General features: G+C 35.9%; 5 protein-coding genes across 5 annotated transcripts; 1 reads left to right on the forward strand and 4 right to left on the reverse strand.

Moving 5' to 3' along the window:
• Nucleotides 1-9,465: 9,465 nt before the first annotated feature.
• Nucleotides 9,466-11,155, reverse strand: LOC148769181 (uncharacterized). Its single transcript, XM_088820278.1, has 4 exons — nucleotides 11,006-11,155; nucleotides 10,560-10,910; nucleotides 10,000-10,353; nucleotides 9,466-9,951 (listed from the first exon to the last, which is right to left on the reverse strand). The coding sequence occupies exons 1-4, from the start codon at nucleotides 11,153-11,155 to the stop codon at nucleotides 9,466-9,468; spliced, it is 1,341 nt and encodes a 446-aa protein (XP_088676404.1).
• Nucleotides 11,156-12,271: 1,116 nt separating this feature from the next.
• LOC148769182 (uncharacterized) lies at nucleotides 12,272-14,464 on the reverse strand. Its single transcript, XM_088820279.1, has 3 exons — nucleotides 13,964-14,464; nucleotides 13,311-13,736; nucleotides 12,272-13,210 (listed from the first exon to the last, which is right to left on the reverse strand). Exons 1-3 carry the CDS (start codon nucleotides 14,462-14,464, stop codon nucleotides 12,272-12,274), a joined length of 1,866 nt encoding a protein of 621 aa, XP_088676405.1.
• Nucleotides 14,465-40,734: 26,270 nt separating this feature from the next.
• Nucleotides 40,735-42,224, forward strand: LOC105965071 (uncharacterized). The gene is made up of 2 exons (XM_088820280.1): nucleotides 40,735-41,534; nucleotides 41,654-42,224. The coding sequence occupies exons 1-2, from the start codon at nucleotides 40,735-40,737 to the stop codon at nucleotides 42,066-42,068; spliced, it is 1,215 nt and encodes a 404-aa protein (XP_088676406.1). The 3' UTR covers nucleotides 42,069-42,224.
• Nucleotides 42,225-54,078: 11,854 nt separating this feature from the next.
• LOC148769183 (uncharacterized) lies at nucleotides 54,079-54,861 on the reverse strand. Its single transcript, XM_088820281.1, has 2 exons — nucleotides 54,640-54,861; nucleotides 54,079-54,591 (listed from the first exon to the last, which is right to left on the reverse strand). The coding sequence occupies exons 1-2, from the start codon at nucleotides 54,859-54,861 to the stop codon at nucleotides 54,079-54,081; spliced, it is 735 nt and encodes a 244-aa protein (XP_088676407.1).
• A 132-nt stretch (nucleotides 54,862-54,993) lies between these two features.
• Nucleotides 54,994-55,796, reverse strand: LOC148769184 (uncharacterized). The gene is made up of 2 exons (XM_088820282.1): nucleotides 55,647-55,796; nucleotides 54,994-55,551 (listed from the first exon to the last, which is right to left on the reverse strand). Exons 1-2 carry the CDS (start codon nucleotides 55,794-55,796, stop codon nucleotides 54,994-54,996), a joined length of 708 nt encoding a protein of 235 aa, XP_088676408.1.
• Nucleotides 55,797-72,089: the final 16,293 nt, after the last annotated feature.

Genomic DNA, 72,089 nt, shown 5'->3' on the forward strand with positions numbered 1-72,089 from the left:
CGGTAAGAGATTATGGAATTAACTTGGCGGCGAATTTATGCAAGCCCCATTTTTTCTTTGTTCAAACCAATGTTGTAAAAAGCTGTAATCGGGTCGGAGGCGGTCAGGCACGGACTCACGATTAATTGGTCCAGCGGTGATTAATCGGTGATAAATCGAAAATATATAAATTTTTAAATTTTAATATAATATATATCTAGGTATTATTTATAAATACTCAAAATATATATAAAAAGATAAATAAACATAGTTATATCTCCATCATGTATATATATCCTAATAACATAATAAAAGTTTAATAATAATAAGATCATAATACATAAATATCCTTATAAATTATAAATAAAAATGCAATTTTGTTTTTTTAATTTACATTCATTCTTGAACATTTCTAGCGTACATCATTAGTTCTTTAACAATAACGGTTAACGTAAACAAAATAAAGCATAAACTCGTTTTTTTTTTTTTTTTGTTCGGCCAAAAGATTTTATTATTCCATTTAAGATAGGAAAGAGGGGGCCTCGTTAAAACCTTGTGGGCCTAACACAAGGAAAAATAGTATCCCTGCAATGGAAATAAAAAATCAGCGTCTAAGGTAACTAGACTATTACAAATATGACCCAAAATGGGGGTGTAAAATGCCAATATTAAAGTATGTAATGCGGCTATTCTTAACCACCCCCAACTTTCTTGTACTTCGCCGAAAAGCCCCACAGGTGGGGGTCAATTTGTAATTTTTGAAATTCCGCCTCCCTAGCCAACATCTTTTTGAATAATGCAGAATCACCCCTATGCTTATTCCATCTTCCCATTCGCTACAACCAATGACTCTCTCTTCCAATATCCGAAAAGTCCACCCCCAACACAGCGTGCTCCTACCCCTCCTCCTTAGATGTAGTTCCGTGTGTCTCATTTACGAAAATTCGCAATACCAAGCTTATCACTAATGTATGCAGCCTTCACTTCTTGAGGCATACTGCTCCCGGAGAAAACCTCTTGATAAGATTTATGTGTATATACCCAATTGGCTAAACGGTCTGCCACCGTATTCTCTTGGTGAAACATGTGATCTTATGATATGGTCAAAACTCTTGCATGCAAATCCGATATACGTCCAAATCCCACGCCACTCTCAGTTTCTTGATCGCGTTGACTGTTAAAAGAGAGTCCGTCTCGACTACAACTGCTCCAATCCCTAACGAATGACACAGGTGAATACCCACGGCCACCGCAAAAATTTCAGCAAAATTATCCGTACCTCTCCCAAAGAAAGCCGAAAAGCTTGAAATAATACCACCTTCTGAATTGCGAATGATGCCCCCGCCCGTACACATCTCGTCTTTCGCAGACCCATCTGTATTAAGTTTGTATTTTCCAAGAGCAGGAGGCTCCCATTTATGCCATACTCCATGCCTAACCATTGGTTGTGGCCCGTAAATACCTACTGCTGCCAGCTCTAGGAGTTGCGTGGACATTTGGCGTGGTCTGTGTACGATACTCAGGTATTTTACTTTATGGAGCACACGTTGGCATATATCAGTCGCTGTCATAACCCCTCCGTCATAAGTTGGGATTTTTTATTTAAACTCCCAACTTTTAATTTGAAAAAAAAAAACCGATTTTTGCCACCGTGTTTGACCCGCCGTAAAGGTTTGACCGCCTCACGGGCAAAAAACCGATTTGTCAAACCTTTACACTAAAATCGTAAAGGTTTGGGACCGCCTCCCCCTCGGAGACCGATTAATCGCGCCTGGGCAGATTTTTAGAACACTGGTTCAAACACACGTAAAAGGGTTCCTTAGTTCAAGCCCACAAATTTACCTAATTTTCTTATAGCAAGACCAAAGAGGACGAATATGCCCTCATCCATAAATACTACCAAAATACAAACACAAACCATAAAGTGGCTCTCGTGAGTAAATATATACCATAAGAAAGAAGTTATTTGTATCTTTAATGTGAAATCAAGTTTATATTTTATTCTAAATGATGGATCGAATTATATATACATTTTGATGTATAATAATATAATATTATTCTAAGACATATCGAATAAAAATGGGAAAAAAACACTAAAAATAATTCGACACATGCAACGCATGTGCACTTGGCTGGTTTAAAAAAAAATGAAAATTTTGACTTGGAATTAATCACATAGAATATAAATAGAGGATCTATAGCAAATTGCCCCAATACATGATTTTCTTTGGATAAATCATAATCTCACATTTTGAAATTAGGGGTAATATGCTAAGAGCCCCTCAAATCAAACATAATTTGAACTAAATGACAACCTTAAATTTAATCTTTTAATTAAATCCTTATTTTCAAATAATATAGGAACCACATCCTTTAATTTTTTTAGTCCCTAGTTTGCCCTTATACCCTAAATATAATATCTACATTCACGTTTCTCCAACTTATCAGATTTTCTCTTATTTTCTTTTCTCTCTACTTCTCTCTCATTCTCTACCTCTCGTTTTTTTGCGTCTCTCAATCTCTATCTCTCCACATATCTCTCGCCGCTCAGTAATGGTTGGGCTGGTGACGGCGGCTATGGGCGGTGGCTATGATCGGTGGGCTATGGTGGCGGAGAACAACAGATCTGCAAATTCCGGCGGTTGATCAAGAGGGTTTGGTCGAGGCGGCGGTTGCCGCTGAAGGCCACGGCGGCGAGTGGAGGCGGCGGCCGCCGATGGAGGCGGTGGCGGCAGGTGGAGGCGGCGGCGGCGGGTGGAAGGCGTGCTGGGGGTTGTGCGGACGGGGCTGTGATTATGGTTGAGATGTTATGGAAAGTATTTTTTGAGTAATCAATTGGATCTAATTTCCTGTATTTAGAAAGTGAATTCCCTCGTCAGATTCGAACTTCCATAATCCTAGACCGTGTCGGAATGCCTCGTTTTCGTAAAGTTACGAAGTTTAAATGAAGATGGTGTTTAAGAGAGGTAGATGTTGGGTAAGCGTGGTTTATTTGATTATCAACAGATTCATTCAAGAGTGGGATCCAAGTTGAAGCAGTCGGGTTGTTTGCATTAGTACCCCAATTTGGGGACCTTAGTTCGTAAATTAGTTAGCTATTGGGCTGCTAGTTCTAGGCTTTCCTTTTTTCGCCCCTCTTTGGGCCGTTTTGTAATTAGAAAAGTTAGGGGAGTCTTTGACTTTTCATTGCCATTGTAGAGGAACTTCAAGGGGGCCATCAGCAAAATTTAAAGGAAAAGTTTAAGCACAAGAGTCATCTGCAAAATATAGTATTTTGACTTTGACACGCGCAATTAATTTTAACGAAAAAATTAACGGAAACTACCAATATCAACCACATGAGGGTTATGTGCTGACATTACGAGCACATGGAGCCATCTGCAAAATTTGGTAACCACAGGGGGGTCAAGTGCTATTTACCCATTTTTTATACAACACATGTGGTTTTGCCTTCTTTCTAAGCAATACGAGGTTCACGTAGTCAATACGATGCCACCCAGAATGAAATTGCATTACGCATCTAAGATAACTTTAGCAACGTACTTCTATGATCGAGATTATGATTTTTAATTGGAAATTTTGCGAGAATATTAGTGAAAATACTTTATACTTTTCTCATCTTTCTTGGCGAAATGTGGAAGTTTCTTTTGATGCATTTACATCCCATTTGAAGGACGACCCTTATACTAACGGAATATGTTATTGTTAACCTCAAATTTAAATATCTGCAAAATAAATTACAAGACAAGAAATATAGGAACAAATAAATATATTTAATCAAAACGAAATGGGTTACAATATTTGTTGATTCCTCTTATGCTTCTCCTAGATTTAATCCAAGGGCCGAAGCTTGTTCTTGAATTGAGAGCTTGATTCCTCCGTTGATTTGCGGAAGTAGATATGAATATCTAGAAATAGATTTGTGGATATGGTGCCTTGATGAAGATGTAGAACCTCCGCGGTTGTTGCTCTTCGTCGTGGCAAGAGCTCGAGACTTGAGAGCTTTTGAGTGCTTGATGTACGCCTTGCTCGATGCTAGTGTCCTTCTCTTGTATATGTTTAATACCTCCTTTTATAGCCTCAATTTAGGGTTTCTTGACTTGAAACATGGGCCGGTGGACTTGGACACTTGCAAATTCATGTGGTCTAGCTTTTTATAAGACCAAATGACTAACCCGAATAAATAAGAATTTAGTGCTTATTTTGGGTTAACTCACATAACACATTTGTGAAGCCCAAATATAGTGTGGACTTCGACATAAAGTCCAAATTCATCACGGGCTTGTAACCGATTTATTTGGGTTATTAATTTGTAATTTAATCTAAAAAATTTGATATAATCCCAAATTTTTTATGGACTTTTAATCGAGATCCGAATTAATAACCAATTTATTTAGGTCATTAATTCGTAATTTAATCTCAATTTAGATGTCAACAAATGTCCCCACTTCAAGACTCGTCGGAGAACATGTCAAATCCCTATGGAAGACGAGACTTGAAGTATCATTATCTTCTTCTGTTTTTTTTTTTATCTTTTTTTTTTATCTTTTTTTAATTAATAAACCCAACTTATAGGATTTAATTTGGGCCTTCACTTTAGGGACTTGATTGAAAATTTCATCTTCTTATAATCGAGGAGCTCAATTACAATTTGTAGATACTTAATATGAGAATTAGCCACAAAACCTTTAATGGCCCACTTATACAATATCAGATAGCAGTAGCATCAAGTAGGGGTGGTAAACGAGCCGAGCCGGCTCGAAAAAAGCTCGAACTCGAGCTCGGGTTTTTCGAGCTCGAGCTCGAGCCTAAAATTAGTTGTTCGGCAGCTCGCGAGCTGCCTTCTCTCTTTTTTTTTTCTTTCTTTATATATATATATATATATATATATATATATATATATATATATTATTCTTATTCTTCTTCTTCTTATTATTATTATTATTATTAACTAAATAGTAAATAGTCTATAATAATAAATATATCTAGTATTTAAATAAAAACAAATCTATATTACTTAAAAAATTCATAATAATATAAAATATAATAATAATAATAATAATAATTATAATAATAATAATAATAGACAAAATAAAAAATATATATAACTAGAGTTCATTATTTATTTTATAATTGTTTTTTTATTTTCCTATGAATAATTTTTAATAAAAAAAATGATTTTAATAAAAAAAAAAATTAAATAAGCTCGAGCTCGAGCTCGAGCTCGCCAAAATTGGCTCGAGCTCGAGCTGGCCAAAAGAGTCGAGCTCGGCTCGTTCCCACCCCTAGCATGAAGCACGCAGCAAACTTCCTTTTCCCATCCCTTTTTTTTACTATTAATTTTTTTTAAACAATTTATTGTGGGCCCCACCATTAATGTTTTTGTAGGCCAAACATATGACTATCGAAGACATCTTCTTCCAAATTAATGAGGCTACGAACAACAAAACCCAAACGATCTCCCAATTTTTATTTTTTTTAATTAATAACTTGAAAATTTCCTTTGGAACATAAATCTCACTCTCCAAATATAGTGATTTATACGAAGAAAAGAAATCTTTGCCTTGTGAAATTTCCTCAACAATCTTTATTGCTTTCTTGATCAATAATTCGGGAGAAAAATATAAAAGGAGCCTTAGTAGTAGTCTTTATTCTTCATTCACGTATTGCATAAGCAGTAGACATCTCTTCCTTTCTTCTCGTAGTATTTTGGTTGATCAAAAGGTAAAATTTGTCCCAAGTTAACACGAACAATCATCTTGAAGAGCAACGCACACAACGTGTTTGTGAATTTGACTCAATGAAAAAAATAAATTCCAAATTGTCGTTTATATCTGAATTTGCATTCAACTTTCTTCTAGCAGAATTTATCATCATTCCTCTTCCTGCTTCTTGCTTCTTATCTCTTTTTTTTTTTTTGATAATCTTTAGGGAACTCGTGGAGATGTACATCGAAGATAGAGATGAACCTTTCCTATGCATCGTTATTCGCACTGATAAGGACAACTTCAAAATTAAAGGTACAACCTTGCGCGTTCATGAACCGACTTCAAACTGGCCATCTTCCCAGTCACGATCTATCGAAAAATCCATGCACCTCTCCAATTGGTCCGAGGAGGCCACTAGGGAAACAATTGACTCTCTTTCCGGCTCTTCTTCCCGCTCACGAGTCTTGCTGTTGAGGTCCTCACTTCCCGACGAAAAAGCTAAACATGTGGATTTTATACTCGCACATCGTCCTTTCTCATTCAAGGGAGGCTCGTGGAAGATTCCACTGTCCAACTTCGGAGAGGTGTCCTTTTACGTCGGCTATTGGGAGTGGACGGAAGTCGTGCTAGGCCATTATGCGGACACCCTTCGCCAAGCCAAGATATATGCAGCCGTTCATGCCTCGCTATTCACGTACGTCTACAACAAAAAGGTTCTTCGAGCTTTCCTTGAACTATGGTGCCCTTCTACGAACACATTGCACACGACCAATGGAGAATTATTGATCTCCTTATGGGACATACGCGGACTGTGCGGGCTGCCCATTCATGGAGACTTCTACGACGAAGTGGTTCCTTCAGCAAAAGAGCTCCTCAATAATGACTCTGGTGGAATTTCCTTACCTCGTAATTCTAAATACCTATTCATGGCTTACCACAGACTTTCAAAGGATTCCAGTGGCATACTACTCTCCGATTGGATTGACTTTTGGTTCAAAGGACCATCTAGATATAGCGAGCCTCCTTTAAGGTTATCAAGAAAGAGGACTTCTAGGACAAAACTTTGTCGCAGACCTTGTGGAAAGGTCGATGCGTCAAAGTTATCTCGCCCCAAGGAATAAGACCTACCGTTTGCAGCACTCAAAATCGAGGAAGACATTACAGAAGAAACTTACTTGACCGCGTTCATTGCATGTTGGCTTTGTAGTTTTTCTCTCTCTCATGGATCAATTGATAAGATACGAGCCTCTATTTTCAAGGTTTCAAATCAAATGGCTAGAGGAGAATATTTTTTGTTGCAGATCCTATACTAGCGAGCATCTACCGCGGCTTAAGGGGAATATCTACATCAGAGAATCTAGGCGAGTCTCCTATTACCTTCCCCATTCACTATCTCTATGCATGGGTAGGACATACTCTCGAGACCCACTTTCATTCCAAACTCGAGATAATCGGCGCTCATATGGTGAAATATGCGGGAGAGAACATGGCTAAACATATTTATCTCGATGAGGCACGTGACTTGTTTCATAATATCAATATGTCAAAGCTCCGAGACTTGTGGTATTCCAATCAAGAAACTTTAGTCACAGATGATGCCAAACTCTCCAGCAAATGAAAAAATATTCTTGTGGATTTGCGATCCAGCTATTTGACCTTCCGTTGTGAAGCAGAACATATCATTGAAGCATACATTCCTAATAGATTCAGCCGCCAACATGGTTTTTGCCAAAGCATTCCGGGTGACTTAAAGAAAAAGATATTGACTTGTGAGTTGCATGAACTCATCCGATTTTGGATATCTTGTACTTTATTGGGTACATCCTCTAAGCTTATTATGCTAAGTGACACATCTTCCTTTCCTTTGGTGACAAAAGAATGTACAGAATGGTGTGAAAAAAGTTGGAAAACTTCTTTAGGAGCAAACACTAAGTTATCACTCAATCTTGGTCACACTATTCAAAGAACTTCAGCAAAAGACCCCAAAGAACCTTATGTTTCTTCATCTATCGGAAAGGGAAACATTGCGCAAGCTGCGGAGACTTCTACTAGGAAGCGGCGTATTTCTCTTGATAAAGTGGCCTCTAATCCTACATTTGAAGCTATTCATGGTGAAGGGAATGAGATCATCTCCGCGCTTTTACCTTTGACCAACAAGTCAAGCAACCAATGTCCATCGAAAGAGACATCCAAGGTTTTTACTTAGCCATTGCAAATTCCTCATTTTTTTACGTCGTGCCCAGTTCTTCATTGCCTTTAGACGGATCAGTAAAACAAATCATCCTATTTTTCTTTATTCATTTTTTTATTATTTTTTTTTTCTCATTCTTTTTAGCTTCTCGATTTCGAAGAGGGTGTTCGTCTTACTTCTCAGGTGAGCTTGGGGTCGGTAAACGAGGCCAACTTTTTGGGTTTACATGAAATGGATGCCACCTCACGTCCTCAAGACAAACGGCAGAAAACAACTTCTCTTTCAGTGGAGAGGATTTTTACCGAACAAAAAAAGACAGTTTCTCCCGTTCCTGCAATCGAGAAGGCATATGTTGAGGTCTCCGAGTTTTATCCTCAGATCATCAAAAGTGTAGCCGAAAGAGTACTTTTGAATTTCTATTGGCAAAGGATTTCCCAAATGATCATGAACACTTCATTTCAACAACTTTTCGAGGTAAGGCCAGCAATCAAGAAAGTGCTCAAAGACATGCAAGCTTACATGAAATATATATCACCCTTGGAGAAACGCTTGAAGTCATATTTCGAAGATGTTTCACAATACACAAAGGTCAAGTCGGATTTCATGCAGAGAGAGCCACAAGAGATGCACGAGAAGTCTCTTTCGCTTGCACAACAAGATCTTTTTGAGGCTGAACTGCAAGAGAATGAGCTCGTCGAGATGGTGAATAACGTGAAGGCTGAAATTCTTGAAATCCCCAAGCAACTAGAAGAGCTCAGGAACAAGAAAAAATCAGCAAGTTCATCCCTTGGTAAGGTCGAAGGAGATTTGGCCAAGGTCCAGCAGGTTGTGACTATGAAAAGAGAGAATATTTCCCGTCTTGGGAACACACCATTCTTATCTAACCATGAGGTGGAAGCTTTGGAGAAGATGGAAGTGCTACTTGAAGAATCTCGACGGGAACTAGAAACTTTTGATTTGTTCTCTTAGGTGCTTTCGAATGTTTTTTATTTTTTTATGTCATTTTACTATCTTTCGATGTAAGAGAATATTCCATCTTTTTATGCAATAGAATTTTCTCTTGCTTCTCATAAGTCCTTATTATCGTCTTGGCATCCCTCTTTCATCTTTATGTAGCAAATGAAAACTTTGGATGATTACATCGTGCACACTTTTGGATCCGCCTGATAAATTGGTTACCTTAAAAGAAAATTAACCAAACTTGCTTAGTATAAACGTAGTTACAACGAATATTTTTTTTTGGTTTGACTAAACTTCGAATATGGGTCTAAGCTACCTAGGTACCCTCCTCAAAGGGATCAAGTCATAATGTAGTTCAAGCGAACAACTTAGAACAATATTTTTTCTTTTTTGTTTTTTGCTTTTTTTTTTTTTTGACTGAACTTTGAATATGGGTTTAAGCTGCCTACATACCCTCCTCAAAGGGATCAAGTCATAACGTAGTTCAAGCGAATAACTTAGAACATCCTTTTTTTTTTTTATTGAATTTAGAATATGGGTCTAAGCTGCCTACATACCCTCCTCAAAGGGATCAAGTCATAACGTAGTTCAAGCGAACAACTTAGAACAACCTTTTTTTTACTGAACTTAGAATATGGGTCTAAGCTGCCTATGTACCCTCCTCAAAGGAATCAAGTCATAACGTAGTTCAAGTGAACATGCAACATCAATTCCCCATGTTCTTTTCCTCGAAGGTAGATGTTCCTTCAAGGTTAGTAACGGCTTCAAGAATTTCCCATTTAAAGGGCCAATTCGTAATCCATCATTGTCCACCAACTTGTAGGCACCGCTAGTGCAAGCCTCCTTCACTACATAGGGGCCGTCCCATTTAGACGTGAATTTGTTCCCCATTTGTTGGGTGAGGGTAATTGGCCTTCTTACTGCGACAACTAAATCTTCAACTTGAAATGATCGAGGGCGGACCTTTTTATTGAACACTTTAGACATGCGGGCTTGATAGAATTCAAGTTGCTGCTGAGCTTCTAATCTCTTCTCATCTAGTGCCTCCAGCTCCTCAAGTCTAAGACGAGCATTATCTTCGGCGGTTAGCCCTTCTTGTACAACAATACGAAGCTAAGGTATTTGACTTTCAAGTGGAAGGATAGCTTCTACCCCATAAACCAAGGAGTACAGGGTGGCTTGATTTGTAGTCCAATATGTCATTCTAAATGCCCATAGAGCTTCCCCAACCCTCTCGTGCCAATATTTCTTTGACTTTGAAACTAATTTCTTCAAAAGATTGCACAAAGTTTTGTTGAACGCCTCTGCTAGACCATTCACTGCCGCATTATACATTGAGGACTTGTGTTGCTTAAACCCAAATTGCACACATAGTTTATCCATCGACTTGTTGTAAAATGGTTTTACATTATTGGTAATGATGCATCGAGGTATTCCATATCTAAAGATAAGATGGGAATGAATGAACTCGACCACCGTTTTCTTCTTCACTTTCTTCAAAGGAACAACTTCCGCCTATTTGGAGAAGTAGTCAGTAGCTGCCAGTATAAAAGCGTGACCTCCGGACGACTTAGGAGAAATAGGTCCCACGACGTCAAGACCCCACAAATCAAATGGCCATGAGGCGACTGTAGGATGTAGGGCTCCGGAGGTTGGTGTATGAAGTTCGCGTGTAGTTGACAAGCTTCACATCTCCTTGCATAATACAAGCAATGTTATACCATCGTAGGCCAATAATAGCCCATTCTTTTAATTTGAAAGTGTAGCTTCGGACAGGACTGATGAGCACCACAAACTCCGGAATGTGCTTCCATCATTCCTTCAGCCGACTCCTCACCGTACAAACAACGCTGGTAATTTCCTTCAAAAGACCGACGATAAAGCGTATCCTTGTAAAGAATGAAACGCAGCGCCCTTTTTCTTACCTCCGTCTTATAATGAAGAACTTCCCCGGGTAACTCTCCATTTTTCAAGTAATTGATCAATGGTTTTCTCCAATCTAGATCATCCTTGATTGAAATTGATGTAGCGTTAGCGTCTTCATGACTGACTTCAATGAATGATGGTACAATCTAACGATTACACACAGGAACACTCGTTGTCTCTTCTTCCGACAAAGCTAAAATGGTTGCTAGATTAGCTAGCGCATCGGTCATCCTAACACGACCTTTTCAAATTTCGCCACCAAGTTCGAAGCGTGTTGACACAAAGGAATAAGGTTTTCTTTCCTAACCTCGTATACTTTCAAAAGTTGGTTGATAAACAATTTCGAGTCACCATAAACTTCAATCTCCGTAATATTCATTTCTAAAGCCATTTCAAGACCAATGATCAAAGCTTGATACTCGGCGACATTATTGGAGCAGAGCTCGCCCAGTACCACCGAGATGTCAAAACTTGTTTCTCGGGTGACACAAAAACAACTCCTGCCCCCAATCCATCAGACCGGGCGGCCCCATCAAAGAACATTTCCCATGTCGGAAGAACTTCGGTAAAGAAAATATGTCTTCATCAGGGAAGGTCATCGGATAACTCCCACTCCGCCAGAATAGGGTGGTCGGCTAGAAAATTAGCTAGTGCCTGCCCTTTAACAGATTTTTGAGGCACATACATTATCTCTTATTGATTGAACATGATAGACCACTTTGCTAATCTTCCAGATAGCACTGGCTTTGACATCACAAACTTGACTGGATCGGCACGTGAAATGAGTCGTATGGACTATGCTTCGAAGTAATGCCTCAATTTCTTAGTCGCGTAGAATATTGCCGAGAAGATTTTCTCCACCGGGGAGTATCTCAATTCATTCTCCGTTAGAGTTCTACTCAAGTAGTACAAGGCACCCCGCTTTCATTTTCTTGGGCCATAAGAGCACCGACGGACCTTTCCTGAGCTGCTATGTATAATGTGAGTGGCTTTTCGGGTATAGGAGCCCCTAAGACGGGCGGATTTAATAAGTACTTCTTTATGCTTTTAAAAGCATTTAGACATCCTTCATCCCATTCGAAAGGTGCGTCTTTCTTCATGAGGTGATTGAATGGTTGACATCTCCCAGCGAGATTTGATATAAACCTTCTTATGAATGCGAGGTTTCCTTGTAAACTTCTCAACCTTTTCAAATTTCTAGGCGCAGGAATCTTTTGAATGGCGTCTATCTTAGAGGGATCAACCTCTATACCACGATGACAGACTATGAAGCCAAGAAACGTGCCAAAAGAGACACCAAAAGCACACTTAAGAGGATTCATCTTTAAGTTGTATTTTCTCAAGCGTTCGAATACAATCCGAAGGTCTCTCAAATGATCACCTCTCTTGTTTGTTTTGACAACAAGGTCATGGACATAACACTCCACCCTTTTGTGCAGCATGTCGTCAAAGATGTTTTGCATGGCACGTCAGTAGATGGCGCCCGCATTCTTTATTCCAAACGGCATTACTTTGTAGCAGTAGATTCCCTTTGGCGTGCGAAATGCCGTGTATTCTTCATCTTCCGGAGCCATTCTAATTTGATTGTAGCCGGAAGAGACATCCATAAAAGAAAATGATTCATGTCCTGTTGTTGCATCAAGCCATCAAACATGAGCTCGATGATAGGTAAGGGGAAATCATCCCTAGGACAAGCCTTGTTCCAGTCCCGAAAATCAATGCCAATGCGTATTTGACCATTCTTCTTCTTGACTGGCACAATGCTAGAGATCCAAGTTGGGTACTTGACCTCCCTGATGAATCCTGCATCTATGAGCTTGTTGACTTCGGTTTCAATTCGAGGAATTAACTCGAAACGAAGTACACGTCGCGATTGTTTTACAGTGCGCACTCCATTTCTTATACCAAGGTGATGGATTGCGATTTTGGGATCCAGCCCGGGCATTTCTTTGTATGTCCACGCAAACACATCTTTGTATTCTCCTAATATCTCAAGATATTGTTCCTCCTCTTTAGGACTCAAAATTGCACTCACGAATATTGGGCGGGGTTCATCTAATGTGCCTAGGTTCAGTTCCTTTAACTCATCAACAATAGCTTGCCCTCCATCCTCCAGTTGCACAGGGGCTTCTTGTATTTCATCTTCCGAAACTTCCTCTTGATCATCAACAATACTTGCATAATGACTGCTCACGACAATTTTGACTTCGTCTTCGCTTCGATTTCCGTTCTCTTTAGAGGCATGATGGATGGTAACACGTTGTTTTACCTTCACTAATTCATTCATGGCAATAACTAAGAGCAGTTGGTCCCTTTGGCGTGATCGAGGCATTTGACGAGCTTGAGCTTCATCCGTTGATTCAAACACATCTATCTCATCCTTTCTCACTCTTTTTGTGATGGTTCCTATTGTGATTTCCCAGTCGTGAGAACACTGAACGAGTGTCTGTAGAAAGTTTATTGTGAACACTCGAGACATTATTAGAAGGACCAAGCCTTTCAAAGACAGTGGGTCACGCAACATGAGTGTCAAGTCTTTCAAAGACAGAAGATTGGGCGGTAGGAGCCTCAATTCGATCAAAAGCAGAAATGCGACCGCTGGTTTTCTTTTGATTTCCAACACCCTTTATGGTGATATGATGGACGTTGGCGCACTCTTCTTTCCTTGACACGCGTATTCTAACTGGCTCGATGGGAGTGAATCCTAAACCGACTCTGGGTTGATTAACGCGAAAACCTTGTCTTATTAATGTCCTTTGTGTTTCATTTAACCCATAAATCTTTTCGCCCGTCAACTCAGGTTTTAGTTTGCATAGCCGAGATGGATTAGAGAAGTTGTAACCAGACTGGGGTACAACATCACGTGTATGCTCATTCGCCAATGGACTTAAGCCGATAATAGGCATGATTAAATCTTCTGTAATAAGGTGGCAATGGCTTGGCTCTTGCTCCTTCAGTCGTTCTTGTCCATCCTTTAATAATTTGGTGCACTCACTGAACAAAATTTTGCTTCCCCGGCGTGACCGGGGAGCGCAACGAAACACTGGCAAACTCAACTTCCTCACAGCTCAGTCATTTTTGCTCATCGGAGCTTCAACTGAAGTGGCCACCTTCTCGTCCTCTATGCAACCGATCTTCGTCGGTACAAGTTCCAAATGATTCCATTAATAGATTGACATATCGGCGTCTTTGAAATCACTGTTTTGCACGTCAGGTTTGACTCCAGATACGATTTCGCATCCGCAAAGTGTGATTCTGCTTCAGTAAAGGGCTTCGCATTAGCATCGACCTTCATCATTTCTCCATTCCTCAGGTATTTGAAGCATTGATGATGGGTGGATGGGATAATTCCATTTTCGTGAAGCCGTGGCCTTCCTAATAACAAGTGATAAGAAGTTCTTGCATCAATCACATGGAATAGTTTTCTTGCCGCTAGCTCTTCAATTGTGAGGTCTAAACGAACCATCCCAATAGCTCTTTGGCCTTCTTGGTTAAATCCTTGAATAGTAAGGCGGCTGCGAGACAAATCTTCGATAGCAATCCCCAACTGTCTCATGGTGGATTTTGGTAAGATATTAACAGCAGACCCTCCATCGTTTAGTATACGGTTAATTTTTTGCTCGTGTATGAATCCCGAAACAAAGAGCGGACGATTGTGAGGTTTAGATCCCAACAACAAGTCATCGTCCGTGAAAGTCATAGTAGCACAACAAGGAATATAATGTTTATTGTCGCTCTCATCCGAATTAACGTATGCTCTTTCAACTTTTTACAAGAAGAAATCTTTCGGAAAGAACTCTTTCAATGTCACGTGCTTGGGAACCGAACTTCCGTAAGATTGTCTTGAAGCATTACATGAAGTTTGTCAACACGTCCCCTTTTTCTCTGCCGATGTGTCACTAGAATCTATTCTCCCTTATCCTCAATAGAAGAAATGGGGTTTTCATCGTGTATGACTTCCTCCTCATGAAATAAAGCCCTTACCAATTGTGGTTCCAAACTCCCAAATTGAAATGCAGACACTTTCTTCGCAGGTGCAGACGGGCATTTTTGGGTGTTCCATGCGGGATATGTGTCGCTTGAGAGTGGAGTGACACTTGTAACATTCGAGTTGGCAACATCTTCAGTATCTAGTATTATTTTACCATCTCTCGCGAGTCTCATGATCTTCTCTTTGACCTCGAAGCATTTTTCTATGGGATGGCCAACAACTCAATGATATTTGCAATACTTTGGGTCATCCATCATTCCTACTTCTTCGGGCCGTTTTGGTTCCGGCAAGTCAATCAATTTCCTTGCCAGCAACTCATCAAAGATATGGGAGACGTCCGATTCCGGAAAACGGTATCTTTCTCTTGCATTTCCTTCAACGTGGGTCGATGTCTGTCGTTTGATATTCGATGTTCACCTGTTTTGTCATCTTCGTTCTTCGAAGGAATTTTCAAACCCACTGCTTTTATGGTTTTATGGTCATTGACTCCTTGGTAGAAGTTTTAGAGGATTTTTGGTTTCTCTTAAAATCCTTTATTTCCCCTTTTTGACCATCTAGCGGGAGTGCAATCTTATGGTTCGCGATGCTCAACTCCATATCATGGGCACCCATAGCCAATTCTTCAAAAATTTGAGGCTTAATCCCTTGTAAGATGTAGAGAAGCCCCCGATGCATCCCTTGGATACACATCTCAATTACCGACACTTCCGATAGCTTATCCTTGCAATTTAGACTTAGTGCACACCAACGGTTGATGTAATCCACAACCGGTTCATCTTTCAACTGTTTCGCATTGGTAAGATCGATCATACTCACAGTACGACGCGTGCTGTAGAAGCGATTCAAGAATTCATGTTCCATCTCTTCTCAACTGTTGATGGACTCGGGTTCCAAATCGAAATACCAATCGAAAGCATTTCCCTTGAGTGGTTTTACGAATTGTTTCACCAAGAGATCGCCGTTAGTCCCCGCATTGTTGCAACTTTCGATAAAATGAGCAATATGTTGCTTGGGGTTCCCTTTTCCATCGAACTGTTGAAGTTTTGGGGGTTGGTATCCCGCTGGCATCCTCAATGCATCGATCTGCTTAGTGTACGGCTTTGAGTACATGGGTAAGACTTGTGATGGTCCGCAATATTGCGCTTTGATGGTATTGGCAACCATCTCTTGCAATTGTTGAACAGATAGTGTGGCAACAGACATCGATGAATGAGCGACGCCTTGCACAAAGTCCGGCTTGGGCTGTGCTTCTTCCACTTGCATTGCTTTCTCGTCACGAAGCGGGTAAGATTCGTGCTTCGGGATAAACTCCCGAACCTCTGACTGTTCCAACTTATCCATTAATTGATCGATTTTATGTCTTTGTCTTCGACTATTTTTTGAAGATTAGCCACTATTTGGGTCAGGTGCGCCAATTTCTCATCCACGGAAGTCCCATCAACCACCATGACCGGCAATGTGGTGAAGGCTTGAGATTAGGAGTCGATCTCTTCCGAGCCTGAAGAGCTTGAGCCATTTGACGTAGTTGTATTATCGATCTTGCCCCCGGTGGATGATAAACCAACAGCAGTGGCAGTCTCGGCAGCCTTTGGGATCAAAGAGTTTTGGTTCTTCTTTGGAGCCATTGGATCGTTGAACAAAAAATATGTGCTTCAACGTAGGAGAGGAGATGAGAGGCAAAGTGGTCCCACCGGGCGTGCCAATTTGTTAACCTCAGATTTAAATGTCTGGAAAATAAATTTTAGGACAAGAAGATATAGGAACAAATAAGTATATTTAATCAAAATGGAATGGGTTACAGTATTTGTTGATTCCTCTTATTCTTCTCCTAGATTTAATCCAAGGGCCGAAGCTTGTTCTCGAATTGAAACCTTGATTCCTCCGTTGATTTGCGGAAGTAGATATGAATATCTAAAAATTGATTTGGGGATTTCTAGATCTTGTGGATATGGTGCCTTGATGAAGATGTAGAACCTCTGCGGTTGGTTGTTACTCTTCGTCGTGGCAAGAGCTCGACACTTGAGAGCTTTTGAGTGCTTGATGTACGCCTTGCTTGATGCTTATGCCCTTCTCTTGTATTTCTTTGATACCTTCTTTTATAGGCTCGATTTAGGGTTTCTTGACTTGAAACTTGGGCCGGTGGACTTGGACACTTGCAAATTCATGTGGGCTAGCTTTTTATAAGCCTAAATGACTAACCCGAATAAATAAGAATTTAGTTCTTATTTTGGGTTAACTCACGTAACACATTTGTGAATCCCAAATATAGTGTGGACTTCGACATAAAGCCCAAGTTCATCACGGGCTTTGATTTGAGATCCAAATTAGTAACCGATTTATTTGGGTTATTAATTTGTAATTTAATCTAAAAAAATTGATATGAGCCCAAATTTTTTATGGACTTTTAATCGAGATCTGAATTAATAACCAATTATTTAGGTCATTAATTCGTAATTTAATCTCAATTTAGATGTCAACAGTTATTTCGCAGCGAACAGCGATGGTATTTATTTTCTGGTTGCGGCGCTTTACCAAGAGCAATGAAGAAGATGTATGACTGGAAAAATCATACATGACAGTCGATACAATTTTATTTGAAAAATAGCTCCCCAAAAGTCCCAAAAGTCACACCATTTAGAGACTGCACTTTTTATCTTTTACCCGTTTTTTTTTTTGCTAATATTTGGAGCACGAAGTAGTTTTTTTAGCAATTCGGTATGACATAGGGGTACTAAACACTACATTAATCTTTGATGTAACTAAACACTACTTCAATCTTATCTACGAATAATCCTCACGTAAAATCCAAAATCGTTAAACTAAACGATTAATATATTTTGCTTATGAGGTCAACTGTTGAATTAGGGCTGAATTTGAAATTTTTCATTGAGAAAATTGTATTCAGACCCCTGCATTCTTTTAAAATAATCTAAAAACCCCTAAAATATTATCCAACCCTAATTTCATCATTTAATCAATTTTGACAAACGACCTCGATTTCTACCACCATTACTGTTGACCGTTGACCGCCATTGACTTTTTTTTAAACCTTTTCTTTTTGGCATTAACTTTTTCTTAATACGGTTTTTACGCCGTTCACTGACATTGTATTCTCGGTTAACAATGTTGACATTTTTTATTTTTCTTGATTTTTTTTGAACTTTTTCATGTGACTTTTTTTCCGATCAACACAATATTATTACTATATGAGACAATAATAATACTATAATAATATCTAGTATCGTAATATTAAAATTACAAACTTCTAACAAAGTTTTTATCTAAAATTCCGAGGCCTAAATACAATTTAAAAAATTCTAAAATCACCGGCCGTTAATTTTTATCTCTTTTTTTGTCTTAAAAGTTTTACGTCATTGAGCTGCGTTGACTTTTTCCTTTTTTCTTTTATTTTGACTTCTTTTATGATATTATTTTTCTCGCTGAATATCAGCTTTGACTTTTTTTTTTTAAATTATATTTTTCCATTACTCAACAATTTAAATAAAAATCAAGAAAAAAAATGTCGACGTTGTTAACCCGACATTCAACAACGGCAAAAAAAGATGAATCGAAAAAAGAGTTAACCAAGTTAAAAGAAGGTCAACGTCGGATTACCCAATTTTGAAAAATCTGGGTCATTGGTTAATTGATGAAATTAGGGTTAAATTATGGTTCGATAAAATTTTAGGGGTTTTAAGAATATTTCGAAAGAATACAGGGGTCTTATTACAATTTCTGAAAGAAAAATTCCAAATTCAACAATAATTCAACCGTTGACCGTTACTTCTTAACGGTCAAACAGACGGAGGGACTAAATGTGTTAAAATGTGACAACATTAGTGTGTATTTTGTTGACGGCGGTAGATGAGGGACCAAAAGTGAAAAACGTGCAAACTTGGGGGACCAAAACTGTAATTATCTCGTAGGTACCACTTCATTCTTCACTAAAATTATCTTCATAAAATAGCTGAAAAGATGAGAGGAACTGAAATAACGCTTATTCGTAGAGCAATTACTGCTGCATATTCTCACCATTACGGTATTTTCGCTGATCCCCTTTCTTTATTATGTTCAAAATTTCCTTTTCACGTAAAACCAGAATAGATTTGAATTTTATAAATGAAGTAGATGATGTTGTTTTGTTATTTCGTCAAATGGCAAAAATGCAGCCACAGCCATCCGTTATCGAATTCACCAAACAATTGCATGTTGATGTCAAGATGAAACATTACTCCGTTTCCCTTAAAATGTTCGACGAAATGCGTCAATGGGCTGCCCCTATGAATGAGTACACGATGACAATCTTGATTAATTGTTGTTGCCTCTTGAAACACGCAGACATTGGTTTTGCTTCCTTCCAAAGGGTTGAAACCTCATAATCATATATATTATGTCCTTATTCGTACACTTTGTGAAGAAGGATTTGTAGGGGAGGAAAAAGATGCGCTTATAAAATGGAGAGAAGTGGATGCGTGATTTCGACAGTTGATAGAACTGAATTTTCTATTCTTTTTAAGGAAATTATTATTATTATTATTATTATTATTATTATTATTATTATTATTATTATTATTATTATTATTATTATTATTATTATTATTATTATTATTATTATTATTATTATTATTATTATTATTATTATTATTATTATTATTATTATTATTATTATTATTATTATTATTATTATTATTATTATTATTATTATTATTATTATTATTATTATTATTATTATTATTATTATTATTATTATTATTATTATTATTATTATTATTATTATTATTATTATTATTATTATTATTATTATTATTATTATTATTATTATTATTATTATTATTATTATTATTATTATTATTATTATTATTATTATTATTATTATTATTATTATTATTATTATTATTATTATTATTATTATTATTATTATTATTATTATTATTATTATTATTATTATTATTATTATTATTATTATTATTATTATTATTATTATTATTATTATTATTATTATTATTAATATTATTATTATTATTATTATTATTATTATTATTATTATTATTATTATTATTATTATTATTATTATTATTATTATTATTATTATTATTATTATTATTATTATTATTATTATTATTATTATTATTATTATTATTATTATTATTATTATTATTATTATTATTATTATTATTATTATTATTATTATTATTATTATTATTATTATTATTATTATTATTATTATTATTATTATTATTATTATTATTATTATTATTATTATTATTATTATTATTATTATTATTATTATTATTATTATTATTATTATTATTATTATTATTATTATTATTATTATTATTATTATTATGAAAAAGCTGAGGTAGTTACAACCACCACTGAGGTATGGTCAAATTATGAAAAAGCTCCTCATGTTTGGGTAATTACAATCTCCCCTCAACTATAAATCTTCTTACATGTCCACCATTGCAGTGTCAAATTTAGTGGAATCTTTTTATTTTGAATTGCATCTGTGTATGAAAAAAAAATGTGTTATTTGGTAAATTTCATATCAATCTTCAAAATAATAAATGGCACATGATTCTACTTTTAATCCTAATCAAATCAATCATATTTTATGACCATACTAAATGAAAATCAAATAAAACAATATTTTTTTCATGAAATAGTGTGAGGCTGAAATAACTAAATGCATTAACATGTTTGTGAAGAACATAATTTAGTAAAAACATATTTTTATTTTAAATTTTAGTTATAAATAATAATTCTAATTTAAAAGAAAAATATTTAGAGAAAAATAATAATTCAATTTTTTTAGGATTAAAATTAGCATTATAATTATAATTAGAATTAAGTTTACGATTACGGTTAGGAATAGAATAAGGATTATGATAACATTAAGATTAGAATTAGCATTATAATTGGTATTATCATTAAAATTAGCATATTAGGATTAACATTAGCATTAATATGAGTATTATTAGGACCAATGTATTAGCATTAGCATTTCAAAATATTAGGATTAGTAATAATATTAATATTAGTATTAATTAGCATTAATATTACTATTACTATTAGTATTATTATTATTATTTTAGTATTGTATTAGTATTAATATTACTAGAAGTATTACTATTGGTATTAGTATTTATATCCGTATTCGTATTCGTATTACTATAAGTATTAGTATCGGTATCGGTATTAGTATTCGTATTCGTATTAGCATTAGTATTAGCAATAGTATCCGTATTAGTATATGTATCAGTAATAGTATTAGTATCAGTACTAGTATTAGTATCAGTATTATAGTATTAGTATGAGTATTAGTATGAGTATGTTTATGAATATCAATCAATGTTCTAAAAACTGAAAATCGGGTCGGACGCGGTTAGACACCGCCTCATGATTAATCGGGGCGGCGGTTATTAATCGGCGATAAATATGAAATAAATCGGTTTTTAAAATTTAATATAATATATTTTTAGATAGTATTTAGAAATACTCAAAACATATATAAAAAACATTTAAATAGGGTTATATCTCCATCATTTATATATTCTAAAAACATAATAAAATTTTAATAATAATTAGTTCATAATACAATATAATCCTTATAAAATACAAATAAAACGCAAATGTTTTGAATTTAAATTTATTCTTGAACATTGACAGTATATATCATTAGGTTCTTTAACCATAACAATTAACATAAAAAAATAAAGTATAAACTCATTTTTTTATTAAAATCCCAACTTTTATTTTGAATTAAAAAAGAAAAAGAAAAACCTGATTTTTGACCCATTTTTTTCCCACCAAAGCCCGCCTCCAAGGTTTGACCGCCTCAAGGCCCTCAACCCGCCTAAAACCACCTCATAGGTCAAAATCCATTTTTTCAAACATTTTCACCAAAATCGTAAAGGTTTGGGACTGGCTCCGCCTCGAAACCGATTAATCGGCCGCCTCGGCCGAGTTTTAGAACACTGGTATCAGTATGAGTATTTATATTAGTATTAGTATTATTATTAGTATTAATATTAGTATTAGTATAAGCATTATTATTAGTATTAGTATTAGTATTAGTATTAGTATTAGTATTAGTATTAGTATTAGTATTAGTATTAGTATTAGTAATAGTATTAGTATTAGTATTAGTATTAGTATTAGTATTAGTATTAGTATTAGTATTAGTATTATTAGTATTAGTATTAGTATTAGTATTAGTATTAGTTTAGTGATATATAGGGTATTCTTCCTTTCGTGTTCACCACATCGTTCTGTCACGGTAGTGGCGTATACGTCTACATCATGGATTGGACGCCGTTAATCACGTTTCAGTATTATACACGAGTTTTGCTTTTCGCGTTTCTTTATTTGAATTAGATTTGTTAGAAAGAGATCGACACTTACATGATATTTGTTATTTTTTTTTCATTTTGAAACAAACCTCTATAAAACGCACGGGTGAAATGTCATTTTCTTTTCATTCTGAAACTGACCTCCGTACAACGCACGGGTGAAGTACTAGTTTTAATCATAGCCATATTCAAGGTTTCATTGGATGCCGAAGAGTGGATGGATGCGGCACGGAAGGCAGTGGTAGGGCTAATGTGCAAAGCTCGATGCAAATTCCAAATGGTAAGAGATGATGAAATTAACTTGGCAGCGGATATATGGAAGCCCCATTTTTTCTTTGTTCAAATCAAGGTTGTAAAAAGTGTAATCGGGTCAGAGGCGGTCAAACAAGACTCACGATTAATTGGTGCGGCGGTGATTAATTAGTGATAAATCGGAAATAAATCAACTTTTAAAATTTTATATAATATATATCTAGGTATTATTTATAAATGATCAAAACATATATAAAAAGATAATTGAACATAGTTACATCTCCATCATGTATACATATCCTAATAACATTATAACAGTTTAATAATAATAAGATGATAATACATAAATATCCTTATAAATTATAAATAAAAATGCAATTTTTTTTAATTTACATTCATTCTTGAACATTTCTGGCATACATCATTAGTTCTTTAACAATAACGGTTAACATAAACAAAATAAAGCATAAACTCATTTTTTTTAATTAAAATCCCAACTTTTATTTTGGAAAAAAAAAAACAAAAACCGATTTTTGGACGATTTTTGCCACCGCGTTTGACCCACCTTAAAGGTTTGATGACTCGGACCGCCTCAGACCGCCTTAAATCGCGTCACAGGAAAAAAACCGTTTTTTCAAACATTTACACTAAAATCGTAAAGGTTTGGGACCGCCTCCCCCTCGGAGACCGATTAATCGGTCACCTCGGCCGATTTTTAGAACACTCGTTCAAACACACGTAAAAGGGTTCCTTAGTTCAAGCCCACAAATTTATCTAATTATCTTATATCAAGACCAAAGAGGACGAATATGCCCTCATCCACAAATACTACCAAAATACAAACACAAACCATATATTCATACTTTTAACTTGTTCAAGACCAACCAAGAAAAGAAAACAAAACAAAATAAAAAAATGTCCGACCTGCCACCGCCGCACCACCTCCTCGACGCCGACATACAACCCACTTGCACACGATCACCCCTCCACCACCACCAATCCACCACTTTTTATACTAAAATTTTTGTTGGTAGATTCGAAAACATTAATCGAGCATTGATTTCTTGAAAACGAGCATTGATTCCTTGCTAAATATGCGTGGTGAACATTAATTGATGGTTATTTCTTGTTGGGTTGCAATTTTTTGGTCGATTTAGGATTAAATTTTGAGATTGAAATCGAATCTGGGAAATCGGCGTGTACGCACCGATTTTTTTGAAAAAGTCGGCATATTCAGAACGCTTATTTTTGGAAAAATTGGCATTGTATTAATCGATTTTTGTTTGTGAAACTCGGCATGTGTATACCGATTATTTTTCAAAAAATCGGACTGTGTATACCGATTTTTGGTATCGGCTTTTTTTGTCAGAAAAAAAACCGACACACAAAATAAAATAAACGGCTAACACATATGTTATTACGTTTTTCACCCTCATAAACCACCATCTCCTTATATTCCAACTCCATTGGGAATGTTTGGTGATTATTTCATTATTTTGATGTTTAGGTTTCTTGGTGGTTTGTAAAGAAGGAGGAGAAGAAGAAGAAGGAGATTTTTAAATTGTGAAATAATGGGTGTGTTTGTAGGTTTATTTTATTTGGAGTTCCACAGAGGAAATGAGTTTTTTTTTTTTCCTTTTTTTCAGTTGTGTTAATTTGGTCTTGAATTTCATTATTGGTAAATTAGTATTTTTACGTTGGTGGTCTTGTACAAAGAAATTTGTGGGTTTGCATATATCCGCCGCCAATTAACTTATTTATTTATTTTTTATTTTTAAAGTACCCTTTAGTTTGAGTTATGCAATTATTTTTTGTTTTTGCTTTATATTATTTGAATATAGGTTTTTTTAGACTTTATATCTATGGATATTTCATGAGTTAATTTTTTTGTTGGCATGCATGTTTCGATGTGATTATATTTCTCGTGTTTTACCAGATGAGTTAATTTCATCCCCGAAATATTTCATGTAAGTTTTATTTGAATTGAGAGATTTAAAATAACTTCTCAGCTGGAAACAATTTGAAATCCCCTACAATTGCCAAGAATTTAACAAATAATGAGAGCTAAGAATTTGAAACTATTGTCAAATAACTCAATCATAACAAACTTAATGAATATGAACTTCATTATCAAATCATTTCATCCAAATACACCCTTATAGTTTTAGTGTGAGTTTAAAAAAATAAATCGTTAAGAGAAGTACGTTAATATGATTAGTAAATAAAAGTGCATATTTTTAATAAATTTTAGTGTTCAAACTATAGAGGTAATAGTAAAGTGGCTCTCATGAGTAAATATAGACCATAAGAATGAAGTTATTTGTATGTTTCAATGTGAAATCGAATTTATATTCTATTCTAAATGATGGATCGAGATATATATATATATATATATATATATATATATATATATATATATATATATATATATATATATATATATATATATATATATATATATATATATATATATATATACACATTTACATTTTGATGTATACTAATATAATATTATTCTAAGACATATTGAATAAAAACGGGAAAAAAACAGATTAAAAATAATTCGACACGTGCAACGCATATGCACTTAGCTAGTTTATTAAAAAAAATGAGAATTTTGACTTGGAATTAATCACATAGAATATATAAAGGATCTATAACAAATTGCTCCAATATATGATTTTCTTTCGATAAATCATAATCTCACGTTTTGAAATTAATAGTATATGATTTTCTTTGGATTCATGTATTAATTATTTCAAGATTTTGCGTCTCAAATTTCCCTCATCAAGTCAACTATTTAATTAATGAGTATGGATGATTGAAGCAATTTAATTAGTTCAATTTACATAGTTATATATGTACACAGTTGTTGAATTAAAATAGCTAGAATACATATATCTAGAAATAATATATTGAGTAAAGTTAAATATTAATTTTATACAGTTATTCTTTAAAACCCTAATCTTTTGTATTGGTCTAAATATTATTTAGTAATATTATACTTATTACTACTATAGTATTATCAATTCATGATATTATTGACTTAATTATTTCATCTCAATTGAAAAAACATCTTGAAGGGACCATCCTTATTTTGAGTATTTGTAATCATAATGTCGTTAAAATTTGTTAAAATATGTATTATATAAAATAAGTTACTTAGATTCCATAAATTATGTTGTTAATTATAGTGTTGAATGACAATCGTAGTCAAGGGAAATCAAGACTCTTAAAATTAGTATTTAGTTTATTGTCCTACTAATTTCATGCAAATATATGGCTATAAAATGGTGGGGGGCAAAAAAATATAACCACACACAATTACAAATCACTAGTTCAATCATGTCTCCTCCAAGCATCACTATATTTTTCTTAATTATTTTATCATTGAACTTTTGTCAGGAGAGTGAAGCTATGAGGAGGCATGTAATTAAAATTTTCAATCGTATGCCAGAAGGTACCCCGGCAATAACAGTTCATTGTGCTTCTAAAAATGACGATCTTGGATATCGTCTTCTTTATACTGGTCAGGATTTCAATTGGTCGTTCAGAAACAACTTTTGGAGAAATACTCTTTTCTTTTGTCGATTTTCGTGGGGCCAAAAGACGATTGCTTTCGATGTGTACAACGATCACTGGGGTGTATATCATCACACATTTACTTATGCAGCGAACATACACGGTGTCCTTGCCGGTTTTGATGAAACACCAACAGACAATATGGTTTTAGTGCAGGCGTGGCCATAAATTGAATGCACTATTTTATTTGTACTCCGAAATATTGAGGGTTATATATATGGTGAAATATTGGCATTGTTTTACAAGAATGTTGTGGTTCTTTCTTTCTTTCCTTTTTTTTTAACACAAACGGTGTAAATCGCACCTTGTAGCGACGATTTCTGCCTTTATCCGAGACCTAGAATTGCCTCTGCGATTTTATTTCTTTGTAAATTGAAGATTTAAAATTTAAAATTATTAATAATAAATAAAAAAAATCACACAAATGTAAGAATACATAGAAGTCTAATAGACAAAAGTAATAATTCAACGTCTCCATCTGCGGATAAAGGCACACGAAAAGAAGAAGGGCAGATGGATCAAATGACATCCTCCCAATCCTACTCAATTCAAACTCAACGTAGATGGCTCACAAATGGATAATGCATGCACATGCTGGGGTATTCTTCGATCTCATGATGGCCGGTTTATATACGGTTTCTCGAATTATTACGGGCATGCAAATCTTCTCCTGGCTGAAGCTACAGCTATTCTAGAAGGACTTGGTCTTTGCCACGACCTAGGATTGGAGCAGGTGATCGTGGAATCCGACTCCAAAATGTTGGTGGACATGGTGAACAGTAAAGCATGTATTGCATCGGAATTACAATACAAGATCATTCGCATAAGAAGTTTGCTCAAGTCACATTGGAGGGTGGAGCATACTTATCGAGAGGGAAATTAAGCGGCATATAGTTTTGCTAAATTAGCTCATGGGCATAAAGTTAGATTATATTATTGTTCTCGTAGAGATATTCCTAGTCGGATTAGACATGTTATTTTGACCGATGGACTAGGTTTTTGTACATTTCGTAAACAATGTAAATAGGGGGTACTCTTTTCCTTGTTCTAGGCCGACAAGGTTTTTAACGAGGCCCCCTGTGCCTACATGGAATAAAAAGTACAATTTTGGCCAAAAAAAAAAATTAATAATAATAATAATAATAATAGACAAACGTCAAATACTACAAAACATGTCAAACTCATTATTTTTTTTCTTAAATCCGATTTTATTTCTTTTATTTTATTTTTTTTTAATTTTTCTTAATTGGAAATTTTAAATTTAAACTCACACATAATAATAAAAAAAATCACACAAATGTAAGAATACATAGAAGTCAAATACATAAATATCAAATATCTTCTTCAATAGTGTCGGCAAAATAGTTAGGGGTGGGCATTCGGGTCGGGTCGGGTTATTCGGGTTATTCGGGTCGGGTTATTCGGGTTTTTTTGCAAAAAAATATTACCCGAACCCGACCCGAAATAACCGGGTACCCGGCAACCGGGTACCCGGTTATTTCGGGTCGGGTTCGGGTCGGGTTCGGGTTTTGCTGTTCTGATTTTTTTTTTTTTTTTTTTTTTTTTTACATCCAAATCTACATATGAAATCACACTTCATAATTCCCAAACAGTTTCACACTCCACACTCCACAGTCCACAGAACCACAACAATTAAAACCACAAACGGTTTTACATAATTAATTAACTAAACTCAATTTACTCACTAGCAATTAAACACAAAAACCTAAATAGAGTAACAGGTTGAAAACAAATACTCAAATGGGGAAGAACTTATTCGGAAATTCATTTGATTAGCAAGATTATGGGCATTCATTTGATAGATTGGATATTGTTTTTTCTTGCCCTAGAATTGGAAAAAAAATTATAAGAAACCCAAATTGGGGAAAATCAAAGAGTGAAGAACTCACCAATTCAGAGAAGTGAGGACCGTCGTTCGGCCTTCAGTCCACCGGAGAAGAAATTGGAAATTGAAATTTGTGGAGAAGGAGAAGATGGGAGAAGAATGTAGAAGAACACCGTCTTTCGTTATTTTGTTTATGTGTTTTATGTTTTTTTTTTCTATTTTTACTTTATTTTCTTATAAAATTATAAATATAAGATTTATTGCAAAAATAAAAATGGGCTTGGAATGGGCTAGGAATGGGCTAGTGGGCAGTGGGCCAAATTTGTGAATTTTTTTTTAAGCCGGGTACCCGATCGGGTACCCGGGTGGAATTCTCAATACCCGGACCCGACCCGATATATGATCACCGGGTACCCGAACCCGGTAAAACCCGGTTGAGTAAAAAATTACCCGACCCGGCCGGGTAAAACCCGACCGGGTCGGGTCATAACCCGAATAACCCGACCCGATTGCCCACCCCTAAAAATAGTTATTGGTAGAATGATCTTGAGGTGATGGGAGGTGATAGGAATGGGATAAACATTAAAATGCATATGTAGAGACAGGTTACCATGTAAGTATCCTAAATTGAGAGTCAAGAATTCACTCCCTGAGTACATGTTCATAGCAGACTAGTACAGAGTTTAGTGGTGTATCCACAGGAAATGTGATTAGTGAATTAAGAACGAAATATGGAAGGACCGACCTCATCACATCTTCATGTGAAACATGAGGTGCAGACGTGAACATTTCTCTTGTAAACCTTTCACTGCGGGATTGTGACTAGATACACTGACCCACCCCCGTTGACCCGGAATAGGACCTACCAATGTATGGGTCGGTTTTGTAGACCTTTCAGTGCGGTTGTGACTAGACACACCAACCTGCACCCGTTGACCCGGAACCAGACATGCCAATGTATGGGTCGGTTTCGGGGCCCTTTTTTAGGTCCCCGTCGAGTCTACTCGTGGGACTCGACCCGGGACCCGAATATTAATTGTAGCATTTTTGCCCAAAATTGTCATTGTATGGGTCGGATTCGAGGCCTTTTTTCAGGATCCCCGTTAGCGGATAAATTAGTAGAATTAGTTATTGCATTAGAATAGGTTTTCTTAGTTGGGGAAGTGGAGTCATGCTTAGTTACACACATTCTACACGTTGCTAGTAGAGTATATTTTGCAATTCATTTGTAATAGTATAAATAGAGATTATGGCACCGAATGGAGATAGACAATTATTATTGGAACACTCTCCTCTTTAATCTATATCTTGCTTCTTATATTCTTCTCTCTTCTAATATTCTCATATTCTCCCACATTCTCGTTCCTAAAAGTCTTGGAATATATCGGGTTAAACTGAATTTTGACGGCTTGACTAAGGGAGAGTTTTATTCCGGTGTTTGATTTGAAACTATAATGGTGAAGTGGTTCAAGGGTTTTCTCACTTTTACGGCAAATGATCGCTTCTTTTTGCAGAAGCTCAGGCAGGCTATCCTAGATGGGTTGATAATATGTCGGGAGTTGGGAGTCGAGGAAGTGATCTTAGAATCGGACTCAAAGCTTGTAGTAGATATGATATTAATTTGCCAAGGCTACTGTTGCATGGGAGATTCATTACAATATATCTGCCATTCGTACTTCAAGACTCTTGGGTTGGTCACCATGTTTATAGAGAGACGAATGGTGTTGCCGATGAATTAGCTAAACTAGCATATGAGCACAGGGAGATGAAACGGTAGCAAGTGAATTCCCTCATCAGATTCGAACTTCCATAATCCTAGACCGTGTCGGAATGCCTTGTTTTCGTAAAGTTTCGAAGTTTAAATGAAGATGGTGTTTAAGAGAGGTAGCTGCCGGGTAAGCGTGGTTTATTTGATTATCAACAGATTGATTCAAGAGTGGGATCCAAGTGGACGCATTCTAGTTTTTTGCATTAGTACCCCAATTTGGGGACCTTTAGTTAATTTCCCTAAATTAGTTAGCTATTGGGCTGCTAGTTCTAGGCTTTCCTTTTTTCGCCCATCTTTGGGCCGTTTTGTAATTAGAAAAGTTAGGGAGTCTCTGACTTTTTGTTGCCATTGTAAGGGAACTTCAAGGGGGTCATCTGCAAAAATTAAAGGAAAAGTGTAAGTACAAGGGAGCAAAATATAGTATTTTGACGTTTGACACGCGCAATTAGTTTTAACGGAAGCTATCCTTATCAACAACAACGGTGTTATGTGCTGATATTACGAGCGCATGGGGGCCATCTGCAAAAGCTTGTAACCATAGGAGGTCAAACGCTATTTACCCTTTTTTTAAACAACAAATATGGTTTTGCCTTCTTTCTGTTGTTCCCGGTATATAAAACGGGTAGTGAATTTAGTAAAATGGTCGAACAAATTAATTAGTGAAAATACGAAAAGATTAGCCGAGGCGAGAAAACTCTTTCCTTAAGACGATATTGCCCCGCTACGGTGCTTACGGTTATTTGACAATGGTCTCCCAAGATACAACGGCTAAGTCAGCATATGAGCACTCAAAATCCCGAGTACAACGAACGTTACTTTGTGTTTCAAACTCTCGAATCGAATACGGAAGAAAATATTCTGCGAAGAATATTTTCGGGCTAAAGAACGATGAATTCCATAGAACAAAATTATGGAATTGAATTTGTATTTTTATGTTGTTCTAATCAAACATGTGGAGCTTTTTATTTATAAGTTTCCAATGGTTTTGAGTAGTGAACACAACCCTTAGAAAATTAAACAAATGAACAAGTGTGGCCACACCTCTTCATATTGTCACAACTATTTGATCAAATAGGTGCCTAAAAACCTTTTTTTATTTCCATTCAAAAAACAATTTTATTTTAATAAATAAAATTTCCAATAATCCCCCACATGAATGAAATTAACGAAAAACGATGGATTATATCGAGAGTTCAAGTGGATACTATTGCAATGGGGATAGATAGCTTTTGTCTTTGAACCTTCCTTAGCGGTATACCATCGGATTTACTTGGCTAGTTAGTGAACGCGATGTCTTGAACTGCCAGCCGTTTGTGTAAACCAAGACAATGATATCCACACAATAGTTTTCCCACATTTCATCAATTCTCATGGTTGTGTCCATTTTGGCTCTGGAGCACATCTTGAATTCATAAGTGTTTGTCATTTTGAAGCGGCCCACACTTCTACACTTATATAGGTGATGTCCTATTAAAGGTATCCTGCCAATACCTCACCTTTTGTCAAGGTTTAGGAATCATTAAAAGATTTCTCTTATCATTTACCCTCTCTGCAGGCAACACTAATGTCTATCACGAGAATGAGTTGGAAATATATAATTCCATAGGAATATATACTCCTTAGTGCATCACTAAATTTCGATAGCTCAGTTGTCCCTTTTGAACCAGTTCTTGGGATCTCCAGTCATCATGGTTGGGTTACCACTATAGAAATTCTTAATTTATGGGTTTTGATCTCACTCCCCTAGACATGCAATATGTTTGATCTCTTTAGTTGACTTTTAGTCGCGGATCCGCTATTAACCATTGATTTTCACAATCGATGTTAATTATTTATTTAGAGATCAATTGCCTAATGGTCTTATGTGTATGAAGAATGTGTCGACACTTGCCATTATACATGTCGGTTGTGCCTTTATCGTAACCGATTGAGTATCGCAATTTATTCATAATTGCAGGCACCGACTTAGTTCAACACGGAACATCCTCTAATAATTTTATGAAGTTTATTCAACTTCTTTTCTAACTTTATCTCAAGTTATATATTCGGATTCCACCATGAATCGAGCTATTCATTTTCCTTTGAGGATTTCCAAGATACATAATCTTAGTGGACTCATATATCTAATGTACTTTCCTAATACAATTGGATATTTTCTTTAATGTAATCCATGTAAAGGCGATACTTAGATTACCTAAGAACCCTTATAATATCATTGAATGATTATTTATTTTGGGATTACATATAAAAAATATATTGCCAAACTATCCCAAATATTTGTAATTGAACCATTGTTCAACATTATTTTTGGCAAAGTAAAGACTTGGTCTTTAGACAACTAGATCAATTTTCTAGTAGTGTCTCAACATGAGACTTGGGGTTGTCTAGGATCCGAGAGGGGTTGTACTACTCGGACCCAAACAATTGAAAATCAACCAATAAAAATGTGATACGTATGATTTGTACGAACCCCACAAAAAAAGTACGATACCTACCTTATAAGTGAAATTACATAAAACCCCTATAACTAAAACTTAAGTAACAATTAATAATAATTAATAATTAGGGCCATGACAAGGGACTTAAATGCACATTAGTCCACATAAACAACAATCTTTCAAATAAACCCATCACCATGTCTTTACTCTAAAATACCTTCCATAATATATTTTTTTATAAATTTCATCCATTATACTCTAACTTCCTTAATATTACACATTGACCCCGAATTTAAACAAATATTCACATTAACCCCCATTTTAATATTTTTTGAAAAAATATTTTTTTTAGAAAATAAATTTTTTTCTAGATTTTTTTTTCCGGCCAGATTTCGGCGTTGTCCGCTATTGACTTTTTTTTTGAAATTTTTTTTTTCTGAATTTTTTTTTCCCGGCCAGTCAACTGCAGTTGACCGCCGCTCTCCGGCGTTGACTTTTTTTTTATTTCGTTTTTGATAAAAAAATTCTTCGATAAAAATATTTTAATTAATGTTACTATCTTGCCTACTAAATTACTATCTCATACAATAATATTACTGTTTCAGACAATAATATTACTGTTTCGTACAGTAATATTATGAATATTATTTCCCGAACCGTAACATTACTAATATTACCTTCCCAAACAGTGATATTATTGCTTGAGACAGTAATATTACGGTCGAAGATAATAATATTACAGTCGAAGACAACAATAATGCAGGTCAAGACGATAAAATTAATTAATACAGTAATATTATTGTCTCAGACAGTTAAATTACTGTTGGAGACAGTAATTTTGAGCGAAAACAGTAATATTAATTAAAATATTTTTTTAAGAAAAAACAAAATTTCAAAAAAAAAAAATTTCAAAAAAAAAAGAGTCAATTAACAGTTAAATTACTGTTGAAGACAGTAATTTAGCAGCCAAGACAGTAATATTAATTAAAATATTTTTTTTAAGAAAAAAAAAAGTTAATTAACAGTTAAATTACTGTCTCCGACAGTTAAATAACTGTGGAGACAGTAATTTAGCAGTCAAGATAGTAATATTAATTAATATATATTTTTAAGAATAAAAGGTTAATTAACATTAAATTACTCTCTCCGACAGTTAAATACCTGCTTTAGACAATAATTTAACAGCCAATACATTAATAATAGTTAATATAGTTTTTTTTAAGAAAAAACAAAATTAAAAAAAAAAATCAAAGCCGGAGACCCTGCGATTGAGCTACCGGAAAATAATTTCAGACAAAAAAAAGTTTTGAAAAAAAAAAAAGAGTTAACGTAGGAGACTGTGGGTCTCTGGCGGTCTCCGGTGGTAGCGAGTTAAAATTGGGGTCAAGATTGAAATTATGGTAAACAATTGGTTAATTGGTGAAATTGGGCTAAATTAGTTAGTCGAGGTATGATCGTGGAATGTTTTTTTATTTGGGGGGCAAAGAGCAAAAATGACCAAAGTTAGGGGCAAAGTACAGTTAACCCTACTTTTAATTCACTGGTTTAATAATGTAAGGTTAATAAAGTAATTTTACATGAAGTACGATGGAGTACGACCTTTGTACGATCTATTTTTACTGGGTTCGTACTTTAATTTATAAATTCATAGGTTCGTACTGGATCGTACTAGTTCGTACTTTAAATCAACGACTATAAATTTTTACTAAATATTTTCTACGCACCACATTAAATCGTTTGGGTCCGAGTAGTACAACCCCTCTCGGACCCTAGACAACTCCATGAGACTTTCAATAATACTATCTTTGTCTAAGTGAATTTAATCTATAAGAGTACATCGTCTAGACCCTTGTCTTTCACATTAAACGTTAAATTTTTTTTTTTCAATATTTTCTCAACATTCAAAATAATATCATGATCACTATCTCATGATTATAATATCGTCTATAGACATATACTTCCATATGATTTTAATATAACATACTGGTCACACTCGTTATTACGAGAATTATTTGATACCATAATTTTATCAAATATTACTTTAGAATGACTTAACGAGTTTCAATATCTTGTTATAAACAATCAAGATTTTTCCATAGATATTTAATTTAGCCTTATAAGACCAACCTTTTAATTCTTCTTTTGAATAGTCCATCTAAACCTTAATGGTTTACTACTTGGAAGAAGACAAACTAATTTCCACGTACATTCTTCCAATGTAATTAATATTTTATTAGTCCATCTACACCTTAATGGTTTACTACTTGGAAGAAGACGAACTAATTTCCATGTACATTCTTCCAATGTAGACAATATTTCATTAATTGTCTTTCGTATATTTTATAACTCATAAGTTATAAAATCAAATAAAAATCAAACGTATTGATTTTCTTTGTCATCGTGTTGTATCTTGGTTGTTCATCACTTTGATGATTTACCACTCACACATATTTTAACTTAGTTATTCATCACTTTGATAATTTATACCACTTACACATTTATAAGTTCTCTTATTTAGAACTTATTTATTTTCTTATTTTACAAGAAAACACATTATAATCAATTTGCATGAAGAGTGACTATCTCGTGCATAATCTTTATTTATATATTCAATATTTATCCACTTGATTGTAGTAGACCTTATGTTAACTTCGGTACTTTTTTACCTTGGCCTAAACACCCTTACTTTTCTAAATATAAATGTGGTTAGGGCCTAAAGACCCCCACATTTCTAAATATCAATGTAGTTAGCTCGAGATATTTATGTGGTTAGGGCCTAAAGACCCCCACATTTCTAAGTATTAATGTGGCTAGCTCGGCATATCTAATTTCCCCCACAAATTGTAGAGTATGTATTCTAGAATTTATCAATATGATATCCATCAACTTTTTCTAAGAGTTTCAGTACTCATTTTTTTTAATTCATTTGTCAAAGTTGGCATTTTCCAACTTTCATTCACATAGCATTTAAATGCTTTGAAATCTTTATTTTGATTTTATTAATAAGGACACACAATGTAACAAAATATACTTCTTCTTTAGTTAGAGAAATATATTGGATCATCACTATGATTTAATTACAAAATATTGTATTTTTTTCTCTCAAGAAAGTACAAAAAAAAAAAAGGAAACTTCTCAAGATACTTAAATCTTGTCAACAAATAAGATAATAAGATTTCTTTCTTTTCCTCCAAAGGAAAAAACTCGTCAAGATACTTAAATCTTGTCAATAAACAAGAGAATATTAATCTCTCCAAATGGTGGTTGATCTCCACTATTCAATATTAAAGTTAGAATATACAAATTATAATCTTAGTCGTTCATAATTTAGGATTGTCTGTCCTATACATGCCGTTCAAAATTCAGTCAAATCCAACGATTGAATTCTACAAACCGAGCTCTTAAGTAAACTGCTCGAATTTTCTTTCAACAAAACATCCATTGTTGTTTACAACTATTTCGGATGTTTGCTTGAAAAATTAGAATCCGATCTCATCCATTCACATTGTAGATCATCATCTTGCAAATGTGATATCAAAAAAAAAAAAATCAAATCGAACCAACGATTCGATCTTCTTTTATGTTCTTGAGACAAGAACTACTCATGTGCTCTCATGAATTGAGCTTCTCTTTCTTTCTATTTCATTTCAATCATGCTTTTAGTTGCTTTGTAGTATGATTCATATATAAAGAACATGTGCATCAATGTAATAAAAATAATGTGTGAGACGTGAGAACGACTTTGATACTAGTTGATTATAGAAAGAAACAATAGATCAAGCATACTATATCAACATATACATAAAATACACACGAGTATATAATAACATCAAGTTTGGACGTAATATTTCATGGCATAAATTAATTCATGTCCAACATAATTGATTTATATAAATATATAGCACGTAATCAGTATGTGTCCATGCAATTACACAATTCTAAGGAATTGGTATGGCTTACGGAAATAATAACATGTATAATAATATTCCTCTTACTAAGTAACTCATACTTAATATACGAGACAAGTCTAATTGTTCATAGACAATAGTAAACACGTTAATAAGATCACGTACTCACAAATTTCATATAACATATTCGAAAATCAATCAATTGGACGGTTCCACATCAAATGAAAATTGGGAGAAAGTTAATCCCGTATCAAAACTATATGCAATTTATGCAAATAAATATTGCATTTTCATGAGAAATGTCATGTAGTATAGCACTTATTATCATGCGGTTTATGATAAACTTATTCAAATAATTAGCACATACGTTATCACTTTGTTGCATTTAGGATAAAATTATTTATATCATTAATGTAGATACACAAACATAATGAATATTAATTAAAGCATATAAATTGTATATGGTTTACCATGCTTCCACATGAAAATTAAACTTGTTAGAGTAGTGACCAACAAGCCAACTTGTGGCCGTGGTTTTTCCATTTATTCTTGTAATAAATGATCATTTTTCGTATTTATGATAAAAACACCTTGGCATTCTATATCTTTGTCCCTTTGTCTCAAACATAGATATAGTCCTTACAGTTATTACAAGTACTAGTAATTGATCTTTGGGATCGTGAGATATTTACTTTAGTATTATAACTGTTAAACGTGTTCCTAGTCGAAGGGTTACGCCACCAAGAGGATATCGGCCTTTCCCATTAAGATACTAGCACTTAGTGTATGTGTACTGCATCTCATCAGTAAACGGTATTGTGATATCGGCATGCATAAGTGGGTGCTCGTAAGTTGACGAGTTCACTGAACTCCCTCACCCTAGAAATCTCTAAGTGGTTCCCAATAATCGAGTAGATATATCTATGGTATAGTTGTACACCATTAGTCCTTATGACCTAGACATCACCGTGACTTCACTAGAGGACCAGCTGTATCGTGACCTGTCCCTGAGTTCCACCGAGGACCGCCCCAAGGGCCAGTGTACGTGCAGTCCGAAATCTAGTGGGAGGTTTGTGCATTGTAGTCGGGGATTCGATCGCTAGAATAGTCTTGGATGTCATGTGTGTTCTCATGGTTTGTAATCTCTCTAAGTCTCTGGCCAGAGCTGACTAAGTGATGATTAGAGAATTCGATTCTCTAAGTCATGCACGTAACGATTACAACACTTAGAATGATCGCGTCGTCATTGAACAAATAAAGAGGTCTCGATGAACCAATGCCTCTAGTTCAATCGGGACATATAAATCGAAGGGATCGTACTGTACGCTAACTATATCAAAAGGTTCTTGCAGGCACTTCACTTGTATCAAGGGAATCATGACACGTAGTTGCTAGACGCCAATCTTGATTGGTTGGGTGATTAAGGTAAAACGAGCTTCATCTTAATCGTAACTCTAAGGGACAAGTTTTGACCACAAAGGGTTGTGGGCCCACGACTAGCTTACACCTGAACCATCGAGGGTCACACTGCTCGTGCACATGAGATCTTTGAATGAACGGTCAAACGTAAAAATGGTTTATCTTTGCATGATTGGAAGTCAATATGATTGGGTCCAACATTCATAATTTGGAATGATGAATGAGAATAAGAAAAGGAAAAGACTAGGCGAACATCTTAGTGGACTTTCTAAATCGGGAAGTTTCCAAATTTAGAAAGTCCACTGAATTAGGGTTTCCACTTTTGGAAAGTTGGAAATTGAGAATTGGCACTCGTAATGATGAGGTCATTATAATGATTCTGAAATATAATTGTTACAATTTTCCGATCATCGAATTGAGAGTGACGAGCGAGTAAAAGAAGTAACGAACTTAAGCTGGTGGGCCCGGTCCAACTTAAGCCCGTTAGCGTTTTATGCAAGACACTATAAATACTTGATTTATAAGTCTTGCACAGACACAACACACAAAACCTAACCCTAGCCGCTCCCTCTCTCGGACGTTCTCCTTCCCTGGGGCCAACACCGTCGTTCGGTCGCCGGAATCGGCCTCCCCTTGGCCGGTTAATCGTGGTAGATCTATTTCCTTTTATTCTAACTATTGCGTGTCTAGTGCCACGTTTTAGTAGATCAAAGTATACGAGGTGAAATCCGAGAGGAGGAAGATCGAAGAATCGAAGAATCGAGGAGCAGCCACCGAACCGACGACGCACGCGCCTCCACGCGCCGCCCGAAGACAGCGCGTGAACCACACGCGCCGCCATAGCTTGGATCATCGCCGTTGATGCCCCGGATTGCACGGATTTGTTTCCGTGGCAATCTAGCTTTCCCTAGTGCGCCTACCTCACGCTTCAAGAGGTAAAGTTTCGAATCCATTGTTGTTCGATTCGTTTTCGTTTAAGTTGATATATGCATGTTCGTTTTACTAAAAAACATGTATGATTTTATGTGTCTAAATGAAATTGTTTTTATTATTGCGAGCATGATTACTTGATTTAAACGCGAGCATGCTAATTGATTTAATTTCGGTTAAGTAATTAAGCATGAATGTTGTTTTTAATTTCGCTGGAAGCGCAAAGGTACGCAATTAATTGTTTTCAATTATCGGGCATGTGTTTATGTGTTTTAAATTTGTTTAAATCGCATATTTTTTTTGTTTTCCGCTGCGTACTGGTGTCCGATTCCCAACACGCCCTTCTGAGGCAAAAGCAACTCGATATTCCTTGGCCCTCCGACTAACTGACTAATAGACCGCAAATGCTCTTCTGCCAATGAAGTATCAACATCAACTAAATCAAGATTAATTGACTTAGTCTTCTTTTGCCTCCTCGTATCCATCTCAACATCACCAAGCGGAATATTATCTTCCTCTTATACTTCAACCATCGGGTCAATTTCACTGCTCGGCCCGGCACGCTCACTCGACGAATGCGATTGATTTGATTCATCACTATCGCTTCCAAAATCCACGACTTGACGTCGATAATGATGCCTACTAGATTTAACCCCAGCCGCATGCTCAAAAACATTAACACTAGGTCTTACATCGTCGCTCCAAGATTCAATGGTTTCTTGCCATCCAAAATCCCCCCCATTCAAAACACCAACTGCACCGATCTCTCAACGGCTTGCCCATCACGCCCGACCGGACCGAAAACGGTTTACGGACATGCCCTCATGCGCGCGCGTACCCCCAAGAGGTGCACCTTCACGCGCGCGCACCTCCCCAAGTGACGCAGGCCCATGCGCTCCCAACCCCCTTACCAACACGCTCACACGCGCCCCAGGATAGGGCAACGGGCGCGCATCACCCTTGGACTGCGCAACAGACGCACGCGCGAGTCGCGCGGGAATGGCGCCATCCACTCGTCGATCGCCAACCACGCGCGCACGTCTCTCGTTCTCCGTGCCCGACGCGCGCGCGTCTCCCAGTCCTAGTGCCCGACGCGCCTGACAAGTCCTCTCTCCTCTCCTAGGTCAAAGTGCAAGCCGATGACTCCACAGCTCCGCTCGGCTTAAAACTCCCCTCGAGGCGCGCGCCCTCACACAGGCTGTGGCGAGCGGCTGCGTGGCTCAAGCCGACGACCCCAGCCGAGCCACCAACTACCTTCCCTTCCTCCTCAATCCGTGCACCAACCACCGCGGACCCGATTTCCACACCCAATACTACAAGCTTCTCGCGTTCCAAACCCACAATCCCAAATGGGATCTCGCTCCCTTTAACCGGATCTCGTATTTTAATTCGCAAGATTTCGATTTACTCGGATTCGACATGAAAATTTTCTCTTCCCGAAGAAATACTCAAACAAAGGAAAAACTTCTACTCTACCACAAAAATACATGGAAGAATAAAAAGAAAAACTCAAAAATTAAAAATACTTACCCATACTTATTCCACAGGAGGAGGAATTTAATTATCTCCACCGCAAAAGGATTCTATTTGGTATATTATTTAAAACCCTTAAATATATACCTTTCTGCCAAATAAATACAATTACCCCTTCTTTAATTAATTATGCATTAATTCAACGCCAATGGAAACCAATCAAGTCGTGGCACATTTAACTCTCGACAAGATCTTAAACCCTTTCGACAAGTCTCCCATCTCGACTCGAGAGTTGGGGGGCTTAATGATATACCTTACTGGGCCGACCCAATGGGACCCCAATTTATCTAATTTTTTGGGCCCGCTACATGAAAGCCCAAACACCTTCAAAATAAGGTTTGGGCCCAACAAAGTAAACACAACCCAATCAACGACATATAAATAGAGATTTTTACTCATTTGTTAAGGTACGTTCTATTATTCACAAGTATTCTAGAGCACATATTCTCTCTACCATCTCCACGATCCTTAAATCTGACTTGAGCGTCGGAGGGATTTCCGCCGGATCAACCCCGACTTAGTTCACGTGTGTTCATTTCGTAGGGACCTCAAAACTATCAAATTGGCAAGCTACTGATCCGCTTTGCTCTCCTAGCTCGTTTGCCACACTACCCTATGTGATCTAAGTAATTAGCATTATCATAGCTGAAAAAGATGAGAGGAACTAAAATAACGCTGATTCGTAGAGCAATTACTACTGCATCTTCTCACCATTACGGTATTTTCGATGATTCCTTTTCTTTATTTTGTTCAAATTTTTACAGTGTGGGTCCCAAAGATCGATCCTTTTCACGTAAACGCAGAATAGATTTGAGTTGTATAAATGAAGTAGATGATGTTGTTTTCTTATTTCGTCAAATGGCAAGAATGCAGCCACAGCCATCCGTTATCGAATTCACCAAACTATTGCAAGTTGTTGTCAAGATGAAACATTAATCCGGCGCCCTTAAAATGTTCGACGAAATGCGTCAATGGGCTGCCCGTATGAATGAGTACACGATGACCATCATGATTAATTGTTGTTGCCTCTTGAAACATGTAGACATTAGTTTTGCTATCTTTGGCTGCTTCTTTAAACGCTGCCACGAGCCAAACGTTACGACGTTCAACACCCTCTTAAAAGAGCTCTTTTTAGATGGTAATGTAGCTGAGGCAGACAAATTGTTCAAGAAGATTTTTACTTTGAAACTTTGTGAGCCAAACGATGTTACGATTCTTACCGTGGTAGATGGGCTCTGCAAAACTGGACATGTTCTTGCTGCCGATGATTTGCTTTGGTTATTGGAAAAGACTATCTATAAACCCAATGTTAAGGCTTATAACGCGGTAATTGACGGCTTATGCAAGACCGGAACGGTGGATAATGCTCTCCAGCTCAAGTCTAGAAAGATCGACAAGGGAATTTCACCGACTATTGTAACATATAACTCGATGATTCAGGGCTTGTGCGATTTCTGTCGATGGAAAGAGGTCAAAGACTTATTGAACGAAGTGGTCGATCACGAGATTTGTTTAACTGTTGTTACTTTTAGTGTATTGGTGGACGCGTTTTGCAAGGAAGGAAATGTTAAAGAAGCCGAAGATATTTTGGAAATCATGAAGCAGCAAAATATTTGTCCTAATATCGTCACTTACAATTCGTTGATAGATGGGTACTGTTTGCAAGGGAAAATGGACGAAGCAAAACAAGTATTTGATTCCATAGCGGGCGAGGGGATTAAACCATCTATTATGAGCTACGACACTTTAATAAACGGATAATGCAAGAAGGGAGAAGTGGATGAAGCTTGGCGTCTTTTCTCGAAGTTTCTTCGAAAGGCTTAGAATACATAACAATTACTTATAACACCATGATACATGGATTATTTAGTGAAGGCACAATTGCTGATGGATGGGAACTTTTCAACGATATGGAAGCTCGGAAAGTACGTCCCGATTTATTTACTTACAATATTTTAATGAAATACTTGTGCAAGACTCGACAGATTTTTGAAGCGTTTTCGTTTCTAAGGACAATGGAAGAGAGAGGAGTAATTCCTAGTATAATTACATATAGTATCCTCATTAATGGTTTGTGCAAAGATGGGAAACATGAAGACGCAAAAAATCTTTTAAACGAACTTCCTTCCAAAGGGTTGAAACATGATAATCACATATATGCTATCATTATTCGTACACTTTGTGAAGAAGGATTTTTAGAGGAGGCAAAAGATGCGCTTACAAAAGTGGAGAGAAGTGGTTGCGCACCGAATAGCGTGACATACAACGTCATTATTCGTTGCTAGTTGAAGAAGAAAGAACTTGACAAGGCAATATCATTCTTAGAGGAAATGCGCAAAAGGGGATTCTCAGCCGATGCAGCTACTTCGTCCATGTTGATTAATCACATGAAAGTATATAACAAAGAAAGGTGTTCTTCTGCTGGAAATGATTAAGAATGTTCTACAAAAAATATAAATTATTTATTGGGTAAATTACAACCACCCCTGAGGTATGGTCAAATTATGAAAAAACCCTTTCTGTTTGGGTAATTACATCCACCCCTCAACTATAAATCTTCTTACACATCCACCCTTGCGGTGTCAAATTTAGTGAAATATTTTTATTTTGAATTGGATTTGTGAATGAAAATATAATGTGTTATTTGGTAAATTTGCTGATCAAATTTAAAAAAAAATGATAAATACATACGAATTTTCAAAAGAATAAATGGCACATGATTCGACTTTTAATCCTAATCAAATAAATTATATTTTATGCCCTTATTAAATGAAAACATAATTCAGTAAAAACATGTTTGTATTTTTAATTCTAGTTATAAATAATAATTCTAATTTAAAAAAAAAATATTCAGAGAAAATTAATAATTCAATTTTTTTAGGATTATTAGCATTATAATTATGATTACTGATTAGAATCAAGCTTACCATTACAGTTAGGAATAGAATAAGGATTATGATAACATTAAGATTAGAATTAGCATTATAATTGGTATTATCATTAAAATTAGCATATTAGGATTAACATTAGCATTAATTTTAGTATTATTAGGATCAGTATATTAGAATCAATATATTAGCATTAGCATTTCAAAACATTAGAATTAGTAATAATATTAATATTAATATTAATTAGCATGAATATTAATATTAGTATTAGTATTAGTGTTATTTTAGTATTGTACTAATATTAGTATTACTATTCCTATTAGTATTTATATTCGTAATTGTATTCGTATTTGTATTAGTATTAGTATTAGTATTAGTATTAGTATTAGTATCGGTATCGGTATCGGTATCAGTATTACTATTAGTATTCGTATTAGCATTAGCATTAGTATCCGTATAAGTATTAGTATCACTAATAGTATTAGTATCAGTATTAGGTCCTGTTTGGTTGGCAAGATAAGATTAGCCAAGATAAGATTAAATAATCTAATAAGGCCCACTTATTTTATTAAAGCTTGAAACGTCCAAAAAAAAAACTCATTAGAAGCCAAGATAAGGCAAGATAATCCATGATTATATAATTTGGCGGGTCGACCTGCAGTTTATTGACGATACCAAACATCAAATTATGTCCAACTATTTAGTTAATCATGTCTTATCTTGGCAACCAAACAGAGCCTTAGAGTATTAGTATGAGTATGAGTATGAGTATCAGGCAATGCTCTAAAAACCGGAAATCGGGTCGGACGAGGTTAAACACCCCCTCATGATTAATCGGGGCGGCGGTTATTAATCGGCGATAAATCTGAAATAAATCAGTTTTTAAAATTTAATACAATATATTTCTAGATAGTATTTATAAATACTCAAAACATATATAAAAAAACATTTAAACAGGTTATACTCCATCATTTATATATCCTAAAAACATAATAAAATTTTAATAATAATTAGTTCATCATACAACAAAATCCTTATAAAATACAAATAAAACGCAAATCTTTTGAATTTAAATTTATTCTTGAACATTGAAAGTATATATCATTAGGTTCTTTAACAATAAAAAAATAAAGTATAAACTCATTTTTTTATTAAAAGCCCAACTTTTATTTTGAATTAAAAAAGAAAAAAAAAACGATTTTTGACCTATTTTTTCCACCAAAGCCCGCCTCCAATGTTTGACCGACCCAAGGCCCTCAACCCGCCTAAAAACCACCTCATAGGTCATAATTTGTTTTTTCAAACATTTTCACCAAAATCGTAAAGGTTTGGGACTGACTCCGCCTCGGAGACCGATTTATCGGCCGCCTCGGCCGAGATTTAGAACACAAGTATGAGTATTAGTATTAGTATTAGTATTAGTATTAGTATTAGTTTAGTGATATATAGGGTATTCTTTCTTTCGTGTTCGACACATGGTTCTGTCACGGTAGTGGCGTATACGTCTACATCACGGATTGGACGCCGTTAATAACATTTGAGTATTATTCACGAGTTTTGCTTTTCGCGCTTCTTCTTTTTAATATTTGATTGCATTTTATATGTTACGACTCTGGATTAATAGGTAAAGTTTATCTTTGTTTGATTTCTTTTCATTTTTTTTATTCGAATTAGATTTGTTACAAAGAGATAGTCACTTACATGATATTTGTTATTTTTTTTTCATTTTGAAACTGATCTCCGTACAACGCACGGGTGAAGTACTAGTTGTAATCATAGCCATATTAATGGTTTCATTGGATGCCGAAGAGTGGACGGATACGGTACGGGAGGCAGTGGCAGGGCCAATGTGCAAAGTTCGATGCAAATTCCAAACGGTAAGAGATGATGGAATTAACTTGGCGGCGAATATATGCAAGCCCCATTTTTTCTTTGTTCAAACCGATGTTGTAAAAAGTTGTAATCGGGTCAGAGGCGGTCAGGCACCGACTCACGATTAATTGGTCCAGCGGTGATTAATCGGTGATAAATCAAAAATATATAGATTTTTAAATTTTAATATAATATATATCTAGGTATTATTTATAAATACTCAAAATATATATAAAAAGATAATTAAACATAGTTATATCTCCATCATGTATATATATCCTAATAACATAATAAAAGTTTAATAATAATAAGATCATAATACATAAATATCCTTATAAATTATAAATAAAAATGCAATTTTGTTTTTTTAATTTACATTCATTCTTGAACATTTCTAGCATACATCATTAGTTCTTTAACAATAACGGTTAACGTAAACAAAATAAAGCATAAACTCGTTTTTTTTTTTTTTTTTTGTTCGGCCAAAAGATTTTATTATTCCATTTAAGATAGGCAAGAGGGGGCCTCGTTAAAACCTTGTGGGCCTAACACAAGGAAAAATAGTATCCCTGCAATGGAAAAAAAAAATCAGCGTCTAAGGTAACTAGACTATTACAAATATGACCCAAAATGGGGGTGTAAAATGCCAATATTAAAGTATGTAATGCGGCTATTCTTAACCACCCCCAACTTTCTTGTACTTCGCCGAAAAGCCCCACAGGTGGGGGTCAATTTGTAATTTTTGAAATTCCGCCTCCCTAGCCAACATCTTTTTGAATAATGCAGAATCACCCCTATGCTTATTCCATCTTCCCATTCGCTACAACCAATGACTCTCTCTTCCAATATCCGAAAAGTCCACCCCCAACACAGCGTGCTCCTACCCCTCCTCCTTAGATGTAGTTCCGTGTGTCTCATTTACGAAAATTCGCAATACCAAGCTTATCACTAATGTATGCAGCCTTCACTTCTTGAGGCATACTGCTCCCGGAGAAAACCTCTTGATAAGATTTATGTGTATATACCCAATTGGCTAAACGGTCTGCCACCGTATTCTCTTGGTGAAACATGTGATCTTATGATATGGTCAAAACTCTTGCATGCAAATCCGATATACGTCCAAATCCCACGCCACTCTCAGTTTCTTGATCGCGTTGACTGTTAAAAGAGAGTCCGTCTCGACTACAACTGCTCCAATCCCTAACGAATGACACAGGTGAATACCCACGGCCACCGCAAAAAAATCAGCAAAATTATCCGTACCTCTCCCAAAGAAAGCCGAAAAGCTTGCAATAATACCACCTTCTGAATTGCGAATGATGCCCCCGCCCGTACACATCTCGTCTTTCGCAGACCCATCTGTATTAAGTTTGTATTTTCCAAGAGCAGGAGGCTCCCATTTATGCCATACTCCATGCCTAACCATTGGTTGTGGCCCGTAAATACCTACTGCTGCCAGCTCTAGGAGTTGCGACTTCGTGGACATTTGGCGTGGTCTATGTACGATACTCAGGTATTTTACTTTATGGAGCACACGTTGGCATATATCAGTCGCTGTCATAACCCCTCCGTCATAAGTTGGGATTTTTTATTTAAACTCCCAACTTTTAATTTGAAAAAAAAAAACCGATTTTTGCCACCGTGTTTGACCCGCCGTAAAGGTTTGACCGCCTCACGGGCAAAAAACCGATTTGTCAAACCTTTACACTAAAATCGTAAAGGTTTGGGACCGCCTCCCCCTCGGAGACCGATTAATCGCGCCTGGGCCGATTTTTAGAACACTGGTTCAAACACACGTAAAAGGGTTCCTTAGTTCAAGCCCACAAATTTACCTAATTTTCTTATAGCAAGACCAAAGAGGACGAATATGCCCTCATCCATAAATACTACCAAAATACAAACACAAACCATAAAGTGGCTCTCGTGAGTAAATATATACCATAAGAAAGAAGTTATTTGTATCTTCAATGTGAAATCAAGTTTATATTTTATTCTAAATGATGGATCGAATTATATATACATTTTGATGTATAATAATATAATATTATTCTAAGACATATCGAATAAAAATGGGAAAAAAACACTAAAAATAATTCGACACATGCAACGCATGTGCACTTGGCTGGTTTAAAAACAAAAATGAAAATTTTGACTTGGAATTAATCACATAGAATATAAATAGAGGATCTATAGCAAATTGCCCCAATACATGATTTTCTTTGGATAAATCATAATCTCACATTTTGAAATTAGGGGTAATATGCTAAGAGCCCCTCAAATCAAACATAATTTGAACTAAATGACAACCTTAAATTTAATCTTTTAATTAAATCCTTATTTTCAAATAATATAGGAACCACATCCTTTAATTTTTTTAGTCCCTAGTTTGCCCTTATACCCTAAATATAATATCTACATTCACGTTTCTCCAACTTATCAGATTTTCTCTTATTTTCTTTTCTCTCTGCTTCTCTCTCGTTCTCTACCTCTCGTTTTTTTGCCTCTCTCAATCTCTATCTCTCCACATATCTCTCGCCGCTCAGTAATGGTTGGGCTGGTGACGGCGGCTATGGGCGGTGGCTATGATCGGTGGGCTATGGTGGCGGAGAACAACAGATCTGCAAATTCCGGCGGTTGATCAAGAGGGTTTGGTGGAGGCGGCGGTTGCCGCTGAAGGCCACGGCGGCGAGTGGAGGCGGCGGCCGCCGATGGAGGCGGTGGCGGCAGGTGGAGGCGGCGGCGGCGGGTGGAAGGCGTGCTGGGGGTTGTGCGGACGGGGCTGTGATTATGGTTGAGATGTTATGGAAAGTATTTTTTGAGTAATCTATTGGATCTAATTTCCTGTATTTAGAAAGTGAATTCCCTCGTCAGATTCGAACTTCCATAATCCTAGACCGTGTCGGAATGCCTCGTTTTCGTAAAGTTACGAAGTTTAAATGAAGATGGTGTTTAAGAGAGGTTGATGCTGGGTAAGCGTGGTTTATTTGATTATCAACAGATTCATTCAAGAGTGGGATCCAAGTTGAAGCAGTCGGGTTGTTTGCATTAGTACCCCAATTTGGGGACCTTAGTTCGTAAATTAGTTAGCTATTGGGCTGCTAGTTCTAGGCTTTCCTTTTTTCGCCCCTCTTTGGGCCGTTTTGTAATTAGAAAAGTTAGGGGAGTCTTTGACTTTTCATTGCCATTGTAGAGGAACTTCAAGGGGGCCATCAGCAAAATTTAAAGGAAAAGTTTAAGCACAAGAGTCATCTGCAAAATATAGTATTTTGACTTTGACACGCGCAATTAATTTTAACGAAAAAATTAACGGAAACTACCAATATCAACCACATGAGGGTTATGTGCTGACATTACGAGCACATGGAGCCATCTGCAAAATTTGGTAACCACAGGGGGGTCAAGTGCTATTTACCCATTTGTTATACAACACATGTGGTTTTGCCTTCTTTCTAAGCAATACGAGGTTCACGTAGTCAATACGACGCCACCCACAATGAAATTGCATTACGCATCTAAGATAACTTTAGCAACGTACTTCTTTGATCGAGATTATGATTTTTAATTGGAAATTTTGCGAGAATATTAGTGAAAATACTTTATACTTTTCTCATCTTTCTTGGCGAAATGTGGAAGTTTCTTTTGATGCATTTACATCCCATTTGAAGGACGACCCTTATACTAACGGAATATGTTATTGTTAACCTCAAATTTAAATATCTGCAAAATAAATTACAGGACAAGAAAATATAGGAACAAATAAATATATTTAATCAAAACGAAATGGGTTACAATATTTGTTGATTCCTCTTATGCTTCTCCTAGATTTAATCCAAGGGCCGAAGCTTGTTCTTGAATTGAGAGCTTGATTCCTCCGTTGATTTGCGGAAGTAGATATGAATATCTAGAAATAGATTTGTGGATATGGTGCCTTGATGAAGATGTAGAACCTCCGCGGTTGTTGCTCTTCGTCGTGGCAAGAGCTCGAGACTTGAGAGCTTTTGAGTGCTTGATGTACGCCTTGCTCGATGCTAGTGTCCTTCTCTTGTATATGTTTGATACCTCCTTTTATAGCCTCAATTTAGGGTTTCTTGACTTGAAACTTGGGCCGGTGGACTTGGACACTTGCAAATTCATGTGGTTAGCTTTTTATAAGACCGAATGACTAACCCGAATAAATAAGAATTTAGTGTTTATTTTGGGTTAACTCACATAACACATTTGTGAAGCCCAAATATAGTGTGGACTTCGACATAAAGCCCAAATTCATCACGGGCTTTGATTTGAGATCCAAATTAGTAACCGATTTATTTGGGTTATTAATTTGTAATTTAATCTAAAAAATTTGATATAATCCCAAATTTTTTATGGACTTTTAATCGAGATCCGAATTAATAACCAATTTATTTAGGTCATTAATTGGTAATTTAATCTCAATTTAGATGTCAACAAATGCCGCCATTTCAAGACTCGTCGGAGAACATGTCAAATCCCTATGGAAGACGAGACTTGAAGTATCATTATCTTCTTTTGTTTTTTTTATCTTTTTTTTTTATCTTTTTTTAATTAATAAACCCAACTTATAGGATTTAATTTGGGCCTTCACTTTAGGGACTTGATTGGAAATTTCATCTTCTTATAATCCAGGAGCTCAATTACAATTTGTAGATACTTAATATGAGAATTAGCCACAAAACCTTTAATGGCCCACTTATACAATATCGGATAGCAGAAGCATCAAGTAGGGGTGATAAACGAGCCGAGCCAGCTCGAAAAAAGCTCGAACTCGAGCTCGGGTTTTTCGAGCTCGAGCTCGAGCCTAAAATTAGTTGTTCGGCAGCTCGCGAGCTGCCTTCTCTCTTTTTTTTTTCTTTCTTTATATATATATATATATATATATATATATATATATATATATATATATATATATATATATATATATATATATATATATATATATTATTCTTCTTCTTCTTATTATTATTATTATTATTATTATTATTATTATTATTATTATTATTATTATTATTATTATTATTAACTAAATAGTAAATAGTCTATCATAATAAATATATCTAGTATTTAAATAAAAACAAATCTATATTACTTAAAAAATTCATAATAATATAAAATATAATAATAATAATAATAATAATAATTATAATAATAATAATAGAAAAAATAAAAAATATATATAACTAGAGTTCATTATTTATTTTATAATTGTTTTTTTATTTTCCTATGAGTAATTTTTAATAAAAAAATGATTTTAATAAAAAAAAAAATTAAATAAGCTCGAGCTCGCCAAAATTGGCTCGAGCTCGACCTGGCCAAAAGAGTCGAGCTCGGCTCGTTCCCACCCCTAGCATGAAGCACGCAACAAACTTCCTTTTCCCATCCCTTTTTTTTACTATTAATTTTTTTTAAACAATTTATTGTGGGCCCCACCATTAATGTTTTTGTAGGACAAACATATGACTATCAAAGACATCTTCTTTCAAATTAATGAGGCTACGAACAACAAAACCCAAACGATCTCCCAATTTTTATTTTTTTTAATTAATAACTTGAAAATTTCCTTTGGAACATAAATCTCACTCTCCAAATATAGTGATTTATACGAAGAAAAGAAATCTTTGCCTTGTGAAATTTCCTCAACAATCTTTGTTGCTTTCTTGATCAATAATTCGAGAGAAAAATATAAAAGGAGCCTTAGTAGTAGTCTTTATTCTTCATTCACGTATTGCATAAGCAGTAGACATCTCTTCCTTTCTTCTCGTAGTATTTTGGTTGATCAAAAGGTAAGATTTGTCCCAAGTTAACACGAACAATCATCTTGAAGAGCAACGCACACAACGTGTTAGTGAATTAGACTCAATGAAAAAAATAAATTCCAAATTGCCGTTTATATCTGAATTTGCATTCAACTTTCTTCTAGCAGAATTTATCATCATTCCCTTCCTGCTTCTTGCTTCTTATCTCTTTTTTTTTTTTGATAATCTTTAGGGAACTCGTGGAGATGTACATCGAAGATAGAGATGAACCTTTCCTATGCATCGTTATTCGCACTGATAAGGACAACTTCAAAATTAAAGGTACAACCTTGCGCGTTCATGAACCGGCTTCAAACTGGCCATCTTCCCAGTCACGATCTATCGAAAAATCCATGCACCTCTCCAATTTGTCCGAGGAGGCCACTAGGGAAACAATTGACTCTCTTTCCGGCTCTTCTTCCCGCTCACGAGTCTTGCTGTTGAGGTCCTCACTTCACGACGAAAAAGCTAAACATGTGGATTTTATACTCGCACATCGTCCTTTCTCATTCAAGGGAGGCTCGTGGAAGATTCCACTGTCCAACTTCGGAGAGGTGTCCTTTTACGTCGGCTATTGGGAGTGGACGGAAGACGTGCTAGGCCATTATGCGGACACCCTTCGCCAAGCCAAGATATATGCAGCCGTTCATGCCTCGCTATTCACGTACGTCTACAACAAAAAGGTTCTTCGAGCTTTCCTTGAACTATGGTGCCCTTCTACGAACACATTGCACACGACCAATGGAGAATTATCGATCTCCCTATGGGACATACGCGGACTGTGCGGGCTGCCCATTCATGGAGACTTCTACGACGAAGTGGTTCCTTCAGCGAAAGAGCTCCTCAATAATGACTCTGGTGGAATTTCCTTACCTCGTAGTTGTAAATACTTATTCATGGCTTACCACAGACTTTCAAAGGATTCCAGTGGCATACTACTCTCCGATTGGATTGACTTTTGGTTCAAAGGACCATCCAGATATAGCGAGCCTCCTTTAAGGTTATCAAGAAAGAGGACTTCTAGGACAAAACTTTGTCGCAGTCCATGTGGAAAGGTCGATGCGTCAAAGTTATCTCGCCCCAAGGAATAAGACCTACCGTTTGCAACACTCAAAATCGAGGAAGACATTACAGAAGAAACATACTTGGCCGCGTTCATTGCATGTTGGCTTTGTAGTTTTTCTCTCCCTCATGGATCAATTGATAAGATACGCGCCTCTGTTTTCAAGGTTTCAAATCAAATGGCTAGAGGAGAATATTTTTTGTTGGCATATCCTATACTAGCGAGCATCTACCGCGGCTTAAGGGGAATATCTACATCAGAGAATCTAGGCGAGTCTCCTATTACCTTCCCCATTCACTATCTCTATGCATGGGTAGGACATACTCTCGAGACCCACTTTCATTCCAAACTCGAGATAATCGGCGCTCATATGGTGAAATATACGGGAGAGAACATGGCTAAACATTTTGATCTCGATGAGGCACGTGACTTGTTTCATAATATCAATATGTCAAAGCTCCGAGACTTGTGGTATTTCAATCAAGAAACTTTAGTCACAGATGATGCCAAACTCTCCAGCAAATGAAAAAATATTCTTGTGGATTTGCGATCCAGCTATTTGACCTTCCGTTGTGAAGCAGAACATATCATTGAAGCATACATTCCTAATAGATTCAGCCGCCAACATGGTTTTTGCCAAAGCATTCCGGATGACTTAAAGAAAAAGATATTGACTTGTGAGTTGCATGAACTCATCCGATTTTGGATATCTTGTACTTTATTGGGTACATCCTCTAAGCTTATTATGCTAAGTGACACATCTTCCTTTCCTTTGGTGACAAAAGAATGTACAGAATGGTGTGAAAAAAGTTGGAAAACTTCTTTAGGAGCAAACACTAAGTTATCACTCAATCTTGTTCACACTATTCAAAGAACTTCAGCAAAAGACCCCAAAGAACCTTATGTTTCTTTATCTATCGGAAAGGGAAACATCGCGCAAGCTGCGGAGACTTCTACTAGGAAGCGGCGTATTTCTCTTGATAAAGTGGCCTCTAATCCTACATTTGAAGCTATTCATGGTGAAGGGAATGAGATCATCTCCGCGCTTTTACCTTTGACCGACAAGTCAAGCAACCAATGTCCATCGAAAGAGACATCCAAGGTTTTTACTTAGCCATTGCAAATTCCTCATTTTTTTACGTCGTGCCCAGTTCTTCATTGCCTTTAGACGGATCAGTAAAATAAATCATCCTATTTTTCTTTATTCATTTTTTTATTATTTTTTTTTCTCATTTTTTTTAGCTTCTCGATTTCGAAGAGGGTGTTCGTCTTACTTCTCAGGTGAGCTTGGGGTCGGTAAACGAGGCCAACTTTTTGGGTTTACATGAAACGGATGCCACCTCACGTCCTCAAGACAAACGGCAGAAAACAACTTCTCTTGCAGTGGAGAGGATTTTTACCAGACAACAAAAGACAGTTTCTCCCGTTCCCGCAATCGAGAAGGCATATGTTGAGGTCTCCGAGTTTTATCCTCAGATCATCAAAAGTGTAGCCGAAAGAGTACTTTTGAATTTCTATTGGCAAAGGATTTCCCAAATGATCATGAACACTTAATTTCAACAACTTTTCGAGGTAAGGCCAGCAATCAAGAAAGTGCTCAAAGACATGCAAGCTTACATGAAATATATATCACCCTTGGAGAAACGCTTGAAGTCATATTTCGAAGATGTTTCACAATACACAAAGGTCAAGTCGGATTTCATGCAGAGAGAGCCACAAGAGATGCACGAGAAGTCTCTTTCGCTTGCACAACAAGATCTTTTTGAGGCTGAACTGCAAGAGAATGAGCTCGTCGAGACGGTGAATAACGTGAAGGCTGAAATTCTTGAAATCCCCAAGCAACTAGAAGAGCTCAGGAACAAGAAAAAATCAGCAAGTTCATCCCTTGGTAAGGTCGAGAAGGAGATTTGGCCAAGGTCCAGCAGGTTGTGACTATGAAAAGAGAGAATATTTCCCGTCTTGGGAACACACCATTCTTATCTAACCATGAGGTGGAAGCTTTGGAGAAGATGGAAGTGCTAGTTGAAGAATCTCGACGGGAACTAGAAACTTTTGATTTGTTCTCTTAGGTGCTTTCGAATTTTTTTTATTTTTTTATGTCATTTTACTATCTTTCGATGTAAAAGAATATTCCATCTTTTTATGCAATAGAATTTTCTCTTGCTTCTCATAAGTCCTTATTATCGTCTTGGCATCCCTCTTTCATCTTTATGTAGCAAATGAAAACTTTGGATGATTACATCGTGCACACTTTTGGATCCGCCTGATAAATTGGTTACCTTAAAAGAAAATTAACCAAACATGCTTAGTATAAACGTAGTTACAACGAATATTTTTTTTTGGTTTGACTGAACATCGAATATGGGTCTAAGCTACCTAGGTACCCTCCTCAAAGGGATCAAGTCATAATGTAGTTCAAGCGAACAACTTAGAACAATATTTTTTCTTTTTTGTTTTTTGCTTTTTTTTTTTATTTTGACTGAACTTTGAATATGGGTCTAAGCTGCCTACATACCCTCCTCAAAGGGATCAAGTCATAACGTAGTTCAAGCAAATAACTTAGAACATCCTTTTTTTTTTGATTGAATTTAGAATATGGGTCTAAGCTGCCTACATACCCTCCTCAAAGGGATCAAGTCATAACGTAGTTCAAGCGAACAACTTAGAACAACCTTTTTTTTTTACTGACTTTGAATATGGGTCTAAGCTGCCTATGTACCCTCCTCAAAGGAATCAAGTCATAACGTAGTTCAAGTGAACATGCAACATCAATTCCCCATGTTCTTTTCCTCGAAGGTAGATGTTCCTTCAAGGTTAGTAACGGCTTCAAGAATTTGCCATTTAAAGGGCCAATTCGTAATCCATCATTGTCCACCAACTTGTAGGCACCGCTAGTGCAAGCCTCCTTCACTACATAGGGGCCGTCCCATTTAGACGTGAATTTGTTCCCCATTCGTTGGGTGAGGGTAATTGGCCTTCTTACTGCGACAACTAAATCTTCAACTTGAAATGATCGAGGGCGGACCTTTTTATTGAATACTTTAGACATGCGGGCTTGATAGAATTCAAGTTGTTGCTGAGCTTCTAATCTCTTCTCATCTAGTGCCTCCAGCTCCTCAAGTCTAAGACGAGCATTATCTTCGGCGGTTAGCCCTTCTTGTACAACAATACGAAGCTAAGGTATTTGACTTTCAAGTGGAAGGATAGCTTCTACCCCATAAACCAAGGAGTACAGAGTGGCTTGATTTGTAGTCCAATATGTCATTCTAAATGCCCATAGAGCTTCCCCAACCCTCTCGTGCCAATATTTCTTTGACTTTGAAACTAATTTCTTCAAAAGATTGCACCAAGTTTTGTTGAACGCCTCTGCTAGACCATTCACTGCCGCATTATACATTGAGGACTTGCGTTGCTTAAACCCAAATTGCACACATAGTTTATCCATCGACTTATTGTAAAATGGTTTTACATTATTGGTAATGATTCATCGAGGTATTCCATATCTAAAGATAAGATGGGAATGAATGAACTCGACCACCGTTTTCTTCTTCACTTTCTTCAAAGGAACAGCTTCCGCCTATTTGGAGAAGTAGTCAGTAGCTGCCAGTATATAAGCGTGACCTCCGGACGACTTAGGAGAAATAGGTCCCACGACGTCAAGACCCCACAAATCAAATGGCCATGAGGCGACTGTAGGATGTAAGGGCTCCGGAGGTTGGTGTATGAAGTTCGCGTGTAGTTGACAAGCTTCACATCTCCTTGCATAATACAAGCAATCTTTGACCATTGTAGGCCAATAATAGCCCATTCTTTTAATTTGAAAGTGTAGCTTCGGACAGGACTGATGAGCACCACAAACTCCGGAATGTGCTTCCATCATTGCTTCAGCCGACTCCTCACCGTACAAACAACGCTGGTAATTTCCTTCAAAAGACCGACGATAAAGCGTATCCTTGTAAAGAATGAAACGCAGCGCCCTTTTTCTTACCTCCGTCTTATAATGAAGAACTTCCCCGGGTAACTCTCCATTTTTCAAGTAATTGATCAATGGTTTTCTCCAATCTAGATCATCCTTGATTGAAATTGATTTAGCGTTAGCATCTTCATGACTGACTTCAATGAATGATGGTACAATCTAACGATTACACACAGGAACACTCGTTGTCTCTTCTTCCGACAAAGCTAAAATGGTTGCTAGATTAGCTAGCGCATCGGTCATCCTAACACGACCTTTTCAAATTTCGCCACCAAGTTCGAAGCGTGTTGACACAAAGGAATAAGGTCTTCTTTCCTAACCTCGTATACTTTCAAAAGTTGGTTGATAAACAATTTCGAGTCACCATAAACATCAATCTCCGTAATATTCATTTCTAAAGCCATTTCAAGACCAATGATCAAAGCTTGATACTCGGCGACATTATTGGAGCAGAGCTCGCCCAGTACCACCGAGATGTCAAAACTTATTTATCGGGTGACACAAAAACAACTCCTGCCCCCAATCCATCAGACCGGGCGGCCCCATCAAAGAACATTTCCCATGTCGGAAGAACTTCGGTAAAGAAAATGTCTTCATCAGGGAAGGTCATCGGATAACTCCCACTCCGCCAGAATAGGGTGGTCGGCTAGAAAATTAGCTAGTGTCTGCCCTTTAACAGATTTTTGAGGCACATACATGATCTCTTATTGATTGAACATGATAGACCACTTTGCTAATCTTCCAGATAGCACTGGCTTTGACATCACAAACTTGACTGGATCGGCACGTGAAATGAGTCGTATGGACTATGCTTCGAAGTAATGCCTCAATTTCTTAGTCGCGTAGAATATTGCCGAAAAGATTTTCTCCACCGGGGAGTATCTCAATTCATTCTCCGTTAGAGTTCTACTCAAGTAGTACAAGGCACCCCGCTTTCATTTTCTTGCGCCATAAGAGCACCGACGGACCTTTCCTGAGCTGCTATGTATAATGTGAGTGGCTTTTCGGGTATAGGAGCCCCTAAGACGGGCGGATTTAATAAGTACTTCTTTATGCTTTTAAAACCATTTAGACATCCTTCATCCCATTCGAAAGGTGCGTCTTTCTTCATGAGGTGATTGAATGGTTGACATCTCCCAGCGAGATTTGATATAAACCTTCTTATGAATGCGAGGTTTCCTTGTAAACTTCTCAACCTTTTCAAATTTCTAGGCGCAGGAATCTTTTGAATGGCGTCTATCTTAGAGGGATCAACCTCTATACCACGATGACAGACTATGAAGCCAAGAAACGTGCCAAAAGAGACACCAAAAGCACACTTAAGAGGATTCATCTTTAAGTTGTATTTTCTCAAGCGTTCGAATACAATCCGAAGGTCTCTCAAATGATCACCTCTCTTGTTTTTTTTGACAACGAGGTCATGGACATAACACTCCACCCTTTTGTGCAGCATGTCATCAAAGATGTTTTGCATGGCACGTCGGTAGGTGGCGCCCGCATTCTTTAGTCCAAACGGCATTACTTTGTAGCAGTAGATTCCCTTTGGCATGCGAAATGCCGTGTATTCTTCATCTTCCGGAGCCATTCTAATTTGATTGTAGCCGGAAGAGACATCCATAAAAGAAAATGATTAATGTCCTGTTGTTGCATCAAGCCATCAAACATGAGCTCGATGATAGGTAAGGGGAAATCATCCTTAGGACAAGCCTTGTTCCAGTCCCGAAAATCAATGCCAATGCGTATTTGACCATTCTTCTTCTTGACTGGCACAATGCTACAGATCCAAGTTGGGTACTTGACCTCCCTGATGAATCCTGCATCTATGAGCTTGTTGACTTCGGTTTCAATTCGAGGAATTAACTCGAAACGAAGTACACGTCGCGATTGTTTTACAGTGCGCACTCCATTTCTTATACAAAGGTGATGGATTGCGATTTTGGGATCCAGCCCGGGCATTTCTTTGTATGTCCACGCAAACACATCTTTGTATTCTCCTAATATCTCAAGATATTGTTCCTCCTCTTTAGGACTCAAAATTGCACTCACGAATATTGGGCGGGGGTCATCTAATGTGCCTAGGTTCAGTTCCTTTAACTCATCAACAATAGCTTGCCCTCCATCCTCCAGTTGCACAGGGGCTTCTTGTATTTCATCTTCCGAAACTTCCTCTTGATCATCAACAATACTTGCATAATGACTGCTCACGACAATTTTGACTTCGTCTTCGCTTCGATTTTCGTTCTCTTTAGAGGCATGATGGATGGTAACACATTGTTTTACCTTCACTAATTCATTCATGGCAATAACTAAGAGCAGTTGGTCCCTTTGGCGTGATCGAGGCATTTGACGAGCTTGAGCTTCATCCGTTGATTCAAACACATCTATCTCATCCTTTCTCACTCTTTTTGTGATGGTTCCTATTGTGATTTCCCAGTCGTGAGAACACTGAACGAGTGTCTGTAGAAAGTTTATTGTGAACACTCGAGACATTATTAGAAGGACCAAGCCTTTCAAAGACCGTGGGTCACGCAACATGAGTGTCAAGTCTTTCAAAGACAGAAGATTGGGCGGTAGGAGCCTCAATTCGATCAAAAGCAGAAATGCGACCGCTGGTTTTCATTTGATTTCCAACACCCTTTATGGTGATATGATGGACGTTGGCGCACTCTTCTTTCCTTGACACGCGTATTCTAACTGGCTCGATGGGAGTGAATCCTAAACCGACTCTGGGTTGATTAACGCGAAAACCTTGTCTTATTAATGTCCTTTGTGTTTCATTTAACCCATAAATCTTTTCGCCCGTCAACTCAGGTTTTAGTTCGCCTAGCCGAGATTGATTAGAGAAGTTGTAACCAGACTGGGGTACAACATCACGTGTATGCTCATGCGCTAATGGACTTAAGCCGATAATAGGCATGATTAAATCTTCTGTAATAAGGTGGCAATGGCTTGGCTCTTGCTCCTTCAGTCGTTCTTGTCCATCCTTTAATAATTTGGTGCACTCACTGAACAAAATTTTGCTTCCCCGGCGTGACCGTGGAGCGCAACGAAACACTGGCAAACTCAACTTCCTCACAGCTCCGTCATTTTTGCTCATCGGAGCTTCAACTGAAGTGGCCACCTTCTCGTCCTCTATGCAACCGATCTTCGTCGGTACGAGTTCCAAATGAATTCCATTAATAGATTGACATATCGGCGTCTTTGAAATCACTGTTTTACACGTCAGGTTTGACTCCAGATACAATTTCGCATCCGCAAAGTGTGATTCTGCTTTAGTAAAGGGCTTCGCATTAGCATCGATCTTCATCATTTCTCCATTCCTCAGGTATTTGAAGCATTGATGATGGGTGGATGGGATAATTCCATTTTCGTGAAGCCGTGGCCTTCCTAATAACAAGTGATAAGAAGTTCTTGCATCAATCACATGGAATAGTGTACTTGCCGCTAGCTCTTCAATTGTGAGGTCTAAACGAACCATCCCAATAGCTCTTTGGCCTTGTTGGTTAAATCCTTGAATAGTAAGGCGGCTGCGAGACAAATCTTCGATAGCAATCCCCAACTGTCTTATGGTGGATTTTGGTAAGATATTAACAGCCGACCCTCCATCGTTTACTATACGGTTAATTTTTTGCTCGTGTATGAATCCCGAAACAAAGAGCGGACGATTGTGAGGTTTAGATCCCAACAACAAGTCATCGTCCGTGAAAGTCATAGTAGCACAACAAGGAATATAATGTTTATTGTCGCTCTCATCCGAATTAACGTATGCTCTTTCAACTTTTTACAGGAAGAACTCTTTCGGAAAGAACTCTTTCAATGTCACGTGCTTGGGAACCGAACTTCCGTATGATTGTCTTGAAGCATTACATGAAGTTTGTCAACACGTCCCCTTTTTCTCTGCCGACGTGTCACTAGAATCTATTCTCCCTTATCCTCAATAGAAGAAATGGGGTTTTCATCGTGTATGACTTCCTCCTCATATAATAAAGCCCTTACCAATTGTGGTTCCAAAATCCCAAATTGAAATGCAGACATTTTCTTCGCAGGTGCAGACGGGCAGTTTTGGGTGTTCCATGCGGGATATGTGTCGCTTGAGAGTGGAGTGACACTTGTAACATTCGAGTTGGCAACATCTTCAGTATCTAGTATTATTTTACCATCTCTCGCGAGTCTCATGATCTTCTCTTTGACCTTGAAGCATTTTTCTATGGGATGGACAACAACTCGATGATATTTGCAATACTTTGTGTCATCCATCATTCCTACTTCTTCGGGCCATTTTGGTTCCGACAAGTCAATCAATTTCCTTGCCAGCAACTCATCAAAGATATGGGAGACGTCCAATTCCGGAAAAGGGTATCTTTCTCTTGCATTTCCTTCAACGTGGGTCGACGTCTGTCGTTTGATATTCGATGTTCACCTGTTTTGTCATCTTCGTTCTTTGAAGGAATTTTCAAACCCACTGCTTTTATGGTTTTATGGTCATTGACTCCTTGGTAGAAGTTTTAGAGGATTTTTGGTTTCTCTTAAAATCCTTTCTTTCCCCTTTTTGACCATCTAGCGGGAGTGCACTCTTATGGTTCGCGATGCTCAACTCCATATCATGGTCACCCGTAGCCAATTCTTCAAAATTTTGAGGCTTAATCCCTTGTAAGATGTAGAGAAGCCCCCGATGCATCCCTTGGATACACATCTCAATTACCGACACTTCCGATAGCTTATCCTTGCAATTTAGACTTAGTGCACACCATATGTAATCCACAACCGGTTCATCTTTCAACTATTTCGCATTGGTAAGATCGATCATACTCACAGTACGACGCGTGCTGTAGAAGCGATTCAAGAATTCATGTTCTATCTCTTCTCAACTGTTGATGGACTCGGGTTCCAAATCGACATACCAATCGAAAGCATTTCCCTTGAGTGGTTTTACGAATTGTTTCACCAAGAGATCGCCTTTAGTCCCCGCATTGTTGCAACTTTCGATAAAATGAGCAATATGTTGCTTGGGGTTCCCTTTTCCATCGAATTGTTGAAGTTTTGGGGGTTGGTATCCCGCTGGCATCCTCAATGCATCGATCTGCTTAGTGTACGGCTTTGAGTACATGTGTAAGACTTGTGATGGTCCGCCATATTGCGCTTTGATGGTATTGGCAACCATCTCTTGCAATTGTTGAACAGATAGTGTGGCAACAGACATCGACGAATGAGCGACGCCTTGCACAAAGTCTGGCTTGGGCTGTGCTTCTTCCACTTGCATTGCTTTCTCGTCACAAAGCGGGTAAGATTCGTACTTCGGGATAAACTCCCGAACCTCTGACTGTTCCAACTTATCCATTAATTGATCGATTTTCATGTCTTTGTCTTCGACTATTTTTTGAAGATTAGCCACTATTTGGGTCAGGTGCGCCAATTTCTCATCCACGGAAGTCGCATCAACCACCATGACCGGCAATGTGGTGAAGGCTTGAGATTAGGAGTCGATCTCTTCCGAGCCTGAAGAGCTTGAGCCATTTGACGTAGTTGTATTATCGATCTTGCCCCCGGTGGATGATAAACCAACAGCAGTGGCAATCTCGGCAGCCTTTGGGATCAAAGAGTTTTGGTTCTTCTTTGGAGCCATTGGATCGTTGAACAAAAAATATGTGCTTCAACGTAGGAGAGGAGATGAGAGGCAAAGTGGTCCCACCGGGCGTGCCAATTTGTTAACCTCAAATTTAAATGTCTGCAAAATAAATTTCAGGACAAGAAGATATAGGAACAAATAAATATATTTAATCAAAACGGAATGGGTTACAGTATTTGTTGATTCCTCTTATTCTTCTCCTAGATTTAATCCAAGGGCCGAAGCATGTTCTTGAATTGAAACCTTGATTCCTCCGTTGATTTGCGGAAGTAGATATGAATATCTAAAAATTGATTTGGGGATTTCTAGATCTTGTGGATATGGTGCCTTGATGAAGATGTAGAACCCCTGCGGTTGGTTGTTACTCTTCGTCGTGGCAAGAGCTCGACACTTGAGAGATTTTGAGTGCTTGATGTACGCCTTGCTTGATGCTTGTGCCCTTCTCTTGTATTTCTTTGATACCACCTTTTATAGGCTCGATTTAGGGTTTCTTGACTTGAAACTTGGGCCGGTGGACTTGGACACTTGCAAATTCATGTGGGTTAGTTTTTTATAAGCCCAAATGACTAACCCGAATAAATAAGAATTTAGTTCTTATTTTGGGTTAACTCACATAACACATTTGTGAATCCCAAATATAGTGTGGACTTCGACATAAAGCCCAAGTTCAACACGGGCTTTGATTTGAGATCCAAATTAGTAACCGATTTATTTGGGTTATTTTTTTAGGGGCTTTAAGATATAGGTCCCTGGTGGGAAAACATATTAGAACTAAATGACAAGTCTAACTAAACATTAGCTTCACATCCTTTATAAATTTCATTCCAATAATGCCCCCACATAAAAAAAAAAAATCAAATATGCACCAAGTAATATTTAAACTGAATTTATCATTTTTTCATTCTACATTTAACATTTTTATTTTCGCATCTAGCATTTTTATTATTATTTTTTTTTTTGTAGAACAAATTTTTTTTTGTATTTTCGTATTTTTTCCTTTTTCTTCTACATAATATTGAAAATTATATTTTTTTTATTTTTTCGGCCGTAGTCTTCCATAGAAACCCGTAGAACACCATAGGAACTTATAGTAATCCGTAGTCACATATTCTTAAAACCCTAATTCCTCCTTTGAACCCTAGCCGTCAGACACCATAGACACCCATAGATACTCATAGACATCTATAGACATGAAATCGAAAAATCTCAGATCCGCCCCACCAAACCGTAGATCTCCTCCACCAAACCCTAGATCTGCGACACCAACATCACCACGCCGCTACACCCACGCTGCCATAACACCCCCCCCCCCCCCCCCCACCCCCCAACGACGAGCACCATCCCCTCAGCCCTGAGCGTCGCAGCCCAACGAGCCCATCCTCATGACCGGCGCCGCTCACCACCAACGCCTTCCTAGAGCCGCCGCCGCCGCCATCACCATCCCTCCCCACCGCCTCCAGCAACGCCATAGTCGATTTCATGGTTATAGCCACCACCTCCTCTCAAATCATGGGATGGAGTTGGGGCGAGAGATATAGCTTGAGATCGAGAAAAATAAATCGAGAACGAGAGCCAGAGAGAGAGAGAGCGAGAAGAGAGAGCAGAGACAGAGAGAGGAGAGAGCGAGAGAACCCGAGAGAGAAGAGGAATAACAGAGAAAAATAGATCTGAGAAAAACGTGAATAAGTGGGTTATAAGATTTAGGGTATAAGGGCAAGATAGGGATTAAAAAACATATAAGGATGTGGGTCATATATTATTTCAATCGAAGGATTTAATTAAAAAATTGGATTTAGATTTGTCATTTAGTTCAAATTAGGTTTCGTATGAGGGGCTCCTAGCATATTACCCCTAATTTGTAATTTAATCTCAAAAATTTGATATAAGCCCAAATTTTTTATGGACTTTTAATCGAGATCTGAATTAATAACCAATTATTTAGGTCATTAATTCGTAATTTAATCTCAATTTAGATGTCAACAGTTATTTCGCAGCGAGCAGCGATGGTATTTATTTTCTGGTTGCGGCGCTTTACCAAGAGCAATGAACAAGATGTATGACTGGAAAAATCATACATGACAGTCGATACAATTTTATTTGAAAAATAGCTCCCCAAAAGTCCCAAAAGTCACACCATTTAGAGACTGCACTTTTTATCTTTTACCCGTTTTTTTTTTGCTAATATTTGGAGCACGAAGTGGTTTTTTTAGCAATTCGGTATGCCATAGGGGTACTAAACACTACATTAATCTTTGATGTAACTAAACACTACTTCAATCTTATCTACGAATAATCCTCACGTAAAATCCAAAGTCGTTAAACTAAACGATTAATATATTTTGCTTATGTAGGCCCCGACGGAGACAATATGGCTCTGAAAGATTTTATTTTTGGACAAAATGCACTTCACCCTCTATAAATTTCTCATTTCGGCACTTTCCCCCCTTATTTTTTTTAAAAGGGATACTCCCCCTTCGAATATTATTTTGGTTGCGCTTTGCCACAAAAGCCAATTTTTTGAGGGGGCAACATGCGAAAAAAAATAGTGTTTTTAAGGGGCAATATGTAACAAACATATTATTTAAAGGGGAAACATGCAACAAAAATATTAAATTTTGATGAATAATCTATCGTAGTTTTGCTATCGGGGCAATGTGCAACAAATATAAAATTTTGAAGGAAAAATAGGGTGTAAAGTGCGAAAATTAGAAATTGGCAAGTGGTGATATGCAATTTGCCCTTTATTTTTTAAGGGGGAAAATGAAGAAATTAGAAAATTATAGGAATGCATTGCAATTTGTCTTTGAGACTTCTTCTGTAGCTACCGGGATAATTACGGTTTTGGTCCCCCAAGTTTGCTCGTTTTTCACTTTTGGTCCCCCATTTACCGCCGTCAACAAAATACACACTAATGTTGTCACAAAAGAGCTCGTTAGGATGTGGTGAATCCAAACGCTTGCGAGAGGAAGAGATGCTCTTTGGAGAGCACAGTACGATGAAAGTTGTAAGCTGTAGGAACGAGATTATTAATGTTCATAGACACCTTGATACTAATTGTGGAAATTCACTCATTTATTCTTTAACACATTTAGTCCCTCCGTTTGTTCGACCGTCAAGAAGTAACGGTCAACTGTTGAATTAGGGCTGAATTTTTAATTATTCATTGAGAAAATTGTACTCAGACCCCTGCATTCTTTTAAAATAATCTAAAAACCCCTAAAATATTATCCAACCCTAATTTCATCATTTAATCAATTTTGACAAACGACCTCGATTTCTACCACCATTACTGTTGATCGTTGACCGCCATTGACTGTTTTTTAAACCTTTTCTTTTCGGCATTAACTTTTTCTTAATACGGTTTTTACGCCGTTCACTGACATTGTATTCTCGGTTAACAATGTTGACTTTTTTTATTTTTCTTGATTTTTTTTGAACTTTTTCATGTGACTTTTTTTCCGATCAACACAATATTATTACTATATGAGACAATAATAATACTATAATAATATCTAGTATCGTAATATTAAAATTTCAAACTTCTAACAAAGTTTTTATCTAAAATTCCGAGGCCTAAATACAATTTAAAAATTCTAAAATCACCGGCCGTTAATTTTTATCTCTTTTTTTGTCTTAAAAGTTTTACGTCATTGAGCTGCGTTGACTTTTTCCTTTTTTCTTTTATTTTGACTTCTTTTATGATATTATTTTTCTCGCTGAATATCAGCTTTGACTTTTTTTTTTAAATTATATTTTTCCATTACTCAACAATTTAAATAAAAATCAAGAAAAAAAATGTCGACGTTGTTAACCCGACATTCAACAACGGCAAAAAAAGATGAATCGAAAAAAGAGTCAACCAAGTTAAAAGAAAGTCAACGTCGGATTACCCAATTTTGAAAAATCTAGGTCATTGGTTAATTGATGAAATTAGGGTTAAATTATGGTTCGATAAAATTTTAGGGGTTTTAAGAATATTTCGAAAGAATACAGGGGTCTTATTACAATTTCTGAAAGAAAAATTCCAAATTCAACAATAATTCAACCGTTGACCGTTACTTCTTAACGGTCAAACTGACGGAGGGACTAAATATGTTAAAATGTTACCACATTAGTGTGTATTTTGTTGACGGCGGTAGATGAGGGACCAAAAGTGAAAAACGTGCAAACTTGGGGGACCAAAACTGTAATTATCTCGTAGGTACCACTTCATTCTTCAATAAAATTATCTTCATAAAATAGCTGAAAAGATGAGAGGAACTGAAATAACGCTTATTCGTAGAGCAATTACTGCTGCATATTCTCACCATTACGGTATTTTCGCTGATCCCCTTTCTTTATTATGTTCAAAATTTCCTTTTCACGTAAACCCAGAATAGATTTGAATTTTATAAATGAAGTAGATGATGTTGTTTTGTTATTTCGTCAAATGGCAAAAATGCAGCCACAGCCATCCATTATCGAATTCATCAAACAATTGCAAGTTGATGTCAAGATGAAACATTACTCCGGTGCCCTTAAAATGTTCGACAAAATGCGTCAATGGGCTGCCCCTATGAATGAGTATACGATGACAATCTTGATTAATTGTTGTTGCCTCTTGAAACACGCAGACATTGGTTTTGCTTTCTTCCAAAGGGTTGAAACCTCATAATCATATATATTCTGTCCTTATTCGTACACTTTGTGAAGAAGGATTTGTAGGGGAGGAAAAAGATGCGCTTATAAAATGGAGATAAGTGGATGCGTGATTTCGACTTTTGATAGAACTGAATTTTCTATTCTTTTTAAGGAAATTATTATTATTATTGTTATTATTATTATTATTATTATTATTATTATTATTATTATTATTATTATTATTATTATTATTATTATTATTATTATTATTATTATTATTATTATTATTATTATTATTATTATTATTATTATTATTATTATTATTATTATTATTATTATTATTATTATTATTATTATTATTATTATTATTATTATTATTATTATTATTATTATTATTATTATTATTATTATTATTATTATTATTATTATTATTATTATTATTATTATTATTATTATTATTATTATTATTATTATTATTATTATTATTATTATTATTATTATTATTATTATTTATTATTATTATTATTATTATTATTATTATTATTATTATTATTATTATTATTATTATTATTATTATTATTATTATTATTATTATTATTATTATTATTATTATTATTATTATTATTTTATTATTATTATTATTATTATTATTATTATTATTATTATTATTATTATTATTATTATTATTATTATTATTATTATTATTATTATTATTATTATTATTATTATTATTATTATTATTATTATTATTATTATTATTATTATTATTATTATTATTATTATTATTATTATTATTATTATTATTATTATTATTATTATTATTATTATTATTATTATTATTTTATTATTATTATTATTATTATTATTTTATTATTATTATTATTATTATTATTATTATTATTATTATTATTATTATTATTATTATTATTATTATTATTATTATTATTATTATTATTATTATTATTATTATTATTATTATTATTATTATTATTATTATTATTATTCTAGTTAGGTATCTTTTGTACTTATCAAGAATAGAAGTAGAAATCGATTAGCAATTTATTACCTAGTTAAATCGATTTCTTAGGCCCAAGTAAGGTTTAGGGTGGTGATTTCGTGCCTATTTAATGTCATCAACCTCATATGAGTCCTATGAAGCTTTAATAAGAAAAATCCCAGTATAAAGGCTTTGAAGGGTGCAACCCTGTCGGCACAACAGGTATGGCAACAGGACGGGTTTCTTCTACCAGGCCATAAAGAAGAACGGCGTTTCGGGAGAAGTGCTTAAAAGATCTCGGGAGAGGTCGATCCGCCGTTTGGAGGGAATTCAACATTGAAGGGAGTCCAAGAGTGCGGATGGAGAAACTGCTTTGATTATCAACAAGTTCGAGTCGTGTGCAAGAACGGCGTATCACATAAAAATGGAGTCTTCAGTGTTTTATTAAGTCCTATTAATTTTCGATTTCCACCAATTGTGTACATTAATAGGACTTAATAAAACACTGAAGACTCCATTTTTATGTGATACGCCGTTCTTGCACACGACTCGAACTTGTTGATAATCAAAGCAGTTTCTCCATCCGCACTCTTGGACTCCCTTCAATGTTGAATTCCCTCCAAACGGCGGATCGACCTCTCCCGAGATCTTTTAAGCACTTCTCCCGAAACGCCGTTCTTCTTTATGGCCTGGTAGAAGAAACCCGTCCTGTTGCCATACCTGTTGTGCCGACAGGGTTGCACCCTTCAAAGCCTTTATACTGGGATTTTTCTTATTAAAGCTTCATAGGACTCATATGAGGTTGATGACATTAAATAGGCACGAAATCACCACTCTAAACCTTACTTGGGCCTAAGAAATCGATTTAACTAGGTAATAAATTGCTAATCGATTTCTACTTCTATTCTTGATAAGTACAAAAGATACCTAACTAGAATAATAATAATAATAATAATAATAATAATAATAATAATAATAATAATAATAATAATAATAATAATAATAATAATAATAATAATAATAATAATAATAATAATAATAATAATAATAATAATAAAATAATAATAATAATAATAATAATAAAATAATAATAATAATAATAATAATAATAATAATAATAATAATAATAATAATAATAATAATAATAATAATAATAATAATAATAATAATAATAATAATAATAATAATAATAATAATAATAATAATAATAATAATAATAATAATAATAATAATAATAATAATAATAATAATAATAATAATAATAATAATAATAATAATAATAATAATAATAATAATAATAATAATAATAATAATAATAATAATAATAATAATAATAATAATAATAATAATAATAATAATAATAATAATAATAATAATAATAATAATAATAATAATAATAATAATAATAATAATAATAATAATAATAATAATAATAATAATAATAATAATAATAATAATAATAATAATAATAATAATAATAATAATAATAATAATAATAATGTATTTCTTTACATGTTCATCGTTACGTTGTTAAATTTACATAGAGGCGTTCATCTGTTCGTTAAACCGACCGAACGAAAATCCAGCACATGCCGATTACCGGTAATTCGGTTCAATATTCAATATATATATATATATATATATATATATATATATATATATATATATATATATATATATATATATATATATATATATATATATATATATATATATATATATATACATATATATACATATATATATATATATATATACATATATATATATATATATATATACATATATATATATATATACATATATATATATATATATAGATATATATATATACATATATATATATGTATATATATATATATATACATATATATATATGTATATATATATATCTATATATATATATATATGTATATATGTATATATATATATATCTATATATATGTATATATATATATATATATATATATATATATATATATATATATATATATATATATATGTATATATATATATCTATATATATATATATATATATGTATATATATATATATGTATATATATATATATATATATATATATATATATATATATGTATATATATATATATATATATATATATATATATATATATATGTATATATGTATATATATATATATATGTATATATATATATATATACATGAAATATTAGTATTTAAACTAAAATTTGCCATACCGAATAAACACCTCTAAATAAACTAAAATGATTTTTTTCGTAAACCAATACATAATTGAGGGGTGACTGTAATTATGAAAATAAGAGATGTTTTTTCGTAATTTAACATTATCTCAGAGGCGGTATAACTGTAATTCGCCATTTATATATAAATAACATAATTTGCTTTTATAATAAAGTCACATGCCAGACTCTGAGCCTGGTCCGAAGTCGTGAACCAACCGCAATTCGCCACCCTCCGTCGGCAGTTGACCACAAGCCTCCGCCTGTAATTCACCACAACCCTCCGTCGGCATTTCACCACAACCTTCCACTACCAGTTCCCCTACCAACTATAAACTTCGGCACACATACGATGGCATACAGTTCATTTTGGATGTGGTACGTACAAGCAAATAGTAGATGCCGTCACGTATGCTAGAAATGTACGTATGTAGTTATAATATGCATGCATGTTGTCACGAATTTGTTCCCTTGACAGCGAACCCTGCCGCCTTAGCTTATTTTCGCCCCTCTCGATAGCTAAGTCAGCCCCCGAAAGTGTTGCGAATGCTAAGTGATGGAAACATACCAAGAACTTAAGAAGACAAGAACTTTGTAGGAAAATGCTTGAATGTCTTGATTTGTTGGATGATTACAAATGAAATCCTATTTATACTAGGACACCTCCTTAATGGACGGTGGAAATCTATTTGATTTAATGGCTAGGAGTGGTTCACTAGAACACTCCAAATAATTCACACAAAATATCAAATAATTCACACAAAATAACTATGAGGGTTCTAGAAACTTTTCTAGAATTCTCCAAATATCTCTTTCAATCTCTATATGCACGGCCAACTTGGGCCTACTCTATTTGGACTAAGTTTTGGACTTCTTAGTCTCCCCAACCCAAGGAAACTGACAAAGGATTGGGTCAAAACTGGCGGACCGCGACATCTTCCCCGCCGAATCCGGCAACGTCCTCCTTGCCTCGAATAAGTGGAGACGATCTTGAAATTGCCACAAGTCTTCCTTAGTCTCCCACTTTGCCTCGGACTCAGGTAGTCCCTTCCATTTGATGAGGTATTAAATACTCGGTGGAACACCTCTATATTGCATCAGTTGTCGGCCGAGCACTTCCTCGACCTCCTTATCATATGACTTGGTCTTGAAGGGTGGTGCTCGGTGTGACTCTCTTTGGCTTGGGTCTCCCTTATCTTTGTGATAAGACTTCAACAAACTCGCATGAAAGACCGAATGAATTTTCAAAGAACTTGGAAGTTCTAGGCGATAAGATACTTGATCGACTTTGGCGATCACTGGGAATGGTCCTTTATACCTCCGTACAAGGCACAACGGTAATGCCTTAAACTAGGTGTGGTTTCGGTACGGTTGCCAAATATTTTGTTCAATATCGTGTACCTACCGTATCTTGCGGTATTGAAAAAACCTATATCGTTACCGTACCAACAATTGCGGTATACCGTTAGTTTCGGTACGCTATGATCAGTACGTGGTAATCTACCGTGCATAATTTTGGTGATGAATTCGGATAATACCATAATTAAGATGAAACTAAATAAATGTATAAATAAAAAAAATTAAGCAAATGAATATGGCAATTAAACAATCTACATGAATATACATTATACAACTGTAGTAGAAATTTTTTCTTTAGTTAACTAATGCTTACTAATATATCTATAGAAAAATTGTAGAAACTAATGTGTAAGAAAATTTCATGGTTTAAGTAAAAGAAACAAAAAAATTAAATGTGTTGCAATAATGCAAATGAAATAAAAGGCTAGGACCTCAGGGAGAAAGAAAGGGAGAAGAAAATTGTTGCAAAAAGAATTCCACTAATAAGAGATTAGTTTGACTTTAGAACTAAAGAAGTGCGCGCGGACATAAACAACTTAACGAGAGGCAAATAGTAATTTTGCATAAATATATGAAGAGAATAAAACAAATCATAATTATGTATATATATAGGATGTATCATATCTTTATTCTTGTTTTTTTTTAATTATTTGTTGACTATATTTTTTTTTATTTAACAATATAAAATGAAATCCATATTAACTAATTTTTAAAATACAAAGTTGCGGTACGGTACGGTATTACCATGGTATTGAAGATACAATACCGCTACCGTACCGTAAACTAATGGTACGGTACCAATACCGTGCCAAATGTTATTGGAAACCGATAGCGGTATTTATTCGGTAATTTTTGATAGGTATACCGTGGTAATCAGTATTCGGTAATTTTTTTCCAGCCCTACCTTAAACTATTGGGGCAAGAGCTTTACGATGACTTGTCCTCTAACATCGAATTCTTGTGGTCGTTGTTTATTGCCTAGACTTCTCAAGGCAAAGCCCGACCTAAGTCGGCTTGTTCCTCCCATGACTTAGCTACCAAGTTTAGAAACCCAGTGGGAAGCCCAAAGGCCAGCTTTCATTTTCGTACAAATTCAGCGAATAAATTAATACCTCTGTTGCGCCTGCGTTGCCACCGCCGTCGCCGCCGCTGCCGGTGGAGATGGTGTGGGGAGAATCCGTGTCGTCGGCGTACCCAGCGGTGGGTCCCAGTTTGGAATACTCTCCGACGGCAGGATGGTACCCGCCGGATCCATCGTGCCCTACGACGACGGTGGCGGTGGATGGAGGTGGAGGATATTATCCACCACCGTTAGGGTATGCGCCGGATAGTGATCCAACACCAGGTGGCTTTCCTCTGCCGCCTTTTTACGGCTATGCTCCCCCACCGCCTGGTTATGGTTATACACCGCCGCCTGTTTACGGCTACGCTCCTCCACCGCCTGGTTATGGGTATGATCCACCGGCGCCGCCGTCGATGCCTGATTATAGGTATACCCCACAGCCGGACTTGGTTATCCGCGCACCGAATAGCGTGACATACAACGTCATTATTCATTGCTTGTTGAAGAAGAAATAACTTGACAAGGCAATGCCATTCTTAGAGGAACGGCACAAAAGGCGATTCTCAGCCGATGCAGCTACCTTGTCTGTGTTAATTAATCACCTGCAAGTATATAACAAAGATGTTCTTCTGCTGGAAACGATTAAGAAAGTTGTACCAAAAATATAAATTATTTATTGGGTAAATTACAACCACCACTGAGGTATGGTCAAATTATGAAAAAACTTCTCATGTTTGGGTAATTACAACCTCCCCTCAACTATAAATCTTCTTACATGTCCACCATTGCGGTGTCAAATTTAGTGGAATCA

This window comes from Erythranthe guttata, chromosome 7, assembly GCF_056151865.1.
Source record: "Erythranthe guttata isolate IM_541 chromosome 7, IM_541, whole genome shotgun sequence".
NCBI lineage: Eukaryota > Viridiplantae > Streptophyta > Magnoliopsida > Lamiales > Phrymaceae > Erythranthe > Erythranthe guttata.

Excerpts from the sequence above, each read along its gene's own strand:
- LOC148769181 (XM_088820278.1), bottom strand. The coding sequence starts at position 11,155 with ATGGCTTTAGAAATGAATATTACGGAGATTGAAGTTTATGGTGACTCG. Across the intron at positions 10,911-11,005 it reads TGGTGGCGAAATTTGAAAAG|ATTGTACCATCATTCATTGA; the intron begins GTCGTGTTAGGA and ends TGTAATCGTTAG. Across the intron at positions 10,354-10,559 it reads GCTATTATTGGCCTACGATG|GCGGAAGTTGTTCCTTTGAA; the intron begins GTATAACATTGC and ends TTCTCCAAATAG.
- LOC148769182 (XM_088820279.1), bottom strand. The coding sequence starts at position 14,464 with ATGACTTTCACGGACGATGACTTGTTGTTGGGATCTAAACCTCACAAT. Across the intron at positions 13,737-13,963 it reads CAAACCTGACGTGCAAAACA|GATGGACAAGAACGACTGAA; the intron begins GTGATTTCAAAG and ends AAATTATTAAAG. Across the intron at positions 13,211-13,310 it reads CTCCTACCGCCCAATCTTCT|ACACTCGTTCAGTGTTCTCA; the intron begins GTCTTTGAAAGA and ends AACTTTCTACAG.
- LOC105965071 (XM_088820280.1), top strand. The coding sequence starts at position 40,735 with ATGTTCGACGAAATGCGTCAATGGGCTGCCCGTATGAATGAGTACACG. Across the intron at positions 41,535-41,653 it reads ATGAGCTACGACACTTTAAT|TGAAGGCACAATTGCTGATG; the intron begins AAACGGATAATG and ends TGGATTATTTAG.
- LOC148769183 (XM_088820281.1), bottom strand. The coding sequence starts at position 54,861 with ATGGATAAACTATGTGTGCAATTTGGGTTTAAGCAACGCAAGTCCTCA. Across the intron at positions 54,592-54,639 it reads AAGCCACTCTGTACTCCTTG|CTTCGTATTGTTGTACAAGA; the intron begins GTTTATGGGGTA and ends CAAATACCTTAG.
- LOC148769184 (XM_088820282.1), bottom strand. The coding sequence starts at position 55,796 with ATGGCTTTAGAAATGAATATTACGGAGATTGATGTTTATGGTGACTCG. Across the intron at positions 55,552-55,646 it reads TGGTGGCGAAATTTGAAAAG|ATTGTACCATCATTCATTGA; the intron begins GTCGTGTTAGGA and ends TGTAATCGTTAG.